The following is a 70,966-nucleotide window of genomic DNA, read 5'->3' as shown; positions in this document are numbered from 1 at the left end:
AACTACGAAAAGGGTCAGAGGTCAAATGTCAATGGAAGCAGTATATTAAGCAAGGGGGTAAAAGAGGGTGAAGGGTTAAGGCTCTTACCAGCTGCTTGTTAAAGTTGACTACTTCCTCCTCAAAGGCTGTGTCTTTCGTTTCATCCGCCTTACCCAGCTTTTGCATCACCTACCAGAGAACACCACAAAACAGCCGACATCATTCACATGCTAACATACTAACCCAAATCGGTACACCACTTCTGCATTACATGCGTGCAGGCCAGCCCATGGGTTTGTGGGGCCCATGGCAAGAATATAAAAATATCATATCTTAATAACCTAAAACAATAAACAACCTACCGTCAGTGTGAAATTTCCTTCAATATATATTCACCCTCATATGGTTCCAAACAAGTATGATTTTCTTTCTTATGTGGAACACAAAAGAAGATATTTTTGGGAAAATGTGAAAATATCCTAACCTAAAACATCCATAAAACAACTGCAAACATGACAAGAAGTTTCTTTCTAAGTGAAAGCACTAAAAAAAAAAGTCCTAAACAGGCAACATTACATGACAAATCAAAAAGAAATGAAAGATATCTGTTCCAAATTTCTGTCAGGCTAATGAACTTGTTTATTTTTCACCATTTTTTTTAAATGCATGTTTAATTTTACAAGCAGTCTTTGGAGTGTAGATGCATATGTGCATTTAAAAAAAGTAAAAAATAGGGTCTCAGATCCCTGCCACCACACATTCTACACAAATGGTGCTTTCAGAATCGGTTCCATGTTCCTCTTCCCCATCAAGAATGCTGACATACAGTAACTGTTCATAAAAAATGAAACTCAAAACCAAGGAGGCGTGCAACAATGTATGCCCATGAGTGTGTCATGTACTAAACTTTCCTGCCATCCATACACCCACCAGAAGTTCAAAGCAAAATCTTCTTTTGTTCCATTCAATGTTTCCATTATTTAAGACATAACTATTTCCTAGCAGATGTAATTACGCACATTTCCTTTAGTTCAGGTTGGCCTACTTCCTGTCCAGCATGTATGAGGTAGTGCTTGTATCCGGTTCTATTAATTCAGAGGTCATTTCCTTTTCCTTCTGCTCCCCCATATCATCTCCTAGCAGCATATTAAACATGCCATGCCATTTGTGACCCATAAAAATTGGTCTCCGTCAGCCTGACACGGGCAACAGAATAACACATCCTGTGAAGTCTACGTCATAATGCCAAAGGGATTCAAGATGGAAGGATGAAATTTACAGAATGATGCATCTGTGAATGGTCTCACATTTTCTCCAATAATGGTAAAGAGGTCCTACATCTTTAGTGTGTAATGTTGTTGTTTGATCATGAAAAAGTTCTGCAAAGTTACAAAACACAAAGTCACCCCAAAGAGAGTTATTCCCTTTATCAGTGCACACTGTTTCTGAAATGCCTTGAGTTTTCTTCCGGGAACGTACACGTCATCATAATATTCCTCATTTAAATAATTCCCGCTTAAGAAAATAACAAAAAGTTCCTAGAGCAACATATTTTATAGAACTGAGCTTGGCTAAACACAACAGGAAACTTCAGCTACAACTAAAATAGGAAAATACAAAATCTTGCTCTAGAAGTGCAAAGGAATTCAATAAAGCTCGAGTGGAAATCACTGTAACCTCTAATCTATATTAATAAAGGCCGTGTCAGCTGTGCTCTTCTTGAAGAATGTATGAATGTGTATTACTGTGCAGGGAGGGAGTGTTTGAAAGCTGATCCTGAATGCATTGCTGCAGGACCCCTCCCTCGAGCCCCCGACATCTTAAAATACAGTGTCCTGGATCTGTGTCAGGATGACATGTGCTCCCTGTGCAGAAGAGGAGATCTGGGATGAAGGCATTCGCTCTGACTCAGAGGTCTTCCAGGAACACTGCATATGACTGTACACCCAGGCTGAGCTAGTGGTTGAACGATATGGATTTTTCAATGGCCGATGAGAGCAGGTGGCTGATGACAGATATGATAAATAATACAGAATTTCTAAGATAAAAGAAAATTTATTTGTACTGACTCACAATTTACTTCAGATTATATGAAAATAGAGTGATAACCATTGATCAGCCAAGCAGGCACAGTTAGCAGTCAATTTCATTATTTGCTCTGTCTCTATTTGTTTTTAAGCCTAAAGTGAATACACTACCGTTCAAACGTTTAGAGTCTTTAAGATTTTTAAATGTTTTTGAAAGTCTCGTGTTCACCAAGATTGCATTTACTTGATCAAAAATGTAGTAAAACAGTAATATTGTGAAATATTATTTAAATGTGATAGCAAAGCTGAATTTTCTACACTATGTTTCCATCCACCTATTTTAATGAGCATTTTGGGGTATCGGGAAAAAAACGCTGGAAGGAAATGTCAAGATGTGCTCAATTGAGTCAGATAAATTTTTTATCTGATAAGAAAAATAAATAAACTACACATTTACAGAATAAATTCCTCGATGCGCATCAGAAAAGTCATGTGACTGTGTGCTGATAGGACGGCAATCACGGCATAACTAGACTAACCAGCGGACCGATCTTGTTGCACAGGGGCTCCTGCAGGATTTTATCTCAGGGTACGCAGCACTATTAACTATCTGTAATATCATTTTTCGTGTGTGGACTAAACTAGCCAATCAGATTTATTTTCATTCATCCCCCACCCATGCACGCACATGCACACATTTGACTTTACAACACACAAACGCACACCTTTATTTATTCTCAAACTCTTTTTTTTCTCAATATGTCATGAGTGCTGTACACAGATAGATTAATAATTAATAAAAAAATTCTGTAAAAAATAAAAACAGCATAAATTAACGCCCTCTCATGGTACACACAGTGCATAGGTAGAGGCGTAGGTGTGAATAAAGTCTCATCTCCCATTCCCTTTAAAAGCCAGTTGTGCTCGCGCCATGGCGGATTCGCTATTTACATGGCGGAAAAACTGAATGCTTCTCTAGCGAGGAAACGGCTCTACCCGTGCACAAGGTAAACGCGCGCAGGTAGACCATCTACAGGACAAAGTGTACGCACGTTGTGGACCCGCCTATAGGCGTACATTACTAACGTGCTCTTTAAATAACAAAACAAATATTTCAGTCTATTTCAGTTGCCTCGAAATAGCAACGTGCCAACAATGCGCATGAACACACCTCGTTTTCAGACCAGCACTTCCATGGGCGCAAAAGCATTTGCTATTTAAACAACGTGGCGCAGGACGTGAAAATGATAACGTTCTGAAGGGAGGGTGGGATCTTATGAAGCTCTGAAGGGAGGGTGGGATCTTGTGCTTTCAAAGCTAGCTTGCTATCGCTAGCCTCTTCGAAATTGCCTACCCTACCTTTAAATTCTCAGCTTTGGATGGAAACATAGCTAGTGTCACATGATCCTCCAGATTTTGTTCTAATATGCTGATTTGGTGCTCATGAAGCATTTTCATATTATTATACTTAAATCATTTCTTATTATCAGTGTTGAAAACAGTAGTGCCGCTTAATGTTTTTGTTGATGTTATAATGGATGCTACACAGCTGATTATATATAAAATAAGCTCTCTTTATACAAGTTGTCTTTCAATACTTCATCAGAACGCAGTAATGATGGGAAGATCAGATCATATTGCTGACTTGAAGTTAAAATGTTATATTTTCAATAGTCAAATTCCTCAAAAACATCCACATTCTTTGATCATAGTCTGAATTAGGAAATAATTATAATGCAGCCAAAGATAAATTATGTGAAACAAATGATTAGTTCACTGTTTCATTGTATAAGAGCAGAAGGAACATTTTTCACATTGTCTCCTTTTGTATTTCACAGACAAAGGAAAGCCATATGAGCTTTTTCGACATGAGTAAACGACAGAGTTTTCATTTGAGAACTTTTCCTTTAAAGAAATAGCAGTGAGTTCGGGCTGAGCTGCTTTCTGAATCAGCATGTTTAAATTATACCATTCTGATCAGACTAGCGCTGACCATTTGTCCAGCAGCTGAGAGATTCCTCAGTGTGTGCGAGGGAAACATTCGAGCAAGTGAGAGACAAGTTTATACTAATTGATGAAGTCAGCTACCCATTTAATACACCCACTTGATCTGACCTAAAGCAGGCGCATATTCATTCTCTCTTTCCTTTATAACACCATAGACTCTATTGTTTTTTACTACTCTAGTTTGACAATTTTCCTATCGTAAAATTAGTATAGACTAACCATAACCCGACGCCTAATAGAAGACCTTTTAGATATTATTTAGGATCAAAAAAGCATGTCCCCAAAGTTTTTGTCAGATTGAACTACATTTTGGGACAAAACTGTCCAAGGTAAACACACTTCTGCTGTCTCATAGGAGTGGCAAGTGGCTTAATTAGTATGTCTGTGGAGCTTTAACTAACAGGTTAAAAGAGGCTTAGAATGAGAGAGATTTACCAGTAACCTGTGCGTGTGTGTGAATTTATGACTGCATTCTCCCAAGTAAAAGGCAAATGTCACTTCATTCGCGTTTTATAAAGGACACTGGTCTTTACTTCTGTTCAATGTGTGCTGGTGTTCAGTTACAACACCAAAAATACCCCAGACCACAGCCGTTGGCATTCACACACACCACGGTTTGTCGCACAAGGGGTTTCTGGGGATTAGCTCACAGCTACAGCCTGTCTGCTATTCATAGCCCAATCCACACACTGCTCACTAGCTCTATGAGGACGGACAGGTGTGTGGGTGGAGTGCGGAAGAGGGGTGTGGCTCATGTTTGAACATCAGTGGAGCTTTTGATTGGCATGTCGCCTGTCCAATCAGAGCAGAGGTCAGGGGAAGCCTGAGGACACTTCCTTTGGGATTCGAATCTGAGAAAAGGAGGTTGTTGTAACTTTGCACCCATCTCTTGATCTCCACGGTCATTATGACATATTGAGATGGGGAGTCTCCATACTTAACGGACACTTTTGGAATGTTTCTGCAAGAATGGGTGACTCAAGAACAACTTGCCCTGGTGTTCCAAAATAGTGACAGACTTCAACTAATGACAGACAGGTGGATGAGGGAAAAGTGAAGAGTGAGAAAACACAGGAGAGACTGCTGAGATGTGGGCCATTTGCCACTAGAGGTTCATAGTTAACTCTCCTCTACCTGGCTGAGTTTCAGAGGGGAAGAGGAGACTGAGACCTTAATCACGCTGATGGACAGCGGATCACTTAGAAGGAGTGACTACACACACAAAAACACACATACAGATACTTTTAGAGTGAGTCCAGCTTTTCACACTCTAAAGAGGTAGCCAAGACTGCCGAGGACTTCAGGCAGGCTAAACAACTACACGTACTATTGCTCACAAATAATATCTAGAGCCATTGCAAAGTCTACACACAAAAGCAATCAATCCAAAAACATACTAAAGGGATCATTCATGCAAAACATGAGCTGTACTGACTTTTTTTATGGTGCTTTTTTGTCTAGTTTGGAGCTCAGATTTACACTACCATTTAAAAGTTTGAGGTCAGTAAGAATTTTTTTTTTTAATAAATAAATAAATATTTTTTATTAGGCAACAAAATTGCTCAAAAGAGACATTTATAATGTTACAAAATATTTCTATTTTAAATAAATGGATTTCTTTTGAAATTTCTAGTACAAAAATATTTTTGAAAGAAAACTATTATGATTTACAAAAAAATATTAAGCAGCAGCACAACTTTTTTTGTGATTGGAGAAATGATGCTGAAAATTCAGCTTTACATCACAGGAATAAATTACATTTTAAAATGTATTGAAATAGAAAACAGTTATTTGAACTTGTAATAATATTTCACAATATTAATGTTTTTATTTTTGATCAAATAGATGGAGATTTGGTCAGCATAAAAGACTTCTTCCAAAAAAAAAAAATCTTTACAGAAAATCTATACACAAAGCAGCTGAAGATGAGCACCAGGGCCCAGTTGTTCAAAAAGTTTAATCTGGATCAGAATTATCTAGATTTGGAAATCCCATGTTTTGCTAGGATCAGGTAATCAAACAAAATTGAATTGGATCATACTGATACACACTTTTTCAGAATACCAAATCTGGATATACTAGTACTCAACGGAGCCTCTACATGGTGATGGAAAAAATATGAGATGGGGGAAAAAAATATATTTCGATGCTTTTACGTTCACCCGAGAAACTTTGCATTCGCCCGCAAAGAACTTTTGACTGGGTCACCGTACTTATGATTGTGCTAATGTAATTTACAAACAGTGATTAAACAAAACAAGCAAAAAAAAAAAAAAAAAAATCACTTTAAATTAAATATAATTATATTATAAAATATTATATTTATAAATAATACCAAATATAAATATTTTAATATAAATAAAATATAAATATTTTTTTCTTGATATTTACAGCTGTTTGTGGATTATTATCAATAATCCACTTTTTTACTATACTGTAGGCTACCGAAAAGCTTAATAGGTAGCCTAATGTCTACTTCTAAATTATTACTGTAACAGTTAAACTAATCAAGAGCAAAATAAAAAAGTGTGTGTATATTACATAATACAAATGTTGTATTTTTCGACCAGTTTTAAAGTTTTGTTCCTAAACTCCACCCTTCTGCTGGGATTTGAACAACTGGGACTATGAGTTCAGTACGTGGGCCCAAAGAGAAATGACCCTACAGGAAGAGGGACACAAATGCAGTGTGCACAATGATCCTAAATAACCTCTTAACTTTTTACACATCTTTATGATTACAAAGTAATGAGTCTGCTTGGTTTATAGGGACAGGAAATGACAAAACTATCTTCCTACGAAATCTCCCATATCCAAGTCGTCCAAGCCACTTGTTTGTCTACCATTTATGATGAAAACAAAGATTTTTAAAGGCTAAAATTAACCGATTTCCGATGTTTCTTAAGTGGCCCCTGCAAAGGGAACCTACTGATCCTAGTGCCAATGCAGATTAGTAATTCGTTTAACCACTGTGCATGTCTCGGCCCCCGAAAGTACACCTAGGGACTGGCTAAATTTATCAGGTAGTTCCTATAACTCTTGTCTTACATCCTAGAGTCACTCAAATCAAAAGCGTGACTTTTGCACAGTGCAAGGCTCTGGAGTCCAGCTGTGCGTTCTGGGAGGCCAGTGGTCATTTGGAGTGTTTAGTGTGGAAATGACACTTCCTGTGTAGGACCTCCTACACTCAGCTGGGGGTCGCTTTGTGTTGATACACCACTGATACCCTGGGACTTAAACTCTGCTACAACATCACCATTTCCAGACTGCTTCATAAGTTCCTGAGAGCTAGAGATTCATTTTGTAGTAGACATATCTCTGAGCCCATACATGTGACTGTTTTAGGTCCTGTGTGTATCTAAAAGAGGACATTCTGGGCTTTTCTGTGATACAAAATGTAACAGCAGATAGCCAGACTAGTTGGGGCATGAGGAAGTTGTCGTAAGTGCTCAGTAATTATAAGGTCCAACTACACAAATGCTTGTTTTCTCTAGCAGTGGTTTTGGATGATTCCAAACCTTAAACAAATGAACTCCATAAATTACTACACTGACACACATTCAGACAAATGCCAAGTATATAATGATGGTAGATTATAACCAAATGTTTTCATAACAGTTCAGGGAGAAATAATGTGTCCTATGTTTCATAGGCTAATAATTGTACTGTTTACATAATGTGGAAATAGCATATAACACATTTTAAAAAACAAACACTGTACGATGAGAAAGCTTTTTAAAGGATTTTAAGATTATATATTTTTTAAAAGATGTTCTTCTCAAATCATGGTCAATAAACAGCAGTTTACCAATGTGACAACTTACCCCGCATGTTGCATACCCCACTAGAGGCAAATGATCATGAAGATTCATTGAACTTCATCTATTTCTTGTGCAGTAATGGTGAAAATATTAAAAGTTCAATATGTTATTTATTTATTATTTTTAATTGTTCATTTGTGATTATATACACACACACGTGTGATATTATTGATTGATTCAATGGCAAGAAAATTCAAAATGTCAAAAGAGTTGTGGTCACATCAGCTTTCAGTTTAATGCACTTCATCTTAAATTATCCCATCAGAATTCAGAGTTCAGAGTTTCAAACATAACTTTAACAGAAGATGCTCTGAAAATGAGAAATAAAACCACCATTTCCAACGCAAGTGAGCATGACAAACACAGGGGCGAGTATTGTATGAAGCGTTTCAATGAGTTTCAGCTGTTGTTTTTAAAGTCTCTTCCTACTATTATTAACACGGTTTCATATAATTTAACTTTTAGCTATCTTTAAACGCCTATTCAGGAGTCGCATTTGAATGTACAAACAGCATGGTAAAAAAATATAGTTTCATTTACAAAGAGTCAATGTAAGCATGCATACCTTCTCTTGTGCTCGGGTTAACCTCTTCTGTACATTACTGGCCAGTTTCCCGGCGTTGACTCCTTTCCCTACCTCTGCCATGTTTGAGCTTCTTCAAGTTTCCAAAGTGAATAAATAAATAAATAAACCGTTAAGAATAAAGGAAAGCGCAGATGGCAGGAGACACAGACGAACAGTAATGTATGGAGAAATACTGTCGGATCAACAGGAGGTCGGTAGGTAAACCCTCTTAAAGAGACAGTGTTTAGAGTTTTAAAGGTGGACACGGAGTTATTATTATTAGACTAAACCTTTTCCGAACTATGGTATCAAAAAAAATCAACTTAAAACTGTCGAGCAATTTACGGTCTAACTGGTTCCGTTATTTGCCTCTAGTCACAGCGACTGGAAAACGAGAGAGAAAGAGAGAGAGCGAGAGCTGGATTATGTTTCCATTTCTTATTATAGACGCTCTCTTAAAGGCACAGGTAAACACAACAGCGATATCATAGCATCTTTCTTTTTTTTTTCATCTGAAAAGTTGTACAAAGTCTTCGTGAGTTGTTTTTTCCAAATAATATTTTACGCATATTTATAATATACATTTTTCACTGTATAATTATGATTTTTACGCATGAATTTTTTTTAGGATGGGGGGCCCTTACACCAGAATGATCATATGTGGGGGTCTGTTGCATCTAAAAGATTAAAAAAACTTTGTGATGTACAACATTAAAGCCATGGTTAGATTGGTCACATTTGTGGTTGTTCATGTGTGAAATCCAGTTATTTCAATAGGAATCAAACCAAGCAGAAAGTGAAATATTACCACATGCAATGGGTTCAAGTTGGTCACGCGTTGACACGTTGATTTGCATTTATTTAGCAGAAGCTTTTAACCAAAGTGACTTAAGTGAGGAATAATAATAGCCTACAGTACACAAGGTTCATCATGAAAAGTCATTAACATTTAAAGTCCTGCAATACACTTCTATAAGCTGACCAGAACAAAATTGCATCCTTTTTTCGAATGAATGATTTAGTGTCTTGAGCATCTGAAAGATGAGACTTGCCTAAATGTTTGCATGGTTTCATTAGTAAGAGGAGTGTTTCTCTTTTCAATAGAGTCATATCACATGTTAGGTGGGATTCTCATTACATTAAACCTATCTGACTTCCCTTGCACACCGTAATACCAGCAGGGAACAATTATATATAGAAACCATGGTTCTCAACCAGGGGGCCGTGGAATTATTTAAATGAACAATCTTAATTAAAATGCTAAAAACACTTAAAATACAGATGTACACCATTAAACTAACATCATAACATATCATGATTATATCATCATTATTTTTTATTTATGTTTTTTTCCTCACAGAATTAACCTGAAGTGAAAATCAGCTTAGATAGGATGGTCTTGGCTTGGAATCAAAAACGCTGAGAAACACTGACAAAGAAAAAACATCCAGCAGATGACAAATTAATATTAGAGAAATTAGCCAGCAAAGACCAAAAATGAGACAAAATAAATAATTTGTATGAAGTTTAATTTCAAAAATAGATTTTAAATACTTTACCTGAATACCTTATATTACCATAATGATATTACAAAGCACATTTTTAAATTAGTTTAACAGATTGTCTTAAGATTGATGACAATCTAATGAGGAAGGAGACTGGAATACGGGAATAGCAAACAAACATACACAAGGCACAGACAATGTTTGGTCTCTCACAATTCCTGTAAGAAGCAAGACCAGAGGTCAGTTTGCAATCAGTTCTTTTTACAGTTACAGGTGATGCGCGTAATTATTTTCGATGTGAAATATTTTTTCTTTATTCTATCTAGAGATTAGTAAGGATGATTCTCTTGAAAAGTGTAAACACTTTGCCATTTCTCCATTTGTTTGAGCATCTTGATGAGCCCAACACAGCAACATTGACTCAACCAATGGACCCTTTTCACAGACGGTGATGACACATTCAAATGTATTGTACATTTAGACTAAACTTTGTGTTATATTACCTTTGCATTAAGGGGACTTAAAATGCACCTTTTCAAAGACTTGATTTTGTTTTTGGGGTCTACCAGAATAGGTTTTTATGCCTGAATGTTCGAAAAACATCTTATTTTTCACATATTTTACATTGTTGCAGCACCTATCTTCCTAGTCTGTCAGTAACGCTCTGGGATGCGTTGGCTAGCAATGTTTTTGGGAAATGCACCCCTGTTTAGTTCCCGCTCTATGAATCCACTCCTTCTGAAAATTACAATGTGCTCTGATTGGTCGGAGGGACCAGTGTGTTGTGATTGGTCATCCGTTTCGGAAATGCCACGCCCCTTACCATAACGGCAAGTTTTGAACACTATTAATGCAACTCTACCAGGCCTCGATCTCTTTTTTTGCGTATGCCTTGGGTAGGAATTCTCTAAATGAGGGATATTGTAACATGTTCGTTCCCGGAAGAAAACTCAAGACTACAATCGAGGCGTTTAAAGGAGTTTAAGAAACAATGCTGATTGTTGAAGGAGAATAACTTCCTTTGTAACTTTGCAGACCTTTTTCATACTCAAACAGCAACATCGCACACTAAAGAAAGTTGACAATGTAAAAAACACAATAGGACAGCTTTAAAAAAACCTAGTTAACGTTGCTGTGTGAGTTTTTCTAATGCAACGGCAGAGGGAGTGATGGCAAATTTATGGCATCTTTCTCTCTTCTGACTTCTGCAATCAATCGCTCAAATATTTTTCCTTTTTTCGAATTCTGTGGAAACACTATTGTGGGGTTTTCTTTTGGTATTTGAGCTAATGGGAATGCAAAAATTATATTTGCTATCATCTCCCATTCACCACAATAGAAGTTTACCCAACAATGACCCTGAACCCTGCAAATGTGAAAAGGGTCCATGGCGTGAGTTACACACTTCACCTTTATTAAGTAACTAAAAAGTCTGCTTATGGTATGCATTTCGTCTAACTCAGCACTATCCCCTTAAGTCAGGGTTCACCAGTCTCGGTCCTGGAGGGCCGATGTCCTGCAGAGTTTAGCTCCAACCCCAATTAAACACACCTGAACCAGCTAATCAAGGTCTCACTAGGCATACTAGAAACTTTCAAATAGGTGTGTTGGAGCTGGTTGGAGCTAAACTCTGCAGGACAGCGGCCCTCCAGGACTGAGATTGGTGAACCCTGCCTTAAGTCACAAACCCTGAGCATTCAGTCAACTCTTTTCGCCCATCTCGGCATTTCTTTTCAATCCATCATCTTTCATTTTCTTCTAAGGCCCACGGGTGGAAAAGTTCTGAGTCTAGCAGTAGTGTTCCCACACTGAGTAGGACCTGAGAGTACCAGTGTAAGCCGTTCTTAAGGATCCGATCCGGTCCGGTCCAGCTGTACAACAGGCGTAAAGGCGTAAATGCCCAGTGAGCTAGCCGTTGTTTGTTCACCGCGGCGTAACATGAGGTGACCACGCCATTCACCACCAAAGTCCCATGGGCAGTGAGTGGGGCGAAAACCCCTTGGTCCTCCCGCACCTCCACTCGAGTGATTCGCGAAACACGCTTCCTGAGTTCCCCTTCGTCGACGATCAGCAAACACTGCCCTGGCTGGGCATCACTGGCAAATATCGCCCGGAGGGCACCCGGCATTGGCTGGCCCCCTCTGGAGCAGTTTCCAACCCAGACAAACAGTAAATGAGCTGCTGTTAAGGAGACGTTGGCCCCATCCTCAGTGCTGATCACATAAAAGTGCTTCTGGGCAATGGGGCTACGGTCCAGGAAGGTGAGGACTTCGCTGTAGACGAGGTCGCCAGTCCCATCACTTCCCATTGAGGCCAGAACAAGGTCTCCTGCTCGCAGGTCTCGGATTGGTCTATGTGTGCCGTCCTCCATTGTCACCAGAGCCTCTCCAGGGAAACAGCCCCCCGTGTTTATGGCTACTGAGTGATCTGAAGAGAAGATTGAGGAAGGAATGGAAGAGAGGATTGAAAAGAGAAAGAAAGGAATAGAAAATGATTCATTAAGGAAATGGATTCAATGCCTTGTTTCTAATCTTCACTTCTCACTCACTGATATACCTCTGGCCTTTCGACCCTTCATTCATTGGTTGGTCCTACGGTGTTTGCCTCAGTGATTGGTTGAGTTGTTAAATAGGATCAGTGTGGCATCCTCAAAGTGATTGGCCAGGGTGGCGAATCACTAGGCCTTTAACTTCCTCTTCATTGGGATGTTGGTGTATGAGTGCCTCCTAGTGGACTGATTCTGACTTGACTGGCACTGCCAGACTCCATGTTTTTGTACAAATTACAAGATATACATAATATATATATACACATAAGCTAGGTATAAAACCCCTGTATTTCTTCTGATCATGTCAGCTGACTTGCATAACGATCTGGGCAGAAAGGACAGGAGAAGAGGAACAAAAGGAAAGAAAATGGTGGGAAAAGAAAAAGGAAAAACAGAGAAACAGATGATGAATATTAAAGATTTTATTATGAAACTCAATGTACGTAAAAAGACAAAATAGTAAATCACACCTGTATAAAAGGTGGGCCAAAAAAACAACAAATAGTCAGGCTTATACTTAATCTGCAGACTATTCGAAAGGAAAGTCTGCAGAATGGATTTAAACATGGTAAAATGCTTTAAACGTAGGTGCTTATTCATAATTTAGTTGCTGGCTGAAATCTTCAATAAACGAGCATGCAGAAGTAGAGGTTTCTGATTGACGAGTGTTCTGCCAAATCTGTGGCGTTTTCAGGGAATTCTGTGTGTGCAGATTACATTTATATTTATGCGTTGAGCAGATGATTCTGTGTGAGCCTGCAAATGGCTAATGCATTTCACAATATTATGTTGCAATAAAGGCTGAAAGGGTGATGAATGAGATTGATATATAATTGTATAATTGGAGATATATAATAGAAGATATAAGAATATTTAATTGTCAATCTGCTTCCCCCAAAGTCCCCCCCCCCCCACCCCCCGTTTGATTAATAGAAATTACTAGAAAAGATTAAATAGCATGTATGCTAAAAGCTAAATGGGCGATGCTAAAGCTACATGAAGTCTGTGCAGACTTGCATGGAAATAAGAATCAAGGTGAAGCACAGCTGGAAAAGTAAGAAAGGTGAAAGTAAATGTTAGAAATGGTGAACAGAGGAGTGAGTGCATTCATCAGACGGCCCAGTGCTGCAAGATTGTGCTGTTTTAATCTAGTCATCATGTGAAGCAAAGAAATGATCCCAAGATGAATCAAGCACGGCTCTCTTCATTAGAAAGCCCATAACCCACAGTCAGTGCGCGCTGAAACATGAGTCTAATGCGATTCCTTCTGTATGCTCTCACAGTCCATCTCTTGCCCTCATCCTCTCACATTGCACGGCTGTGAGAAGCTTTGTTAGTTTTGGTTAGATTAAAAAAGTAACATGAAATCAAACTTTATCCTATTTACCATCTTAAAAACTACTTAAAATCCTCATCATCCTAAAATTTCTTTCCGCTTCGCTCTTCAAGGGTGCATTTATTTGATCAAAAATACAGTAAAAACAGTAATATTGTAAAATATTATCACAGTTTAACATCTCTGTCATCTATGGAATCTCTTTACCTATTTTATATTTAAATATTTTTATATATTGTAATTTATTCCAGTGATCAAAGCTGAATTTGCAGCATCATTACTCATGATGATCACATGATCCTTCAGAAATCATTCTAATATGCTGATTGGCTGCTCAAGCAAACATGTTTTATTATCATCAATGTTGAAAACAGTTGTACTGCTTAATATTATGTTATATTATATGATACATTTTTTCAGGATTCTTTGATGAATAGAAAGTTCAAACGAACAGCACTGATTTTAAATAGAAATATTTTGTAACATTAGAAATGCCTTTACTGTCACTTTTGATCAATTGTATGCATCCTTGCTCAATCCAACTAATTCCCCATAAATAAAATGAAGTCCCACCTGCACTTTTTTCTCATTGAATATCCTGTTTCGCTCAGAAATGGTGTTTCACGGTGACTTGCTAATGAATAAGTCACATGCTATTATCCTACCATGATTGCTTTCCTTCCTTTTCCCACCTTTCATTTGTAAGGAGTCGGACTAGTCTGTTTTTCACTTGCCCTATTCCCCCATGCACAACCCCAACACAAACACAGCTCATCACTCACCTGATTTGACACTGCAGTGTATGTGGCCTTTGGATTCGTAATAGACCCAGTCGAAGCCGGCCTCCACTGCCAGACGGGCCAGCATGGCGTACTTTTTCCGGTCGCGGTCCGAGGTAGTGATGTCAACAGCCCTGCCCTCATAATGCAGAGACTCTTCAGAGTGATGTCCGTCTTCATCCCAGCCCTCCGTCACACGCAGACGCACGCCAGGCCACAGGTTCATCACAGAGATGGCCAGGGAGTTCAGTTTATCCTTACAGCGCTGCAAAAGACAAAAAAAACATTTGAGAAACAAGGGATCAAATGATTACCAGATAACAGAGTTATTACTGTTAACTATAACTAAAACCATGACTTTTTTTTTTTTTTTAAATACAATAAAATCTTTTTTCAAAACTTGCCGATGCAACATTTATTATTTTCGTTAAGTTCAATTTGAAGTATACAACTAAAAATGTAATCAAATGGAAACACAAAAATATAAAAATAAAACATTCAAAATATTAATAAATAGTATATCGAATAACTCTGCCAGGCAGCTAAAGCAGCAAGTGCCTGATTATTCTAGTTTAATTATTCTTTATGATCTGTTGTCCTTCCAGGCTAATCATTTACATGCATTTAATGTGAGCTATTCAGAAATAAGTCATGTAAAACATTACAGTAACCATGATTACGGTGACACATTTTTATATTGTCTGTGACAGCAACTCAAAATCATTCACAATGTCTCACAAGGAAATATATAAGAATGTACTTCTGGTGGTTTATGTAGCGTAAATGACCGGTGCGACAGTATTTAAAAAACCCAACTGAATGCTGAACTCTGATACATAAGTTACCAATTAAACAAACAGAAGGAGGCTTTGCGTGCCTGAGTAAGAAAGAACACAAGGCCATTGTCTTGAATTTGTGAGTTTCCTGCAAGAAATATGGATTTTAGTACGCTCATGTCAAAAAGCCTGTGGCAAGCAGTTGCTAGGTGAGAAATGCGGTGAGCAATGGCAAATATAATCCTGACAGCCATTTGTAGAACTGACGCATTTGTGGTTAGCACAAACACACTCAGCCCGTGGGCTGATAAATCCCTGTCTCAACCAGAGGCCACGAGACATGCAAGGTCACTGGATAACCACCAACTAAGTGGTCACAAATTGCTTACTGACTGACGGCAGAGATTCTTTGATGTCGCCGTTCTAAGTCCTCACTACATAGTTGTGCCATCAAACCATCTATTTCTGTTCTCTGAATTGGAGACCCACCTTTCCACTCAATAGCTACCCTACAAAGCTCTGTGGACTATCTGTTTTAGTCTAAGCTCAGTGATTTGATGTCTCTGTGCTTATTAGGATCTATCTCTAAGAGCTGTGCTTGGCCTCAGTGGATACTGGACTATCAGAGTCCAGGCTGGGAGAGGAATGGATTGGGAAAAAATAGTGCCAGTGTGTTTGGTTATTCTGTTGAGTCTCTGAGGGCCATTGAAACCAAAACACGTACACAGAGCAAATGCTTAGACTACAGTCAAAGCATCAACAATGATAATGCAGTCTCTCACACTCATACTTGTATGCAAACCTGTATATATGTGCAAACCCGTATGGCTTGCTTTGAAACCTAAAAGGAGATGTTTTGAAGAATGTTCACACTGCTCTTTCTCAAATGATAAACGCATATGGTAAACACACCAGGTGTTATCGACTTAAAATAAAAACCATATTCACCGTATTCACTAAAAGTCTGTACTATTAAGTGCTGCAGGAATGAGTCCTAAAACCAAGAGATGAGTTCCATTATCTTGCAGTCAATGGGTTTTTTGAATGAGTTTTTGGCTAAATGCCTGAAATAAGGTCTTTGGTGAACACATGCTCAAGATATTTTCACATTTTATTCTGCAACATAAAATACATCAGTAATACCTCACTTGTGAAGGGCGTTTTTTTTTTGTGTGTGTCTTGAAAAAAACGAATCGACTCACTAGTCCACTTTTACAGCTTCTACTTACGCTCTTGTAAACTATTGTAACTCAAACTTTCCAAGTTGTAGATTTTAAATAAAGATTGAAAGAGTTATTAGAGACAACCATGAAGTCATACAACCGTGGTGTACTTTGTTTATAGCTTAACTTTAGCTTTTTACTTCTGAAGATTGCGTTTAGGCTTTAAAGGTTGTGTTCATTTGTAAAGATTTTCTTGAAGAAAACATGTAAGAATAATAAACTTTTATTGGTTACAGAGCTTATTTCCTGCAACATTCTACATGCCAATGGAAAAAATCCTATTGGTTTTTGTTAAAGGAACCAGGGTGATAATCTCGTGACGTCTGAGGCTAAGACTAGGGTGATGAGAACTTCTGGGATGATCTACAAAAATGACCCCTGGATAGATCTCATATTTCATTCTTGTTTCATTTTCACAGAAATATATGGAAATTCACTAATTCATTCATAAACTTGCAGGTGAAGACAAAGCACTCCAGGTTTGACATCAGATGCCAAACACCATTGGTTCTCGTACATCACACAACCAATCAGGAAGTTTGAATATATGCAGACACACAAATGAGAACAGAATTCTACAGCAAAGACTAACATTTTTAGTGAATGTTTTCATTATATGGAATAGAGCAGCGTGAACATTCTTCAAAACATCTCATTTGAAATGTCATACAGATTTGGAACAACAGAATGAATGGGATCATTTTTCCTTAAAGAACAAAACCCTCATCCTCACTTTAAATGCTTTTTTTTTTTTGGTCCACACAAAAGAAGATATTTTGAAGAATGTTGGTAACCAGACAGTCAACGGTAGCCATTGACCTCCATATTTCTTTCCTGCTATGGAAGTCAATGACTACCGTCAAAAGTCTGGTTACAAACATTCTTTAAAATAACTTCTTTTGTGTTCATCAGAAGAAAGAAACTCATAAAGGTTTGGAACAACGTGAGGGTGAGTAGGCCTAAGTGATTTTTATTTTTAGGTGAACTATCCCTTTCAGTTTTCCCCAATCCAAAAGTTGAAATAATGAGCTCCTGGACCTTGAAGAGTTCCAGTGTATCTTAAAAAAAGACCAAGATTGATCAACTCTGTAGAACCGGTTTACGGTGACCTGCAGAAGGAAACAGTAGTTTATGGTTAACTAGAAATATGTAGCCTACATTTGGCATCATTTCAGAAATGCCAATCTGAATGGAAAAATGTTTTTTTAGTTTTAAGAATACAAATATAGATATTTATGAAGAATATTTTTTCCGAGCATGTCTCCGGATTGGACGATAAGAATAGCGTCTCGGCGAGCTGTAATAGATGGCTATTCACATAGCGGTGTGGATTTCAGCTTTTTTCGTTGTGGTCGCAAAAGTGAACTGGACTTCATAAATCAGCCCGTGAACTCTGTTAGTTTTGCTTTCAAAGCGTAGATCGACGGCTTTTCAGGAGGAGAGCCTTCACACTAACCGCGGGCTACACAAACATTCACCCCGCGCGCACCGACGGCACGGGGCCCTGAACACTCGCGCCTGTATGAGAGCGCCGGGGCCACTCGCCGCCTGAATCAAAAATAAGGTGGAGAAAAATATGTGTGTAATTAAGGCTTAAATGCATGAGAAGCCGGCTATTTTTACACACGTACGCTACGAAAACAAACAAAAAAATAACACAGAATAAAAAGGAAAAACAGACCAGAGGTTGTCCTCCGCCGTCGCCGCAGTTTGGCCCTCATAAATCGCGTGAAGGTCAGGTAAACGAACGCGGCGCTCGCCTGAGAGGTGACAGGTAAAGACGGGGTGAGATCTATGAGCCCCTCCTCAGTTCCCACATGGCTCTCCTGGACATTAACATGTGGGCATTCAGAGGAAAAGAGCTGATATAAATACTTTTAGGTGAGGGGGAGATTGGAGTCAAATAAATTCCACTCGGGACCACATCAACGTCGTAAAAAATATCTGACGCTTCAAAAAGGGGGGTGTATGTCGTTAATCACGAGCGGTCGTGTTTAAGCATACGTGTAAACATTAAAACAGTCACAGGTCATGCTCAATCTACAAGGGCAGTTTAATGTTTTCTTTTCCAATCGTGCTTAAAACAGCGACGGCACTGTTTTAATTAAACGTTTCAGGTTTCCCTTCCCTTCCATTTTATTGACAGTCACCCCTTTTTGCGTTCATTCATTCACATAAATTGAGCGAGAGCCCCGTGGGAGAAAGTTCAAATATGTGGTTATAAAATAACCTGACGACTACTGTGTCTTTAATTTGACGAAACCTGCCCCCATATTCTCTGTTGTGAAGACTGAAAGACCTGAAACCTTGAATGAACCCAAGGAAAAAAACTGTGGTCTCTATCCCCACATACATTCCACAACCATTTTTCACCTATGAGACAGTAGTAAAAGAAAAGTGACTTGAGCAAAGGGTCCTCAAAAAGGCCATTGATTAGTGACTACACAAGTAATGTAGAGCAGTCTGCAAATATCTGGGCTGGTAACTTAAGGGCTGAAGGTACGAACCCCACAGTCATAAACTCAACATACTACTGACAATAAACCACATGCTGTTCCAGAGGGTCTGTCCCTATAATAAGTGAAGTCACTTTGGATGAAAGTCTTTCTTGAATTCTCTCGAGGATTTATCTCAACTTTTCAAAATAAAATCCACACCTTTATTGAAGTCCACGGCAATTTTGACAGTTTGACGATAGGACAGTGCCCTGATTTATTGCGCACAGAGGACAGGACACTGTATGGTAAACTCAATAATGGCATTAGAAATATTGCAGTAATAATTGTCTGTTAAAGATCTGGGCCAGAAACTTAGGGCTGTAGGTTCAAACCTCACTGATAATAAAGACCCTTCATCACTTGTTGACCCAGGCATTATAAGTGAAGTCACTAATAATTTGCAGACCTTATTTACCATATTCTCTGAATTATCTCTTATCCTACCTTTTCTGATGCCCACTGCAAATTTTAACCTATGTTGCAGTACCCTGAACTAATGCTATGGATCTTTACTGTATATTAAATAGTAGCAGTACTAGTAATAGTAAGCAACTGCACGAAGGCAGATGGTGGTGTAGGAAGGCTATAGGCTCAAACCTGATTGTACCATTAACTACCACCATTGTCTCATTGATAAAAATGCTTAAAGGGATAGTTCACCCCAAAATCAACATTGGTCCTCATTTATTCACAGGTGCTGCTCCAAAACTGTAATTCTTTCTTCTGCAGAACACAGAAATGTTTTTAAAAATGTTTGTAGCCAGTTGTAACAGTTTTGATACTTTTGACTCCTATTGTAAAGACAAAAAAAAAAAAAAAATTGACACTTCTCTATTTTCTCTTCCACAGAAGATAGTAAGTCATGCAAGTTTGGAACAACATGAAGGAGAGTAAAGAGTTTTACATCAAATGGACAGTTCACCCAAAAATGAAAATTCGGTCATTAATTACTCACCCTCATGTCGTTCCAAACCCGCAAAACTTTCGTTCATCTTCGGAACACAAATGTAGAATCTTTTTGATGAAATCAGAGAGCTTTCTGTACTTGACAGCTACGCAACTACCACTTTGACGCTTCAAAAAGTTCATAAAGAAGTTCATTTAAACATTGATCAGGCTTGATGTATGAGAACAAACCTCATTGGTTCTTGCGGAAGCTCAAACGTGCTGCGTAAAACGAGAATAAACCTCATTGGTTCTCGCAAGTCAAGCGAGCATACTTGAGCTTCTATTTACCACAACTGATGTATTGATGAATGTTTATATATGGATAAAAGCCTAAATCAAATATGTTCTTCTTATAAAGCAATCGCATTACTTCAGAAAATTTGGACTAAACCACTCAATTCATATGGATTAGTTTTTTGATCTCTTTATAAACTTTTTCAAGTGTCAAAGTAGCAGTTGCATATAAAAAAGCTCTCGGATTTGATCAAAAAGATCTCAACTTGTGTTTCAAAGATGAACGAAAGTCTTTGGAACAACATGAGGGTGAGTAATAATGACAGAATTACAATTTTTGGGTGAACAATCCCTTTCAATCCTTTTTGGATAAAAATCTCAACTGAGTGATAAATGAACAATTAGCCGAGCGAACGGCTCCCATGGACTATTTCATGGACCCCGTGCGTCTGCCTCACCTGCGTCATCATGCGGTCCGCACCTGTGTTCTCCTCATCCTTGAAAATGATGTCTGGGTTGTAGTTGGGCGTCAGCTCCTTAAAGCGCTCGGAGCTGCGAGTTATCTTCCCCTCATATCTCCCACTGGCTCCTAGCATTTTTTCGGCTACGTTTGGACTGAACTGCTTAAGAGCGAGAGGCGTGAGTTTCCTTGTAGTTCGTCTCTTGCCGTAACCTCTGCCCGGTCCACAGCTGTCGTACGCAGGCGAGAAAGCCAAGATGAAGCCGGTGAGGAGCGCCGCTGCTGTGGAGAGTCTCATGCCAGCCGGTGCCAGCGGGCACTCCAAAATATGGAGTGTCAAAGATGGTGAAGATGATGGTAAAGCGACCCTCCTCCCCCAAATCTCAGCTTCAGTCCCCGCGCAAGATCACCGGAGGGGGAGGAGGACCAGTCTATTAGGACACCTGGCGCTCACCATCCTTTTACGCACGGAAAGACACCCCGGCAGACGTTGGGTTCCTCAGGCAGTTGGTTGACGGAAAGGATGGTGCCAGCTCGTCAGTCCTCCTCTCAGGTCTGTAAAACTCGCTTTCTCTCGGTCCAAGCGGAGACAGGGGGAATAAATAGAGAAGTTCCGTTTATCTTGGCACGCGCGTTGAGAGTCGTCTGCAGGCGGGCCCTGGTTGCGCTGAGTCGCGGTCAGAGTGCGCGTCCCCGCAGCGGTTTCTGGCTCCCGGCTCGACTGTTTGACTACTGCGCAGTGGCGCGCGGCTCTCAGTTGAGATGGAAATGGAAGTGACCCGAGCTCAGATGCTACTGAAGCAGCCGCACCCTGCCAGTCCTGCCCTCTGTCTGTCTCTGCCCTCCTCTTTATCAGCCGTGCTGCTGTTGCTGCTCTCCCCCTGCACCGCAACCGGCGGCTGCCAAGACGCGAGACAAACAGCAGGCGCATTACAAGTCTGGACTCTCGGACTCTGATGTGTCCAGTCTTTTGAACCTGAGCAGCAATGCTCTACTGCCTGTCAACGGTACGTCAGCACACGTGGAGTACTTAAACACACATACACTCACACAACTATTCTTACACTGAATCTTTTATATGGCTAATTACAATTGATGTTTATATTATACCCAAGCTAAGATTTTTTTTTTTTTTTACATTTTGTATATATATATTTTTTTATTTATTCTCATTATTAAACCATTGAAATTATATTAACATTAATACCTAACATAATAAATGCAATTATTATATTATTCTGTTTATTTCCAACTTTTATTTGTCCACTTTTACTTTTGAAAGTCAATTGATTATATAATTTTTTTCTGCATTTACTTTTTTATTTGTAAACTGATTTGGTTAAGGTAGACCATGCACACAAAACTTTTAAAAAAGTTATAATGGGACAGATCATCAGCAAAAGTGGGACAGTATTATAATTCTATAAACAAATTGAAATTGCAATTTTCTATTTAAGATAGAAATTTGTCCTATTAAAAATGTATTACTTTTATATATATGATACTTGTTATTAAACCACTTTAAATTATAACTTATTTAATTAATAATGTAATTATATTCAATTTATTCAATTTATGTCAAACTTCTAGTTTTCCACTTTTACTTTTAAAAGTCAGCTGACCATTTAAATTTTGTATTAATTTTTTTTATAAACTGATTTGGTCAAGGTGGACTATGAAAAAGTGGGATTTGGGAAAGTGGGAAGTTTTTGGTAGATTTGTGACAGAACACTTATTCAAGTTCAAGTGGGATACATCATCAGCAAAAGAGGGACAATGGTTTATAGAATTGAGAAAATATACTTGAAATTCTAAAAAAAATCTAGCAATTTTATTCTTAAAAATAGAATTTTGGAAAATGATGTCCCTGCTGAAAAAAAAAAAAAAAAAGCTTGAGGTGGTCAGTGCCTTGGTATGGTACTGGTGCAAAGTGGTCTATCTTGAGGTCATTTGTGGCCACACAAGCTTGTAGTCTATCACTCATCTAAATCAGCTTAGACCACCATGATTAGTTAGAAGTCATGTAAAACCAATCACCATCACAAGGACAACACATAAGCTACCGTATGTAATCCTATATTTGTGCTATAGCACTCCAATGAGGCTGTCATGTTAGCTCATAATCGCAGTGTTTAATGATCGTAATCAATCAGAACAAGTGTCCTACCTCTCAGCATGAGAAAGATCACTGTGGCAATTATTAATTATGAATCGACTTGCTTTCAATTAGTTCCTGATGTTTAAAAGACATTTACCTGATGTCCCACTAATGCTAAATCCATATTTATAGACACATTTAATAAAGAAAAAACTGATCAACCAATAGTGACCAACAATGTGTTGTAGAATGCCACATGTTTTAATAATAATAATAATAATAAACTTCTCACACAGGCAGAACATCATCAGAAAATAGACAAGTCTCCATGAGAAGTGCAGTGATTGGTGGTCAATTTTAGTTTTACTGACAGACACTGGAGACAAGACATGGTGAGCCGTCCTTCCCAGGAACTCTAATGTCTTTAAAATAACACTAATGGCTTCTCCACTGAAGACGAATCACCAGTTAAATGCCAGAACTATTACCAAATGATACTGGTAGGAAAATTATGACAGTGCTGTGTCTCCTTCAGTGGCGTAGACATCTTTTTCTGGTCCGCTGCGACCACACTGTTGACAGCTTGAAGATGTTACTGGTATTGCTGAATACATTTTAATTAGAGAGTGTTTTGGCCAGGCATCAGAAAATAATCTGTGGGCAGCAAAAAATACAGCAAAAAGTATCTTGTGTCAGTCTACAACTAGATTTAAAGCATTTTGTACTTCATATTTAATTAAGCAGGTCCTAAAGTAGTCTTGCAGAGTCAGACTGTACTATTGGCATGATGTCTGGTCCACTTCACAGATTATTCTGACACGGACGAGGCATCTGGCTAACAAGTAACCACAATAGGCTTTACATGGCATGTTTAGGGATGGATAAATGAACAACACTAAGATAATAGAATGGCGTGAAACAAAGTGGTAGCTTATTCAAACAAAGGCACAGACAAAACCAAAGAAAATAGAGGAAAATGTGTGTTGGGTTTGTGGTCAGAATTTCTAGATGATTTTATGGAACATGACCCGGAAAATGAAGCAGAACATTTGTGCTCAAGGATATCCCATTTACTTCCTAGTAAGTACCTCGAACTAAACATCTAAAGCCACAAACCTTACAAACTTGGTCAAATCCATTGACTTTCTTGTCTTGTCTTCTTTCTTAGAAGCACTAGTTGTAGCAGTCGGTACACTGTAAAACACAATGGCTACGTTCACATGCAACCAAATAATCCATTAGTAATCGTATTGACGGCTCAATCGGTCTGAAATGCCTTCATGTAAATGCCTTAATCGATCGGATTGAGCTCGATCCGAATGAAATTTCGATCGGATTGAAAGGGGTGGTTTATTCCTCTTCTAATCCGATCGAGAGGACATGTAAAAACTTGATCGGATTGAAAAACGAAACATCAACCCGATCAACGTTTAGCGTTCATATAAACACTACATTCAGATTCATCAATCTGAATGATTTCAGTCCGACTGAAACAAAAGTTGTGCATGTAAACGTAGCCAATGTTGTTTCCACTCATTAAAGTAGCCACTCATATTTGAACTCGCAATTCGCAAAACACATCTTACGCATTACAGTACATATTTAATCTGCTGCTGACATCAACCCTAGTCTCACGTAGCCAGACCTTAAGACTTAGGACAGAAGGTCTGGACTCCATATCAGCTTTCATTGGCCAAGGCCCGCCCAAAAGGCTGCCTGACCAATCACAGTTCGTTTTGTTCAGCATCACATTTAGGGGCGTGAAAATGTAAAGTCGAGGTCCCTACAATAACTGAACGGTGTGACAATAACAAACTGGCAAAACTCTTGGACGTCTTTTAAAGACTCTATGCTGTGAACTTCAATACTTTTGAAAATCCAGCATTTAGTTAAACCTGAAAAGCGCTCATTGTCACGATAGTAAACACAATGACTTTCTTCTTCCATTTTGTGGAAGTGACATCTGAGGCTGAGAGTATATGCCATATACCAAAATGACCTAAGGAGCTTGTATTAAGGAAAGCAATATTTTATTCAGTAGTTTTAATACACAAAAACTTTAAGATGGGCATACAGAATAAAAACCAACATTAAAATGTCCAAAATCAATTACAAATCCAACCTAAGAAGAATAAAAATGTTCATAAAAGAATTCAGAAAATAAAAGTGTCCATATGTGGTGCCATTTGATTCAGAGGCATGAATTGTCACCGAAAAAGCCCAACTGCTTTCTTCTTCTTCATCCGTGAGGTGGAACGTTCCTCAGAACCCGCAGCAGCAGTTGAAGGAACAGTCTGAAGGAATCATCAGAATTGGTTTTAGTTCCCTTGAAGGAATATTCAGGGAAACCGCTTATAAATTCAACTTTAATCTCTAGCATTCCTGTTAATTACCGCAGGAAATGATTTTGACTTGCAGCTCAATTCGTGAATCCAAAAAAATCATTGACAGTTGGCAGTTAAATGCAAGTCTAGGGGGAAAGCATGCAATGGCTGCCCCATAGACATCCATTGTAGGTGCATTTTTGTACATTTAACCCAGAATTTTACTTTAATCATATCAAGGGGAGTAACATTTTGAAGCCTGTTCAGTTTAGCCTTAAAGTTGTCCTGAAGAACACAGGCCTTTTTTGTTGAACTTCCAGAGCCTCTAAATAACAAACATAGTGGTCAAACTTTACCAGCCTAAGGTTCAGCAATGTTGGGTTCACTGTACAATAAGGAGTTGAACAAGTTAGGAGCCACTAACATGTTCTCTAAAGCACAGGATTCATGGCACTACGGTTCTCCGAAAGAATGAATTGAATATTTATTTTGTTAAATTTTGACAAGAATAAGTATAACGATAGAAGCAACTAGCACATGGCAGAAGGAAAAGACCAAACCTGTTTACTATCTGCCACCAGAGGTCTTCCTGATGATCCTTTGACATTATTCTGTTCTTGAGAAGCCAGTGAAGACGCCACACCTGCACAGCACAGCAAACAAGACAAACACCACTGTCATCATTTATTCACCCTCGTGTTGATCCAAACCAATATAACCTTTCATCTGTGGAACACAAAAGGAGACAAAAAGGCTCCAAAATTACAAAAAAAGTACCATAAAAGTGTTCCATACAAAGTCTGAAGCCATACAACAGATTTGTGTGAGCAACCGTGATTTAACAATGCTCTATGTAGAATTAAGAAACCCTTGTTATTAGCGACACCGGTGGCCGTTAAGTGAACTGCAGTGCAGACAGCAACATATTGCTTCTGCTCGCACACGTAACGCACAAGAGACTGAACGCGATTCAATACCCCGTTATACTCACGACGGAGTACTTTTTCGTTTTTGCTTAGAAGTAAAAAAAAAAAAGTTGGAAATACCTTTGCATCGATATACTGTAACGAACATCCCGACGCCGTCCACGATGATGAGAGCGACGGTTAGATGAATGTGTAAATATGTGCTGCGCACTTTCCTCAATAACCGAATGAACACATGACCAAAGTAACAGCGGTGAGAAAACAGGAGTTAAGAAAGCATCTGCTCATAGCGATGTGGATGTTTACACCAGCTCTGATATTCACCGGCATCATGTCGACAGATGAGGCAATTCAAATTACAGTTATAATTTGATTATAAAGTATATTTGAGACTATAGACTACATAGATCTGGTTATGTGAGACTATAGTTTGACTGAATCCCTTTACTTTGCATGACACATACATTACAATTATCCTGAATATTGTATAAGCATTTTGTGTGTCATAGAACGGAAGAAAGGCTCTTAGGAGCGTGCATAACCATCACATCCTTTGCCTTTTCCCAGTGAATCTGGCCCGAGTCCTTCACATAAAAATCAGTCTACAGGCTCTCATAGACAACCCAGGGTTGTATTCATAAGTATATTATATTGTGGACTACTATTCTGCCACAGCAACCGTCAAATCTCATTAAAGGGATAGATCACCCACAAATCCAAATTCATCACACATAAACACACAGAGTGCGCGCATCATTGGCATGTTTGAGCTTCTGTGCTTGCCATACGTGATGTGCTCCATGTATGCAAGTCGATCATTGTTTAGATGTAAATAAAAATTAAATGAATGAAATCTGTTCATCATAAACCAATCATATCTCCAGTGAAGAGATATGACAAGCAGTAACCTGTGGGGAAATATGGCTTGGTTTTACGATTCCTTAATGACCTTTTTGTATCTTCAAAGTTTTGGTTACCTGGACTTTCAATGGAGAGACAGAAACATCTCAGGTGTCATTAAAAACATATTAATTTGGTTTCGAAGATTAACCAGTCACTGTGATTTTGCCAGGTAAGACATGTTCCTGGGTCAACATATTTTGTTGATCCTGGAACAACATTCCTGTCTGAAAATGTAGTCCTAACCCTATCCCTACCCCTAACCCTAGCACTAACCATAACTCAGCCCTAACTTACATATGTCTATTCAAATGTGGAACCTTTAGACAAATCACACCAAATTTGCCTCCATAATGTTTGGTCACTAGACACAGCAACAGCCAATGATATTTGATACCACTAATGTTAAACTTCACCTTACATGTCAACAGGTGCCAATTCTCTGTGGGTAATGTTGAAGCATAACAACTCCCATTCCACACTCCTTTTAAGGAAAAGTGCAGCCAGGATATTCTGCAATTCATTTCCATTTGTGTTCCACAGAAGAGACAGACATTTAGGTTTGGAATAATTCCTTTTGTGTCTGAATGCTCAGTGTCTGCGAACCTGTGATTTGTAGATGATCAGGTGCGTGATCTTCAGAGACGTGCTTGTCTTCTGCTGCAGGGCTGCTGTGAGGAGAGCGTTTACGTTTCCGACCCGTTTCCCCCGAGCTCACGGCCATGTACAGGGCCTGCATCTCGGAGTCAAAGCCCAAACTGTCCAGCGTCACACCAATCTGTGGAACAATCTAAGAGACAAAAAAAAAAAAGAGAAAGAATGACCAAACCATAAAGAGAAGACATTCAATTTCAATTACTTATTAGTCTCCATAAAGGTTTTCTTTTTCTTTCATGTTTTCATTTATTACTTGATTTTGAGCGAAAATAAAGCAACACACGCGCAGCACACTCTCTATAGGGAAACAAATAAAGACAGGTGAAGTCTTAAATGGGCATCATGCATTAAACCCAGAGAAGAGCTTCATTTTATAGTCGTCTATAAATCTGTCCTCACTCTCATTCAGTCAAACCCTTCCTCCTAAAAATAAAACTTTTTTTAAAATGGAAAATTACTTTTGAAAAGGGGATATGTGGATATTTGTGTATATATGGATATGAAATTGTAGTGTGTGTAACAGACTTCTTCTAAAAACAACAAAACTGTTTCTTATTTTAATGTGTTTGAAAATGTCATTTACAAAATGCACAAAATATTTAATTAAAAAAATATACCAAAAGAAATGAATAGTAATCATTAAAAAATATATATATAATCTGAAACATAAGATGAAGCCAGTCATATAATTTGCCTGAAAGAAGCTGTTTTACTCTATGTAAATGTGGCCACCATGTTGAGATCACATGAATAGTCAAACACTAATACTTTATCTCAGTAAAGAATTTAAATTATATTTTGCCTGAGGAATTTTTTTTTTAAATACCTTAAAGTATGCATTATGATCATGAGAATTTGGGAGTGAACTGTTCTTAATTGTCATGATATGTCAAATATGCAAATGAAAAAAAAAGTTTAACAGGGTAATGGTAAAGATGACTGCATTCACACATTCCCCAAACACAGAGGACAAATTCTCAAAATTAGCTCGCCAAATATTGACCTGGTGAGATTGGTGACCACTAGATGAATGAAGGGCCCCTAAATATACGTGTAGACGTTTGGGGTTTACATTGATTTATTTTTATTATTTGTTTGTTGAAATATCATAAAAATAAATGAATGCTTTGAGTTCCTCTTTGGGGACAGAGAGGGCAATGTGAGGAGAGAAGCCACAGTTCATGAGTGTGCACTTCCTGCCTCCCCTTAAATCGTTTCTCCTCTCCTGATCTTTTCATTTTTTCTTCTTCTTGTCAAATCAATTGATCAATTAAGTTTTTTGTTTCAGAAAAGCAATATGAAAGCTACACAATCACACCGATACCAGGCCAGATAATTTACACAAACTCCATCATCTGTGTGCGTCAAAGCAGGGAAGTGTCAGGAAAAAGCGGTTCATGTGTTAGTGCATCATGTTGATACACCTATTCATAGCTGGTAAACAACATTGGCTAGTTTGTGGAAGAACTCTAAACCAATAGATTCTAATGGAAGATTTCAGAGAGTGTCCCAATTCTTGTTTTGCGTTCAGCACTTTACTGGTGAAGGGCAAGTATATACTTGATAGTCATTCAGTCAAACCCCTCCTCCTAAAAATATATATTACCTCTTTCTCTCAGTTCACCCTCTGTCTAACACTCCTACATTTTCTTCATAAGTGGTGTATACTAAGAAAAACATCACATTATTATCACAGTTAGATTTGAACAAACTATAGAACAAATTGAATTAGCAGCATTGGCTGGTTTTTAGTGGTTTGTGGAAGAACTCTAAACCAACAGATTCTATTGGAAGATTTGAGAGTGTCCCAATTCTTGTTTTGTGTTCATCACTTTGCTAGTGAAGGGCAAGTAGTATGTAGTAAGATATTGAGACATACTACTACTTTATAAAATTGCGACTTAACCTTAAATTTCACAATTACTTAACCTTTAGGTTCATACATTTAATACATTCTGTAGGGGTTTCAGCCTTGCATACTTCCATACTTATTTCATGTCTGAACATATTATCTCACACTATCTATTCTGTTACTATTTTTACAATCTCATATATGTGCGTTTGGTTGGTACACTCTATTCAAAGACAAATCAGTGCCATTTTATTTTGAATTTGACATCAGCAGCAGAATTCTTATTAGCTGTTATGAGAGAGCCTTACAAAAACACCACAAAGGATTTGTAAGATTATTGTTCTCAACTAACATTATTGTTAATAACAAGCACATACACCACTGTTCAAAAGTTTGAGGTGGGTAAAATGTTCTTATGTTCACTATATTTGATCAAAAATACAATAAAAACAGTAATATTTTGAAATATTATTACAATTTAAAATAAATGCTTTCTATTTGAAAATACTTGAAAATGTAATGTATTCCTGTGATTGCAAAGCAGAATTTTCAGCATTTTATTTTACAAAGTAGTAGGGGTGGGCAATATACCGGTAGGCACGATTAACCAGTAGAAATTTGTCAACCGGTAGAGACTATCGTCTCTTTCGCAGTAATGCTCACATGACGTTGCTGTGCTGCGTGGTCATGAAAGCTTATCGTTAGCCTGTGTTTTTAAGCATTGTGGTTTAAAAGTAAGTGATTTTAAACTGTTGAAACGCAATAAGCAGCGAAATAGAACTCATTTCGCTATATGCGAGATGGTTTCTGAGCGCTGTCGGAGAGATGCGCACACATGAAGCCGCTGCTCATACTTTTTGCTGCCTAATTGGGCTTTAACGTTTAAATGCACATACTTGCGTGTCAAAATGCCCGTCTTTGCAAGTATCCTCATAAACACAGTCATGTCTTAAAGCTCCCCTGTGGTGAAAGTCAAGCTTTTATGTTTGGATTATCTCTGAGCTGCCGTGAGTGAGTGGAGGCAGGGCTAATTTGCATATTCATAGAACCGCGTATACTAAATTAGGCAGGGGTGTAGAGTAACATTCAAGCTATTTTAAGGAAAAAACTTTAAAATATGTCATTTTGGTGATTAAAGATTAGTTTAAGGGATACAATTATTGACTACAGGGGGACTTTAAGTGAATGTAAACAGTTGAGAAAGAAAACACGTGTAACAGTATATTGGATCTGTGCAGTGATCTCAGTCTTAAAGTGACAGTGCGCCTAGTAAACCTGCTGGCATCTGTGTCATTCATTTTAATCAAACAACAAAAAAGAGAAAATCTCTCGATGCTTTTGACTGAATCCCTTTTGTCTCGTTTATTACTTTAGACCATTTATGGAGGCTAGTATTTTTTTTATTTCTAAGGCTAGTATTTTTTATTTCTAGTGCTTGAAGTTTATTTCTTTGTTCTGTTGAAGTTTGTTGTCCTATTGCTTGTAATTAGTTTATTTATTTTTATCACTGACTGTTTACTTGTCTTCAGTAAGCATGAGTTTTTTTATGCAGGCAAGAATTTGTTTTTTGTGTGATTTTGAAATTTCAATGGTATCAAAAATGTATATATATATTTATATATAATATTTAAAAAAAACACCTAGACCTATCCTTGACAGGGTTTCATTTAGATATACAGTGCAATGCATAAGTGAATACACCCATGCTAAAGTTGACTAAAAAGAGGAATAAAAAATCATATTTTGGAAATTGAACTTAATGCCTTAATTAAAAAAATTAGGAAAAATCCAACCTTTAAGGACACCAATTTTCTTTGTGAATGAATAATGTATCGTAAATAAATAAATGTTCTTCCTTAAAATACATGGTGCATAAGTGAGTACACCCCTATGTTAAATTCCCATAGAGGCAGGCAGATTTTTATTTTTAAGTATTTAAAAAAAATTTTTTTTTAGGATACTATGCATCCTGATAAAGTTCCCTTGGCCTTTGGAATTAAAATAGCCCCACATCATCACATAGCCTTCACCATACCTAGAGATTGGCATGGGGTACTTTCCATAAGATCATCTCTCAATGCAAATCAAACTAGCTTTTAGGCTAACTGAAATAAAACCATGCCAATCTCTAGGTATGGTGAAGGCTATGTGATGATGTGGGGCTATTTTAATTCCAAAGGCCAAGGGAACTTTATCAGGATGCATAGTATCCTAAAAAAATAAAATAAAAAATACTTAAAAATAAAAATCTGCCTGCCTCTATGGGAATCTAACATAGGGGTGTACTCGCTTATGCACCATGTATTTTAAGGAAGAACATTTATTTATTTACGATACATTATTCATTCACAAAGAAAATTGGTGTCCTTAAAGGTTGGATTTTTCCTAATTTTTTAAATTAAGGCATTAAGTTCAATTTCCAAAATATGATTTTTTTATTCCTCTTTTTAGTCAACTTTAGCATGGGTGTATTCACTTATGCATTGCATATAACTGAACAGAAAATAATTGCCAGCCCAAAACCTGTAACAGTAAATTGAGGAAGAAACTGAGCACATTTTCCATTATTACCTGATTTTGAGCCAAAATAAAGCAACATACACACGCACGCACTCTCTATAGGGAAACAAATAAAGGCAGGTGAAGTCTTAAACGGGCATCATGTATTAAACCCAGAGAAGAGCTTCATTTTATAGTCGTCTATAAATCTGTCCTCACTCTCATTCAGTCAAACCCTTCCTCCTAAAAATATCTATTACCTCTTTCTCTCAGTTCACCCTCTGTCTCACACTCCCTAGTTTTCTTTATTAGTGGTGTGTACTAAGACACACATCACATTATTATCATACTTAGATTAGGGTTTTGAACAAACTATTTACAAATAGTGTGGCTTGCTGAGGAGAGGTGTGTTTACTTTTCTACATGACTGGACAATTTTCACAGCATGGGCAGACAATAAAACAGGTAAAAACTCCCACAGATGAAAAATATATAAGGGTCTGAGCCATATTTTTTTTTAATTTTGGGCCAGTAAGCAACCACCCAGAACACCCTAGCAACTGCTTAGCAACACACCAACCAAATACCACATAGCAACAGCTTGATAACCATTAGTTAGGGTTAGGCTATCATGATAACAACTCTTCCATGGGAAAGCACCTCTACACTTCCTCCAGAAGTTGTTATCTCTTTTTGCTATGCATTTTTACATTTTCTATGACGTTTCCATCGATTACATTTACGACAGGGCCTCGTGTTTGACGGGATGTTACTCTAGTTCTGGCTGGCAGGGCAGCTCTTCTCAGGGGTTCAAAGTAAGCAGAGTAAACCACAGCCCAGCTACAGCTAACTAATTACAGATCAGAGCTCACCCTGTGGAAAACTGGAGCAGAGCTACGGAGGGAGAAGGAATAACAGAACCGGAGACATCTGACCTCTTCAAGCGGTCCCAAAAGGGTTTCATGGTTATCAGATTGGGGCGATTATAAAGGCCAGGAGCCAAAAAGCTTCAGTTACAGGGAGACGTCTTGAGCTTCAGCTGGAATTAAGGCATGGACACCTGACAGATCCTAGTGTCTAACAATAAAACACACACTCACACCAGAGTGTGGGAGTAATGGGGTACATGTTTCCCCCAACTTTACCAAAATAAAAAAAAATCCTGCTAAATTTATACTACAGTCTTAAAAATAAAGGTTCTTTATTGGCATTCATGGTTCAGTAAAGAACCTTTAAAGGGATAGTTCACCCAAAAATGAAAATGTTGTCATCATTTGCTCACCCTCATGTTGTTCCAAACCTGTATGAGTTTCTTTCTTCTGTTGAACACAAAAGAAGATATTTTAAAGAATGTTGGTAACCAGACAGTTGACGGTAGTCAATGACTATTGAAGTCAGTCATTACCTTTTTAATTTATAATTTTCTGTTTTATTCATGTATTCATATACATTTTACTCCAGTCTTCAATGTCACATGATCCTTGATAAATCATTTTAATATGCTAAATTTGGTGCTCTTACTACTATTATCAATGTTGAAAACAGTTGTGCTGCTTAATAATTTTGTGGAAAACATGGCACATTCTTTTCAAGATTCTTTGAGCTCAAAAGAACAGCACTTATTATAAATGTCTGTACTGTCACTCACGTTTGAGCAATTTAATGTATACTTGCAGAATAGAAGTATTGATTTATTTAAACCCAAACTTTTGAATGGTGGTGTACATAGATCGATACTACACACCTCTCACGTTTACATTCTGATAAGAATTAACATAATTTATGATTTGCTTAAAGTAATCTAAAGAAACCTACATACTATGACACATGAAGTATCTTCTTTTTGAACATTTCGAAATCACAGAAGGCTTAAATTCCTCGTTCTTGTGTTATTTATCCTGCAGTCCCAGTGCTGATGATATCAAGTTGTTAATTATCGCCTTAGCGATCAGACTTTATAAAGTTTTAGTTTACTTGACAGATGATAGAAGCAATGGTCAAAAAAATCATAAAAAATGCATCACGGTTTCCAGAAAAATATTAAGCAGCAAAAACTGCTTCAGCATGATATAAGAATAAGAATAGAAAATGTTTCTTGAGCAAATCATCATATCAGAATGATTTCTGAAGAATCATGTGACACTGAAGACTGGAGAAATGATGCTGAAAGTATTGAAAGAGAAAACAGTTATTTTAAACTAGAAATCATATTTCACAATGTTACTGTTTTTACTGTATTTTTGGTCAAATAAATGCAGCCTTGGTGAGCAGAAGAGACTCCAATCTCTTGAACGGTAGGACATCTATATTATATGTCTCAGACACAGGATGGTTTGAGGTGTTTTGCTGGTCTTTAGGTTCAGTAAGCTGGATGAGTCGGTGTGGCATTGGGAAGGGTCACTCCATCAGTGCCAAACCAAAACTGGTTTCTCAACTCACCCGGTCAAATTTTCTTTTTTTATGCTTCAACCCTAAAAAACCAACAGTTGGCGTCACTGAAACACATTAAAACAGAAATGTATTCAACCCGAAAAGACCTGCAAAGAGGACAGCACATTCACTAATACGGACCCTAAAACAAGTCTTTGTGTTAATCAAGCAAAGTACACACGCCTACTGAAAACACAAAGTAAACGTTCACACTCTTCTCTCCCCTCAAGAACCTGAGCATGCGTCACCGGTCTGGGGTAGACATCCGCAGTCTTTCAAACTCAACTTCACAAACTCATGGGATCATGTCCTCGCTTAAGTTTCGACCGCCAAAAGACAGCATTTCAAATAGGCCTATCCATCCATCCATCCATCCATCAAACACACACTCTCAACCAGGCTTCTGCCGATCAGGAATCTCAAGAACGGACTCCATTTTTCCAGAGACTCGCTATGTTTGTTTGGCATTTCAGTGAGACATTTTTCCAAACACGCCTTCATTTTAATTCTGACTTGGGTCTTAAATGATTCTTCAGTGTGGAGTGGAATTTCCCATTGTATTGCGAGACAGCAGCAGTCAAATGACTTTGATATGTCCAAAAAAATCAAATAACGTGCAAGCTCACATTTCAATAGACACAACAAGTATTTCTGCTATAGAAAATAATGGCTTCCATGTGCAGAATTTGTATGTAGTGTAAATTATGACATAAAAACACTAGTATGATGACCTTTCAAAAGTCTGGGATCGGCAAGACTTTTAAAAGTCTTTTACTCACCAAGACTGCAATTATTTCATCAAAATACAGTAAAAACAGTAAGATTGTGAAATATTATTACAGTTTTCTATCTTAAAATATATTATAAAATGTAATTTATTCATGTGATGTCAAAAATACATTTTCCAGCATCCCTTACTCCAGTGTCACATGATCCTTCAGAAATCAAGAAATATTATCATTATCAATGTTAAAAAAAAGGTTTTGCTGATTAATATTTGTGTGGAAACCATGATACTAGAGCTGCACGATTGATCTTTAAAGGTCGCAATCTCGATTCAAACACCCACTTGATATTATGCCTAAATGACAACGATTCGGCTGTTTGACAAGTACGATCACAGGGAACATTGAAATCTGTGTTTGTGCCGCCGCTGACCCAGAGAGAGCATGACACGTATAGGTATGAAACAGCTTTTTAAGTGTTGAAAGTAAGTTGATGCTTCAAAAAAAGTATCAATTGTATCAATTACACTGTTACACCAGTAGGTGGCAACAAGTGACTGGTAAAACATTTATGTGTCAATCATTCATTCAAGAGATTCGTTCAAAACGTAGATTCATCCAGTAATGAAACAAGTCAAACCACTTAAAAAAACAAACAATTTATTCAAATGAATTTAACACTTTTAAATAAAGTGAAGCAATTAACATTTTGTCAGAACCTCTAGTAAATTTAATTTCGTCTATTCAATAGAATCGAGATCGTGATTCTCAAATCATCAAAAATCGTGCAGCTCTACATTATATATTTTTTATATTAATAGACAGTTCAAAAGAACAATATTTACTAGAATTATTAATGTCTTTTCTGGTACTTTGAGCAATTTAATGTGTCCTTGCTGAATAAAATGATGAATTTCCTTTGTGGATGGCACCAGTTTAAGGGGCGACTATATCTCAGTGTTTGCTACAGTACAGTGAGTGGGTGAGTAGACTCATATCCTTTTCTCACACCACCAAGTCAAGCCACACATATCTGACTGCACATTCACCAGGCCAGTGAGAAATACCGGTAGATTCGCACATACACACGGACTGAGATCAAACACACGCCTATCAAAGGACTCGCCTCAGGCAGAAAACACGGCTGCCAGCACTGAAATCAAAGCTCATGGCTGAATCCAATAAAAAAACTCAGTGATTCAGCCACATGAACATTACTCATCAAGAGACCAAAAAGTAGCCCATAAACACAAATATATGGCTGCAGGGTTTGGCTCCTCCCACTGTGGTCAGTGTGTTTGTAATGACCGTAAGGAAGAGTGGTCAGAAGCGTGATATACTGGCAAATTTTGCTCAGGGATGGTGGTGTGACCAAAACCCTGCTATGAGTAGTTCTATATGAAAGAAAAGGTTCTATTATAGAGCCTTAAAGGGTTCCGTCAGGCGCTTCATATATAGAACTCTTTAGGGGTTCCATTTTATGGATTTAGTTTTAATTACCTTTAGTTTAATTCATTTGAATTATTTTATGAATTAAGCAGCATGTCAACATACTTTATCACTAGAATAAAATGAAATAACCCATTAAATATGAAAGTATGCAGTCATTTAAGACATTTATGCTTATGTAGAACCTTTTTGACAAAGTCAAGAACCCTAGGGTTCTATATAGAACCCCATTGAACCTTTTTTTGAAGAGTGTATGTCTACTGTATTGCTGAATATTCAATGAAAAAAATGAATATGTTCTATTTATTTTTAAATATGTCTATATAGTTGATTCATTTTTGGTTTTAGTTATTTAAATACATAAAGTTAAACAAAAAGAAAATGTGAAATGTTGCTTTGGCAACTCGCTGAAATAAAATAAGTTAATTATTTATTTTATTTTATTGCAGTTAATGTTTATTTTATTTCAAGTAACAGAAATGTTTTTTTTTTTAACGGTTTTAGCTTTTTTGTTAATTATAATAACCCTGCTTTGTACAAATGGTCAGAATTTATTGCTTCCATTAAAGCACAGATCCGCTTTTGGATCATTCTCAAGTCATATGAAACACTAAACTTTTAAATTCAATTTTTCATTCAAACTGTAAACTGATAATATATTTTGCAATTAAAAAAATAATCTAATTTGAATAATAGCAACATTTTCAAAAGTGCATGGTCTCAGACTTTTGGATCCCACTGTACATCTACCATGGCATAACGATCCATCTCCATCATATGGCCCAGTCCTAATCACACACATCACCAAAAAAGCAGGAAATTCTCAAACACACACACACACACGCACATCTATGGGGAAAAGAAATAAAACACCATCCAGTCAATAGACTGTTCAGTGTGAGGCAATGCTACATCAGAGCTGTCACTGCAAACACTCTTCGAGTTCAACAAACCACACCACAGCCTAATTATACACGGTTTGTATGAATGTGTGTGTGTGTGTGTGTGGTGACCCTCAGCTCTGAGTCCAACAGAGATCCACTCTCTCTTCCTGTCTAGCTCTCGCTTTTCCCTCTCCCGTAACAAACCCTAGAAGCAGCACAGTGCCCTGGTTCACTACATATACGTGTAACTGAGCAATCATGGTGTCACATGCGTGCTAGTTCTGACTGACTAAATTTAGCAGGAGACTGAATGTAAAAATGCTTCGCACCTGTGTGAAGAAGTTCTCCCTGTACTGGTGCACGTCAAACGGCTCTGTTTGTAGTCTGGCTGTGAGGGCAGAGTTTCAGATGAGCGTCAGCGAGCTAAAAACAGACACAAGAGAATATGCATCACAACCGCAAATGCGATGGTTACCTCTACTCAGGACAGCTCCATTCTCCTGATAGTCCTGGATCTCAGCATCCTTCCGAGCCAGAAGAACAGCCAGATCCTCCACTTGCCGCTGCAGGACTCTACTCACTGCCAGCAGGGGGCGCACCAGCTGCCTGCACACCTGATACACAAGCAAGATAACACAGACAAACTATTTGGACGCCCACTGTGTCTATTTTTTCTATGGCCTCTAAATGATTCAAACCTTTGCCTTTTGTACACAATTTACTACATTCCTTCTGCCATCTGATTGATAAATTATACTTTTTAGCAAGTAAAAGGCCTTTTAGTGTAATTCTAAAAATGTCCACCTACAGGTTGTGGTTCATGCGTCTTTTGCTGTGAAATCTTCACTGGTTTTTATAAAGTAAATGTAAGAATAATGTAAGGAACATTTATTTGTTCATCTCTCAGTCATCATTGTATTGCATTACTTTATATGTTTTGAACCCAACAATAAAAAACTACATTACTCATGCTTTACTCATAAAACAAAGCATTTAAATATAATCTTAATAAGACATATTATTGGGAGTGACAACTGATATTTAAATGTATTTTATGCAAGTAGTCTGCTATACTGTAATAAAGATCTCATTTATTTACAGTACAAGCAGAATCAGAAATTCATCTTACTTTTTGGTCATATAAATACCAGCAACTGCACCAATTTGCATATTTTGCTCAGTTTGGGGCTCTGAATAAAAATTGTGGGGTTTTTTCTTGCGTATGAGCTCCATATTCTTATTATATTGTACTATATGAGCCATAAAAGCCTGATCAAATTGATACAAACTTTTTTTTTTTTTCAATAAAACAAAAATAAAGGTTCAATAAAATGTACCATTTAGAAAAATGTATTTTAAATGTTAAATTGAATTGCACACATTAGAACATTCAGCAACCAATCAGAATCAAGCATTCAACAACACTGTGGTATAGGGATAATCCATGACTATAGCTGTGGAGGTAAAAACCCACCAGACATGAAGAGGAGTGCATTTAAATCATTTAATGCACAGCTGGCTGTGGATTATACAGCTTATACCATGGTAATTACCAGCATTGACAAGTTCAAGCTTTTATTGATGTTTGCAGCACAATATTTACTGGAAGGGTAAAAATGACGGTTACAGACATACGATGGACGGACACAGATATACTGTACTACGGTAAGATTACATTTATTTGAGTAAATTAATTATAGCATTTGTTTGAATTAATTATTGAGAGAGAGAGAGAGAGAGAGAGAGTGAGTGAGTATGTGCTTCAATGAAAGCAGCGTATGAATATAGAACAGTGATTGAACTGACTGGAACTACCTGTGCATTAAATGGTTTTAAAGGGTTAGTTCACCCAAAAATAAAAATTCTGTCAGTAATTACTCACCCTCATGTTGTTCCAACCCCGTAAGACTTTCGTTCATCTTTGGAACACAAATTAAGATATTTTTGATGAAATCTGAGAGCTATCTCACTCCTCCACAGGCTTCAAAGGGATCGAAACTTGTCGGCTCAGAAAAGTTATTAAAGACATCGTTAAAATAGTCCAAGTGACTACCACAAATTTATCAAGCGACGAGAATACTTTTGTGCGCAAAAAACAACAAAAATAACGACTTTATTCAACTATTCATTTTCTTGTGTGGGCCTGAATGAATTCACGTAGTGTAACTTCTGTGTTGTACGTCACACGCATCACACACATGACCAGCGTGTATTCGCTGTATTCGACCACAAAAGTATTCTCGTCGCTTGATAAACTTGTGGTTGAGCCACTGTAGTCACTTGGACTATTTTAACAATGTCTTTAATAACTTTTCTGGGCCGGCCAGTTTCGATCCCATAGAAGCCTATCATGGAGGAGTGAGACAGCTCTCAGATTTCATCAAAAATATCTTAATTTGTGTTCTGAAGATTAACGAAAGCCTTTCGGGGTTGGAACAACATGAGGGTGAGTAATTACTGACAGAATTTTCATTTTTGGGTGAACTAACCCTTTAATGCACACCTTCCAGCCAATCAGAATCAAGTATTCAGACAGCCCATGGTATAATAATAGATAAGGAAGGTTCATACCACGGCTACAGGTGTTGTGGTGCAGCGGAACTCCCAGTAGAACGGCAGCCCAGCCAGCTCACTTTTGAGTTTGACTGTTAGATTTTCACCATGCCTTTCAAGAGCAACGTGTGCAGCAGAGATCGGATCATCATCTTGGCTGGAGAACGAAGGCCGTGCCACAGAACACAGATGAGAGAAAAAAGCCTGTGTTGGAGCCCTTAGACGCTTATTCAGATCCTATCATACAGAGAAAAAGAAAAAAAAGAGAATAAATTAGTATGAAATATTGGCAGGCTAAGAATGCAATGATATATATTATATATATATATATATATATATTCCATCATTATACACTACCAGCCAAAAGTTTGGAATAATAATGTTTTTGTAAGAAGTCTCTTCTGCTCACAAAGGCTTCATTTATTTGATCAAAAGTACAAAACATTGAATATTACAAAAAGATTATGAAATATTATAACAATTTAAAATAACTGTTTTCTATTTTATTATCTTTTAAAAATGTAATTTATTTCTGTGTTGGCAAAGCTGAAACTTCAGCATCATTCTTTAGTGTTCTTCCTATTTTTTATGTGGAAACTGTAATACACTACCATAAGTAAGATTTCGAAAAAAAAAAAAATATATACTTTTATTCAGCGAAATAAATGCTATTTCTTTTGAACTTTCCATTCATCAAAGAATCCTGAAGAAATTCTATCACAGTTTCCACAAAAATATTAAGCAGCAAAAACTGTTTTCAACACTGATAATAATAAGACATATTATTAATAATTGAGCACTAATAATAAGTGGCACTAATTAAGCAGCATATCAGAATGATTTCTGAAGGATCATGTGACACTGAAGACTGGAGTAATGATGCTGAAAAATCAGCTTTGATCACAGGAATAAACTACATAATTTAAATAAATATATATTCAATATATATTTAAATAGCAATAATATTTTACAATATTACTTTTTTTATCATATAAATGCAGCCTTGGTGAGAATAAGAGATTTCTTTTTCTTTTTTTAAACATTAAAAATATCATACTTATTCCAAACTTATGACCGGTAGTGTAACTGATGAACTTTAGACAGTTATTGAACAGAACTGATTTCAACTGAACAATGACACTATTGTCTTTCTAGAGCTGCTTTACAATAGAATTGAAGTCTGTTTTGCATCATCGATCCATATTTACCTTTTTAACACTGTAAAGCTGTTTTGAAATCAACTGTATTGTATGAAGCGCAATACAAATAAAGATGACTTGAAAAACATTTCAGTGAGTCTTATGGGTTTTGCATCATCATAACAATTCTAAATTTTGATTTTAGTTGAACAGAGATAACCACTGACATAATGCTACAGTGTGATTGTCTTAAGTTTTTAAGTATTGAATTAAAGGCACTTCAACTAGATACCAGCAGTGTTGTACATTCTTGCCTGTGCTCGACTCTGGATGTCGTCTGCGTTCATTTCTTCTTCCCACACAGTGTTCAGGTCACTCAGCAGAACCCGGTACTGTGTGTCACCGAACCAGGCTTTAGCCAGGAGATCAGAGCCAGCGATATTCACTGGCACCCATGGGAGGGCAAACAGGGCTGCTTCCATTTTCCCCACAGCACACGTTATACAGTCTATTTCAGGCAAATTGTACATGTAAATTTAAAATACCATATAAACAATATAATAGTTTTAAAGTCACCATGAAATCAAAATGGACAATTCTTGTTTATTTATGGAATATTGCAGCGTTTATTATAAATGATTTATTCATGTACATCATTTTTTTTTAATTCATGTGCTCTCGTAATCTTTAATTAAAATATCTTCCCCTCCCTCTTGCAGTAACATCTTTCCTCTTCTGTGATGAAGTGTTTACTGGCACGAGGGCGGGGCTACTTGTCACTCACGTGAGATTGACCAATAGCAAACCAGAACGATCCAATCAATTCCTGATGGATAAAATCAAGTCCTGCCCTACATGTTTTTTCTTGTTCAAGAATCCGTTTTACACGAATATACATCACAATAGTGAAGAAAAGGCAATTGCAACTTCCGTTTCATGTCGACTTTAACATGTTTATGCACAGTAGCTAACCATATATTATCGATCTAAAATAAGCCCCCTAAAATACACTAACGTTACAGTTACCATAAAAAAAAATTCATATTGATTCAGCTTTTCTTAGTAAGTTGAGGCACTTGTGTCAGAATTTATGATGAGCCTTAAGCAAATCGAGACTTTAAACGTTTAATCCAAGTATGATGGTTGAATCGGCATCATTTCGATTAATGTAACAGGTGTCACTCTTCCTTTGATATGTATAAACAACTGACAGCGGGTAAATACATTTTTCACTTAGAAAATCAGTAATATAATACATTTTAGAAAGCGTTTTACATTCTAAATGGGTGAAGAATTGACCAGTATCAACTCACCAACAACAAGGGGGCCGTTTCGACTGACGCACGTTCCCCATGAAAATACACAAGGATTAAAACGTTCCGGGAGGAATAGTTCCGTGTCATTTCAAACGAAAAAGTAAATCAAATATTTGTGTTGCATGGTCTTGTCCGGCATCTTTCTTGAGACATTGAGACATGTATTTAAAAAAAAAAAAAAAAAAAAAAAAAAAAAAAATATATATATATATAAATATATAATATGTGTGTGTATATATATGTCTTAGTTCTGGTCTAAACACCACATATTTGTATAATCTTCTCTCTTCTGATTTTTCTGTCAAAGAAAGTGGAAGTTGGTTTCTCTTTCGGGTGAAGGTGTATAAGTCAAATGTTTTCGGGGTTGGTGAGCAAGATTATAAACAAATGCTTTCTTTTATGTGCATTACCTACTTGATTGAACTTTGCCATTATATTTAGATCTACATCATCCCTAAAATCAGAGGGAAATGACAGGTAAACACTGATGTAGAAGTTGAACCACCTAACTCTGGTTGTAATCCTAATAAACGGTAAACTTGTCCCTCAAATACAAGCAGAAGCAGTTCAGAAAATGGATCTTTGAAAATCAAACTAGCAAATCTTAATAATAATTTGACACCAGGCATGTATACGTTAGACAGAAGACAAGTTAAAAGGTTTAAGAAAACAGGCATAATGTTTAATCCCGAGTACAGAAGACCATAAGTAAAAAAGAAATTTAGGGAATGCTGCCCCCCGGCGCCATTTTTACAACTAGCAATTTAATGTTGTTACAGCAATAGGAATTATTCTAGCCCCAGAGTAGTCAATACAATAAGTATTCCTGCTTAAAAAGTGGGTTTTATTAACAAATTCACATATCATAGAATATGTCTACAGGGCCAACCAAATAAGAGCATGTTGGTTGTCAGTTGCGTAAGATGTAAAATGCATACAATTACCTTAAAGACCACAGACTTCCTTAGTAACTGTTTCTGTGTTTATCTGTGGACCATCATGACAGAAACCCCCCATTAAGCCTTTTCAAATTCAATTTCTTTCCCACGTCACTTCATCTTGAATTCCAAGTCAACAATACATAAAATCCACATATACAATAACTGTTTTGTCAATTCTACAGATGCAGACTGTTGGATTGTGAATATGTTTTACCACAACAATGCTCTGGATCCAAGACAGTGATTCCAGCATTCAAAGAACAATGCGTTCAGACAAGCTGACATGTAAGTAGACACGTCCAACACCAGACAAAGCTCAGCCAACACTCACAAAATTATTCTGATCATACAAATAACACCAACATATTTTGACAGCCATTTATTATTTGCCATTAAAACATGTGAATGGCTTGTTAAATGTCACACAGTTTTTTTAGGAAATGTAAATATAAAATAAAACAAAACATGTTTAGTTTTAGGACAGCATTAAGAGCAAGTGGCTAATACAGAGATTAAGCTGAAGAACAGTAGGGAAAACTGGATTTAAATGTGTGTTGCTAACCATCAGACTCAGCAGATCCCCTCCCAGGCATTTCATAAAACATTCCCAGCATCTTTCCAGGACAGTGTCTCTGAGTTTCATACTGCGCTGCTTCCTCAACGCAGTAACAATACATGTTGTCATAGTTGTGGGCATAATGGTGAACGATAAGTTACATGGTGAAATGCCTCGTGTAATCATATTCTATTGTAGGAATGACAGCTTGCACAAATTTCAGGAAAATCAGAAGATACCTGAAGTTATGAAAAGTTAAGGGAAAATGTGTTTTTTTTTTTTAAGTGATTCATAAACCAACATAAACATTTGTTAATTCCAATATCTGCAAGCACACTACTAGACATACTTGGCTAAAAACATGTTTCATGATTTTTGATGTGCAAAAAAAGTGTCTAGCATACATGGTAACTTAAACGGATAGTTCACTTTGAAATTAAATTTTGGTATGTTTTAGCTTACCAGAAGGGCATCCAAGATGTAGGTGTCTTTTTTTCCGCAGTAGTTTCAATTTTGATATTTTTAGGTCAAACCGTTCTTGTCTGACAGTCATATCATGCAGGTCTATGGTCACCACCTCAAAGAGCATGCACAGAGTCCAAATTAAAACAATTCCCCATCGTCCAAATTAAACAATTCCCCATCGTAAGTACACATTGATGGCCTAAGACACGAAACGAGCGGTTTGTGTGAGAAAACGAACAGTATTTATATCGTTTTTACCTCTTACAACACAACCACGTCCAAGTGATCTGAGGGCGCGCGCGCATCCTGCTGTGTGTCGTGTACGCAGACTGGTGCATAGATATATATATATACACTAGATGTCTCATTAAAGACATTCGTTTCAATGAACTGCCGTAGCCAAGGCGACATCTAGTGTATATATCTATGCACCAGTCTGCGCACACGACACACAGCAGGATGCGCCCGCGCCCTCAGATCACTTGGACGTGGTTGTGTTGTAAGAGGTAAAAACGATATATATACTGCTCGTTTCGTGTCTTAGGCCATCAATGTGTACTTACGATGGGGAATTGTTTAATTTGGACGATGGGGAATTGTTTTAATTTGGACTCTGTGCATGCTCTTTGAGACCGTGACCATAGACCTGCATGATATGACTGTCAGACAAGAACGGTTTGACCTAAAAATATCAAAATTTAAACTACTGCGGAAAAAAAGACACCTACATCTTGGATGCCCTTCAGGTAAGCTAAATCATACCAAAATTTAATTTCAAAGTGAACTATCCCTTTAATACGGTAAAGCATGTCATGATGCAGCTCATGAAGATGGCTGACGGTACGCCAGTAGCGAGTCATCAATAATATTTCTTTAACTTTTTTGACCTCTGCATTCTTACAGTTGTTACTGCATATTTCTCATAACTATTATTCTAAAATGTGGGAAATCATAAAATTAGTGGGATTTATTTTATTTTTCTCGACTGGACGTGTACACTAGCCTGGCTAACGTCAGACCTCTTTCTCATTGAGACGTGGTCTGGGAACCACATGTTCATTTTCTCGTATTTGAGGCGTGGTTTACGAATGCCCAGAGCCGTTTATTGGGCGCTACGAATGTCTATCAAATGCGCCTGTACGTAGCTCATAGCCAATCGTTTCAATTATACCAGATGACGTATGTAGAGCGACAGAAATTCGACGAGGAAGAAGATGAAATAAACTTGCGTTCTAAACTACTTAGAACACTATCTAAGGCTGCATCGAAAGGTAACTTCGCATCTGCTGCCATGTTGGATCCATAGATATAAACAAACTGCTTCGGTGTGTCGCATAGACGTCGTCATCGTCTTGCTGCTCCCTCCCCGTTCTGTGATTGGTTCCCTTTTTGAGGGGAAAATCTGGTCCATGGTGTCCAGGCTGCCTAGCAGCGTGAATAAAATCGCGCTGCGCGCAAGGCAGAATGGGGAAACCCAGGCTACATGTACACTACCATTCAAAGGTTTGGGGTCAAGATTTTTTCAAAAAGAGATAATAGTTTTATTCAGCAAATGTGTTTAATTGATCAAAAGAAAGAAAAGAAAAAAGACTTCTAATGTTACAAAAGATTTCTATTATAAAAGGTACACTATGTAACTTTTTTTTGTTCAAAATTACAAATCACGCAGAGCCAAAGCACAACCAAAACACTAATCTTCAGCAAAATGCATGCAGTTTTGTTTTCTAAGCGCTAGAGAGACAAAAGTTACAGTGTACCTTTAAATAAATGTTGCTCTTTTGAATAATTTCTGAAAAAGAAAATCATGGTTTCCACAAAAATATTCAGCAACATTAGTAATAAGAAATGTTTTTTCTTCAACAAATCAGCATATTATAATGATTTCTGAAGTGTGACACGGAAGTCTGGCATAATTATTTTAAATTGTAATAATTTCATAATATTACCCGTTTTTACTGTATATTTGTGCAAATAAATGCAGCCTTAGTGAGCATAAGAGACAAATACATTACACATCTTTTGAACTGTAGTGCATGTTCTTACACACATAAGCTATAAGAAAGGATACATATGGACCCCGAGTTCTCCTCCTCCTTCCGCCACAGTCTCGATAATCTTTTTCATCACCTCTGCATGTCTGATCATTAAAAGCAAGAGAGCAGATAATAAGGTTGCATGACACTGAATGTAAATGAGAGAGCATGAATTAATAAATTATTGAGAATGTTTTTTTTTTTTTCAGTTTCCTAATACTGGTCTATTAGAGGACGGCACAGGATGATAGATAAATATTTGTGCGACAATTTGCATTATTCATGTAATGTTTGTATTGACCTGCACGGATGCACGGAGCACATGGCAGGTGGGGGAAGGTGAGGGTGATTCTCAATGGTGACTGTTTTTTTAACGTGATCCTGGCTGATGTCTTCATACATCTGATCCACCGATAGAGGCTGTCTGTCCTAAGAAGGAGCAAAACATGCAGGGAGTAAACAAACTGAGTTTTACTAATGGGAGAAAAAAGGAAAAGATGGAAGAATTAAGGAAAGATGGAGCCACAGGCTTACATCACGTCACATGTTGCCATCATGTCAAAGCATCATAGAGCAAAGTTACCTCATCATATCCAAAAAGCCATAGTCTTGGTGTCTGGTAATATTTGTCATATGTGATGTAAAGATCGTAAGTTCTTGTCTGTAGAATGGCATCTTCCCCACCAGCCTCTGCTTTGGATTTACTTAAATCAGCCATTTTACTTGTGTCAAGAGTGGCCTGAACAAAGAAAATTAATGAATAATTCTGCAGAAGAAAATTCTGATGTTGAAAAGCTTGCGTTGAGCACAATTTCTTACATCATCTGTCTCCAAAAGTCCACTTTCTTCATATTCTGAAATACAAATACCAGTTATAAAGTCAAACATACTGGTTAACAATGCATGTGATGAAAAATAAATCAAAATTCAGAGCTACCTTCCATGTCTGCTGGCTCTCCTTCCTCCTCATCATCATCATCTTCACCATTTCCACATGCACCTGGCTGCACGTTCATATTCATATTGTCCTTTAAATGCATACAAAACAATAAATGTTAACTTATATTAAAAAATAAAATTCACAGCTTAAAACAAAAAATCATTACTTCTATGTAATCTCTTCCATTCTTAGAGGGATAGTTCAGCCAAAAATTTAAATTGTCATTAATTACTCACCCTCATGTCGTTCCAAACCTGCAAGACTTTCGTTCATCTTCGTAACACAAATGAAGATCTTTTTGATGAAATCTGAGAGATTTCTGTACTCTCCGTTGACAGCTATACAACAACCAACTTTGATGCTTCGAAAAGTTCATAAAGAGATCGTAAAATTAATCCACATGAATTAAGCAGTTTAGTCCAAATTTTCTGAAAAGGAAAAATCGCTTTATATGATGAACAGATTGAATTTACGCACATGTCAGTTGCGTAGCTGTCAATGGAGGGACAGAAAGAAAGCTCTCAGATTTCTGATGAACGAAAGTCTTACGGGTTTGGAACAACATGAGGGTGAGTAAATGATGACGGAATTTTCATTTTTGGGTGAGCTAACCCTTTAAAGTAGTCAACATAGTGCTGATTTACCTTATTATCCAATGAAATGTCCCGAACTGCATCCATCACCCCTGTAACACCTAATAACACAAAAAAAAAGTCCAAAAGAATGTCTGTCAGAGACGAAAGCATGAAAAAGACATGTTACTGTTTGTCTAGTTTCTGTTCCATACCAGAGTTATGATAGGTATCCACCCATCCCCCGTCTCCATCATCCTCTTCTATAATGGCCTCCAGCTCATCAGAGTACTCCATCTGTTTACAGCGCTTGTAACATGGAACTGAGCCCCAAAACAGCCATATTGTGACATTTGCGAAACATTCATCAGCTTTACACAACACAATACAGATCATATGCTTACTGTGGGAATGTACATTTCAGAAAGTGAATAAATAATGTTTTCTTCTTTTACCATTTCGGGTTAATAGAAACTGCTTGTCTTTGGGCAGATAGGGCTTCACCTTTACTTCTTCTCCAGATGCCCTAAAAATAAAGAATATAGATTCTCAAACATGTAAAAAGCCACAAATATACAGAATATATCTCATCTGAAGGTCAAAGAATTGCTTAAAGTTGTGGTTTTCAACTATTTCTATCTGATATTTGGGAAATATTTTAGATATTCACATATAATATAATATAATATAATATAATATAATATAATATAATATAATATACACACACATTCATTATTATGTATACTTTTCCAGTTCTAAATTCAAACTTTTCAAATTCCCTCGTGTTTCCACACCATGGGAAATTTGGTGCTCAAATAAAAGTGACAGTTGTTGAGGGAACAAATATAAAAGAAATATGTCAGTTTACATCTTGATTTTGAATGTGTTTTAGCTCATTTTAAAGCTATTTTTTGTCTTATTTTAAATCATTTGTGCCTGGCCCAGTTTGAGAACCACTGGCCTAAAGCAAATCACTAAAATATACTACCATTCCAAAGTTTAAACAGTCTTGACTGAATTTATGTTTCTCATGTTCCCCAAAGACCTTTTCAGCTAAAGGCTTGAGCTTAAATGCCAGAAATAAATTGTGCCAAAAGCTAAAATGCAAAACACTTTTGGTCACTGAATAACTTACTTAGCCATACTTTGTGGACAATTTTGTAACCAAAAGTAAGCTAAATCTGACAAAAACTCCCTTTTTTTTAAATGCAAAGATGCAGCAAGTTTTCTGTAAGGGTTAGGTTCTGGGCTCTTTAGCCACAGCAATTGGCCGAGGAGCGCCCACTTAATGTTAAAGGACTTCTGATTGACAGGTAAAGTGACCAATCACAGTTTTGTTTTGTCCAACGTCATGTTTAGAGACGCAAACATGTCGCTACAATAACTGACTGGTGTGCTATAAAAGACTATCGACATTTTCATGTCTACCTGAATAAAATGCAGACAATCCCTTCGAACTTCGAAGTAAATTACTTTGCCTGATTTTCAATTATAGATGCGAGTGGAAACACAACCAATACAATAGGATCACTTGAGAACCGGAAAAGTTGGCCAAGCTCGGAAAATAATACTTTTTTCACGTATTCCGTCAGTAAACGCGTGAACACATCTCTATGAATTCATCGTGTTCAAACAAAACGCTTGACATCTTGAAGTTTCTATGCAGTGAAATTCACACACTTTTTTCAAGTGTAGTGTTCAGTTGCTCCTCTGAAGCATTCATTGCTACTTTGTAACTTTTAAAGTAAACTGCTTCTTTTCCTGGCGGACCATTAAAGATCGCCAAACACTAGGCTCCTGGAAAACCTGTTGAAAGCAACCAATCAGATTAATTTTGCTTTCACAAAAGTGTTTCTAGTTTTGTGTGCCACATGCATCAGATGTTGATCAAACAAAGAGTTAGTGGTCCCGTGGGCATGACGTCTGAACATTTATAGATATATTTAAAAACAGAAGTCGTCTATGGAGTGTCCCTATTTAGAAAGTCAAGTAAATGTGTGTTTGTGTTTTTGTTTGTTTGTGTTTGTGTTTGTGTTTGTGTTTGTGTGTGTGTGTGTGTGTGTGTGTGTGTGTGTGTGTGTGTGTGTTCTTGCCATTTCCATGTGGGGCAGTGATGAACCAGATGATCTCCTGCTGCAACAAACTGCACAGAACACAAAACACTGTTGTGCTTGAATCAGTGTGTACATCCTAATAAATTGCATATATTACACCATAACAAAATCAAAATGCACACTCACCTCCTCAGGAGTTATAACCCCAGTTTCTTTAAATTTAGATTCCTGGAAAAGCGAAACACATGATATAAATAACATTTAAACTTTTTCTTTTTTTTTTTTTTCACTTAGTCTTTATATCAGGGTTGAAAAATAAGGATGGCCTGGGTGTGAAAGTCTCGCCATATCAAATATCACTGTCCAATATCCAAAGTAAAGATATATAGTTGGCTATCTTGTGGTTCACAAATTGTTTTGCACTGTAGAGTTTGTCACGGTTTCCAGCAAATATGTATGTGGTCATGCACACATCTTGAAGACGCTTTTATCCTAAACGACTTACATTCCATTCAAGCTATACATTTGATCAGTTCATGCACGCTATATATGAAGATTTCAGATGCAAAAGCCTCTAAGTGCCATCTGAAATTTTCTTCTAGAATAATTTTTATCAAGCTCGTATATTTAAGTTCAATAATTTCACTTAAATGGCAATGAAAATGACCTATTAATTGTCATTTAAGTGAAATTACTGAACTTAAATATACAAGCTTGATAAAAATGATCATTCTAGAAGAAAATTTCAGATGGCACTTAGAGGCTTTTGCATCTGAACTCTTCATATATATATATTAATATATATTATATCTAAGCAATGTAATGTGATATAATTCAATGTAATGTCTATATAATACTGTATAATATAATACTGATGTGGCATCATATGCATCACTCCACGAAGAAAACATGAGATGCGTATTGCCTAAACTACATCACATTTTGCATTCCAGACAATTCAAACCTTTACCTGGTTATTTTTCCTAAAATGCAGTGTGTTTTGAGCCAGCAGTGGCGTCTACTGAACTTTGGGCCATCTGACAGGTTGCATGTTTTCTTATGTTTTGATGCCTGTTGGTACCAGTAGTATTGATCTAGCTACTCACATCAGCATAGCATTGGATCAGTAATTTCTGCTTACAGGTCCATGCTCGATTTCTTCACACTTATAAAGCCTCGTATTTAATGCTCTAGCTGCTGAATACGGACTGAAAATCATGCTAACACTTCTCGTCTTACCTTCAAAACTGGCGTTAAAAACTCTGCCACCCCCAAAGCAGTTCCTTTCACCGAGTTTATGACGTTCTGCATGCTTGAGGAAAATTCTCCAAAACAGATGAATTCGCTTAGAGATTCGACTGAATTATAATTGACTTCACGACACACACAGTCTGTTTAAAGAGCGTTTAATCGTGCTACACCACATGACCTAAATCATCTGACAATCACTTCCGCATCTCAAATATCGCGATATTACACGACACGCCCATTCTTGACAAGCAAAGCATCTTTAAAGCCTCTTTTATGTATTTGTTTTCCATCAATGTTTTGTGGATTTTTATATCATGCAAATAGAAATAGACCTTTGAGAACTAAAACTGATCAAAATGCAAGTCATTAAGTTTTTTTTTTATTTACTAATAAATCAAGTTTATTCGTCGGCCATTGCATATTGTGAATAAACAATCTACTATTAATAATGAGGACATTCATTACAAAAAAAAAAAAAAAATGTTTTACACATGCTCATGAGGGACGAGATTACATTTTGAATGATGAATTCCTTTCTAACATGAGCCCATACATACATTATGAACCCAGTGACCTTTGTACAAATATGTTGTTTGTTATTGCCTTTATTATTTGCACTTTGATAACTTGTCATTGCGATAGGCAACGTGGAAACTCTTTCGATTTCGATATTATTGCCATAAGTGCTCGTGGTTACAGATACCAGAACCGAATCGTTTATTGGCCACTGGTAGTCACGTGACCAGGGTAACGTCACCTGCGGGAATCTTTAATCGTCTTTGGTGGTCCAAAAGTGAATTCCAGAAGAACTGAAATAATAAAGTATTGCAAATAAAAAATGAATCGCTCACTACTGTTTTTATGTCTGCATTATCTAAACCCACCCCACTGTCATGTTACGGAGACGTGTGTTATATGAACACATTTAGTCAAACTAGTACAACTTTATGTATATCACATAACCAATGATATTTAACCGTAAGTGTCAGAGATACATTAGATTTTAAAGTGTCTGAGTTGTAGCTTAGCTTTTTTACTTGTATAGACAGTGAGACCAGCGTAAGACAGACCACACACAGACCCACACACAGCCTGAGAGAGACGGGGAGACACTCGCCGCCATTGCGGTGCTATAGTTTCTGGGAATCCCATCAGCGGCGAACTGTAAATAAAGTCACGCATCTACTTTAAAGCGAGATTTAATACCATCTAAAGCAGCGAGGTGAGTTGGCCAGTACTTGTCAATAAACTAACATCTCTCCGAAGTAAACTTTTTCGTACTAAAGTTGGAAGTTGCGTTTAAATAGTGGTCTTTGTTCAATTAGAATTGTTAGATGTTTGTTTCTCTATGCTGTATTGATTAAATCTGACAAATTATTTGTTCATTCTCAATACTAAACAAAACTATACTAAAGTTTTTGTTGTTGGTTTACAGTTTGGAGTTTAATATATCAGTTATAACGTTATAGGTCACATTAAACTTAACTTCTAAACAGTTAGGCTATATGCATGCACATGATTTAAAAGTCAAATTCACTTTGATTTAATGGTACGATTTATTGCATGGAACAACGTTGTATAGTGTAATAACAAGAGGTTTTATGCTGGTAAACGTTATATTAACTTTTGCCATCTGGTCCATGTTCAGCTGTAATAATAGCGTGCCGTAGGTTGTTATTTTGTACCTTAGCACTTACATTTTTTACTTGATTGAACAATTATGTATGTAAAATTAAAGAATAGTTCACCCAACAATGAATATATTCACCCTCATGTTGTTTCAAACCTGGATTATTATTTTTTCCTGCAATATTTAGCAGAATGTCCAAGCTGCTCTTGTCCATACAACAAAAAGAAATGGGGACTGACAAATTGAAGGCTATGAAAACAAATAAAGTAAAGACTATGCTATATATTATGAGCAAAAAAAGTGTTTAACATTACATTCTAAAACTTGCCTACAGCAATAAAGAAAGACAAAAGCACAGACAATATTCACTCATTTGAATTATGAATTATTTTACATTTAAACCCAATTACAATAGCTCTCTCATAAAAATACACATACATTTTAAACAAACATTTAGCTTCTAACATATATTTTACGGCCTATATTTTACTGATAATTATTGTGTTCCCTTTCTATTGCTCCTTCAATGAAGTATGTGAAGTTTAACAAAGGCTCTCTTGCTGTCAGGACTCATGACAATCCTTTATGCAAAATGGAAATATGTTTTGCCCATAGAAATGCATTGTTCACTACTGTAAAGTGACGTGACTGGCAGATGTTTTCCATGCACAGCACACAGGCACAATTAGAAATCAAATTCACTGTCAATTAAATTCATTGTTGTTTATTATCGATTTTATCCATTATTTGTTGCAGCATTACTTGGGATATAGTGCATTAGATCACAATTTATGGTGGTTTTGTATTTTTTAAAAATTCGATTGAGAGCTTCAGTCCCCTTTTACTTTCATTGTGTAGACGGGAGCAACTTGGACATTCTGCAAAATAACTCTTTGTGTGTTCCTCCACACAAAATGATTTTTAATGGCATGAGAAAGTTCACTTTCATTTTTGGATGAACACTACCTTTTAACAATCATAATCAACTGTTAATTTTTTTTAACTTTCTAAGACATCTTGGTGAGATGATCAAGCGATGGATCTATGGATCTCTGCAAACATATCCTTGGTCTGCATTTGGATGACGTAGCGTGCTTATCATGAACACCAGCAGCAATGAAACCTTCCTGGGGAACGGCACAGACGTGGGAGACAGCTGGGCCTGGATCGTGGAGTCTGTTGTCATATTAGCCATTGCCTTGTTTGTCTGTCTGGGCAATTTGCTTGTTGTGTTGACCCTTTATCGGAAGCCCTACCTCTTAACGCCAAGCAACAAGTTTGTCTTCAGCCTGACGCTTTCTAACCTCCTGTTGTCGGTACTGGTGCTGCCATTTGTCGTTGCCAGCTCTCTTAAGGGAGAATGGCTGTTCGGAGTTGTGTGGTGCAACTTCACGGCACTGTTATATCTGCTCATCAGCTCTGCCAGCATGCTCACTTTGGGAGCCATTGCCATTGACAGGTAAGGAATATTAAGAAAAAATGTTATCGTGCATTGCAAACTCATCTTTGGCACTCAAAATGAGCCAAACACTATCCAACAACTCTCATTGTTTTACATGAAATCTTTTTAGAGTCAGGAGTCTAGATGTTAAAATCTGTATCCTGTAGATGAAGTACAAATGAATGGTTGCATTGTTGTCTGGTTTGTTAACCCCTGCTGTCTTGATTTTTACTCTTGCTTGCTATGTGTGGATACAGACAAAACATTAGAAAACATGCTAAAAACATGATTTTTAATCAAAATGAAAAGCATCTAATGCTTTTTTTATATTGTAACAGTGTCACATTCTGGTTGTTGCAACAATTGCATGGGGTTGAGCTTTGTATTACATCAGGTTTGACAACAATTAAACTCGACAACACATGCAAAAGCCAAAACTGTGTGATGTTATTGACATAATGAACTGTTCCTTTCAGAATTAGAACATATCGACACCTAAAAAAAGACTAACCACCTTTTGTGTTCTGATCGACATCTAAAACTTGACTAACCACTTTTTGTGTTGTGTCAGGTACTATGCTGTGCTGTTTCCGATGGTCTACCCTATCAAGATCACAGGGAATCGTGCCGCAGTGGCCATTGTCTACCTGTGGCTTCATTCTCTGGTGGGCTGCCTGCCTCCTCTGTTCGGCTGGTCCACATTTGAGTTTGATCATTTCAAGAAGACATGCACTGTGGCCTGGTATCGTGAAGTCAGCTACACTGCATTCTGGGTTGCGTGGTGCTGCCTGATTCCACTGTTTGCCATGCTGGTGTGCTACGGCTTCATCTTTCGTGTGGCACGGCACAAAGCTCGCAAGGTGCACTGCGGGACGGTTGTGGTTGTTCAAGTACCCACGTCCTCCAACAGGAACGGACGAAAAAACTCCACCGCCTCGGTTTCTTCCATCGGGAGTCGTAGAGGTTTGATCTACGCTGGGAGCCAGTGTAAAGCACTGGTCACCATTTTGGTGGTGGTCGGCACCTTCTTGATGACATGGGGGCCGTATGTGGTGGTGATCTGCACCGAGGCGGTATGGGGGCGAGGAAGTGTGTCTCCTGGACTGGAGACGATGGTGACTTGGCTGTCGTTTGTCAGTGCTGCCTGTCATCCTCTCATTTACGGGCTGTGGAATAAAACTGTAAGGAAAGAGCTGCTTGGCATGTGCTGTGGTGACCGCCACTACCGGGAATCATTCATTAGTCGCCACAGGAAGTCCCGCCTCTTTAGCATCTCCAACCGAATCACAGGTGAATGTTATATAAAGTCATGATGTGTGGTTATGTGGGGCTATGACGTTGCTATTTTTAATATGCAATAGGTTGATTAGTGGTACTTTCTCAGACTAGTATTAATAATGGTCATATCTGACCAGATAGATTGTCTCTCTCTCTCTCTCTCTATCTATCTCTCTATCTCTCTATCTATCTATCTATCTATCTATCTATCTATCTATCTATCTCCACTGCTTTAAAAAAAAAAATCTAAATTTCTGGAAAATTATTTCAGTTATGTGTTTTCTTGTATTTTAATTTAGATAATTTATTTTTTTTATATTAATAATTTATTAATTTAAATACGTTTAAGTCATCCTGAGGCCCCCTACTTTGCCCCGGCCTCCTGGTTGAGACCCATTGCCCTAAAGGAATTGTTCACTCCGAAAATAAATAAAAATCTGTCGCCATTTACTATACCGTTACTCATTATACTTTACATTATACTGTGTCCTGCCTTTAATCTTCATCTTTCTGTTGCAGATCTCGGTATGTCTCCACACCTGACGGCCATGTTGGCTGGTGGAGGCCAGCTTTTAGTTGCTGGTAGTAGCACAGGAGACACTGGCTTCAGTTTTTCCCAGGACTCAGGTGTGTGTAGATCAAATTTTATATTTGCACACCTGTTCAAAACAAGTCTCTTATGGTCACCAAGACTGCATTTATTTAAATAAATATACAGTATAAAAAATGTGAAATACCATGATGGTACATATAATTAGTTTAATATTATAAATGTCTTTTCAGTCACTTTTGATCAATTTAATGCATCCTTGCTGAATGAAAGTATTAATCTAAATAAAAGGTTTGGTTTGGTTTTGTAACCGTTACTCTGCAGGTACAGATATCATGTTGCTGGATAACTGTTCTGAGGAAGCAGAAAGCTCACACTACAGTGCTTTATTCAACAAGCACAGGAGTTCAGTAATGTTTGAGGACCAAGTGGAACAGCAGGCTAAAGGTATAGTTAACTACCTCTCATTAGTAAGTGATTAAAAGGACAGAATTTCACAAAGCTTCGCATCACCTGAAAGCCAACTTAACTTTACTAATGTAAAATGGGTTGCAAATGTTTTTTTTCCCCAGGGTTGATACAAGCTAAGCTCAATCGATTTTTAATCGCTAGCATTTGCAGCATAATGTTGATCAGTGTTGGAGAAAGTTACTTTTAAAAGTAAAGCGTTACAATATTGCCTTACTTCCTAAAAAGTAACTAATTGCATATAGTCACTTTTTGTGGAAACTAATGCATTGTTAACTCTTGCTTATTGTTTTGCTTATTGGTGTGCTTGAATTGGATCATCGATTTTCAGCATCCAAGACATTGCAAAATGATTTTAAATACATAGAGTATATTTGTATTAACATAGTGTGAATACTGGTAAAGTGGGATACTTTCTGATAATTTACCTTCTGCATGATTTTTTTATTATGATCCAAATGTCTTAGCCCCTCATATGACTCTATTTTAAATAGCTTAAGAGCTCTGCTATACTCCGATACTTTTGTTGTAAATTTAAAAGTAAGGCATTACTTTAATTGTTACTTGAAAAAAGTAATCCAATTACATATCTGGATTACAGTAAAACAGAGGCCAAAAACGTTAAAATATTTACTGTTTCAATAGTACAGCCACAAGACGTAGACAATATGTGTGCTAACATGATATTTGTGAGAACAAAATCGCTTATTAACCTTTTCTGTGTAAAGTTGTATCCAATTTTACATCAACACCATCAACCCTAAACCTTTTCCTGTCATATTTTTCATTGCTGCTACCAAATAAAAGGGCCAAACATCTGGGGCCGGTTTCACAAAGCTATTTTAGACCGGTCTATATTGTTAGACGAGTCTATAATTTGCTCATAGACTAGTCTAATGCAAGTTAATTAAGACTTAATTTAGACCAAAAAAATTAGACCCCTTACCCCCAGGCTAACTTAGGTCTAAGACTCTATGTTACCTTGGCAACCAGCAGTAACAATCAGTTACATTACAAACAGCCAAAAGAAAAGGGAAAATGGCTCATAATTTAAACATTTCTTCTTGTTACTACATTCTCTGCTAAATTTCCCAAGTAAAATGTCCTTGTAACTGTTATACTCCTCCAACAAACACATATTTTCCGCTGGGGTAAACTGCACTGAGCGAATGAATGCGCTTACTCGATCCGCCATGTTTTTTGTTTTGAAAAGTGTCTTATTTTACCCAGAATGCATTGCAGTGTAGTCCTACTTAAGATAGTCAGAGTCTTAAGTGCTTTGTGCAACGGTCTGATTTTGATGTCTATCTGAAGTCAAAAGTCAAGTCACCTTTATTATAGCGCTTTATACAGTACAGATTGTTTCAAAGCAGCTTTACAGTAAAAACAGGAAAATGCATTACTTGTTTCTAATTCTGTATTTCCTTTGCTTTCCAGAAGGTAAGGATGAGTCTCAGCACCTGGTGAAGGCGGAGATACACCAGGTGATTGACATCTTTGCATCCAGTATGGCAAAAGCCATAGAGTGCGATGCCAAATTTCTGCTGTTCGGTACGGAGTCTCTGACTGACAACATTTCATCGGTTCAGCCCGCGGAGAGGGGCTCGCTCGACCCAGATGGCCAGAGGGTCCGTCTGGAGAGCATCGATGAGGGAATCGTTAAAGATGAAAAGGGTGAAGACGACGAGGATGAAATCGAGGAAATATGTGCATAAATAAATCTGCATATGGGTGATATCTGATTTTGGTCTGTAATGTTCTCAATGAAGCACATATTCTGACTGTGTGTATTGTGGAGGCACAATAATCTCCAAGGTTCAAGGTACCATGATATTCATCCGAAACTCCTAGCAAAAGCTCAAAAAAAGTCAGTTTTAAGCTCTTTAAGGAAAAGAGCTCTCTTGGAAAGGAATTCATTTATATTCTATATAGGGCCGATTGGGGTTAGTTGTCACTTTTTGCACCAGTGAATATTCCTCAGAATAGGTTTATTTCTGTTTCTCTGTAATTTCAAATACTCTGTTTTCTGTCTTGCTTCAAAAAACATTATTGCATATATATCACACTACTTGGGGTAAGTTGTCACAATGAGAACCTGCCATTTAAATAGCGTATTATAGCATTTTTAAACAGTTTAACAATTGTGAAGTACAAAGAAATTAATGAAACAACACACATTTAAAACCACTATTTTGGCCAACAAAAAATTGTGTCCTAAAAACAGTTTAACAGTTCAACTTTTAATATTACCAAAATGTTTAGATTAGAGACAGAATTCACAAAAAAAACATTCTAATTTGATTGTTTAAAACCAGCAAAGGTGAACAAATGTTTATGCAACTAGATGTCTGACTCAAACCTGAGCCCGCCCCTGTGACAACTAGCCCCGGTCTCCTATAACTCTAGTGACCTTATTATTCAATATAAACCAGCTGTGTACAGGCATTCGATGTGTAATGTGTTTGTAGAGATGGCGGGGACCCAAAGGAAAAGTAATCTTTGTTTTTTTGTGTGTTTAGAACGGTTTACATATTTATCTTTGTCTGCTTTTAAAATATTGTGTATCGATTGATGTCATATTTTCATGTCTGCATGTTTGAATACATGCATGAATAATGTTTAGACCTGCCGAAATATATATACCACTATCCATTATGAGTGTAAAGTGGTGCTGTTTTCAAGCACTGAGTGCATAACATTGTAAAACTACACACAACATTTAATCTTCTATTCAAGTACATGATGCTCACATTAAATATTTCTACAGTGAAAAAAATGCTTTGTAAAATATTTATAATACCAAGTCTTATTCTTTAAATACCCCAGATATACAGGTGGAAATTATTTTATGATCTTTTGAAATATAGCTGTCTTTGTATTTCATTTTAAGGTGTAAACATTTTGTAATTTAGTATTCATTTTTTACATTTAAATTGCCCATTGTCTTTTATATCATAACCGTCTTTTTGATAATAAAAAGCACTTTATTTCTAAGTCTGTTTCTCACAGTGGTCACTGGTCAGTGATATAAAGGTGTCTGATGATTAGTGTCTGCTGAACATCTTTGAGGATCTCAGCCAAAGTTGGGGCAGCATGAGAGACGAATGTGCAACAAAAGAGCACTGTCTTGGAGAAAAAGGACAGAAATCCCTCTGGGTCTTCAGCATTTAACCCAAAAATGATACAATTAATTATTTTTTAAACCTCAGACTCATTGGCCTTGGCTCATTTTCTGTGAAGAACATATATCAGAACACATTTTCAATGACCACACAATATTTATATTACACACAGGATGTTCGGGGCTAATAAAAGTGTGGAAATTTTAGGTCCTGTGTCCCTTTACTCTGTCCTCCTCCTGTCAGGGCTTGCTGTTAGTGTGTGTATGTGTGTGTGTTCTTGTATATGGTTTATGAGGACACAAATGTGTATAATGACATGGGTATTACAACGTAAACATGGTTTATGAGGACATCTGTGTCCTCATAAACCAAACGGCTTAAAAAAACATACTAAATGGTGTTTTTTGAAATTCAAAATAGGCCAAAAGTTTTCTGTGATTGGTAGGTTTAGGGGTAGGGTTAGTGTAGGGGGATAGATTATACAGTTTGTACATTTGTAAAACCATTACACCTATGGAGAGTCCCCATAAACCACATATCCAAGTGAGTGTGTTTGTGTTTGTGTTTGTGTGTGTGTGTGCATGCACATGAGAGAGAGATTGTGTGTAAGTGTGAGAGAGTGCAAAAGTGAGTTTTGTTTCTACCCCTGCCGTTCCCGCACAAGGTTGCAATTCTTAAATGTGATCTAACAAAGGTAAAGGAAAAATATTAACCATATATGCTGTTTATATTGCTTGTAATTGGGATGAAGTAAACATCTGTTGAGTATTTTAACATAAATTGTTTAATTATGTTGAATTTTAGGTTTTAGGATGTTATGGTTTTTTGATTCATTTTTTATTTAATGTTTTAATATTGTGCACCTGCCCGGGGACTGCAGATGGAAAATAGCTTTTGCTAACTCTGGTACAAAACATCTTTTCGAAAGATTAATGTATTTTGTACATTGTCCCTGACAAATAAACTAATAAAATAAAATAAATAATTAATTAAAAACCCAAAAATGCAGTGGGTCCACCAGACCCACGAACACTGGCTAAATAACAAAAATATGAACACCACACAAGGGTTAAAAAAGGGATAGTTCACTCAGAAATTAAAGTGCATCATTTACTCAACCTCATGCTATACCTGACATATAGGACTTTCATTGTTCAGATAAACACCAACGAAGATTTTTAGGAAAATAATCAACTTCTGTGAGTTCATATAATGCCATTGAATAGATGCAGCCCGAAAACCCACACAGTGATTGTGACGGTAATCCATACGACCCCAATGGGTACCAATCAACCTGGCACTAAACACGTGGGCTGCATCCGAAATTGCATACTCTCTTGAGTAGGTAGGCTACTTACTCTGAATTAGTAATTACTTAACTAAAAAACTATGTTCTATATAGTATGAATGTAATCTGGATGTACATTATTCGCCATGCTGTTATTATCATGTGAGATACCAGCGTCAGTTACATCGTTTCACTGCCATTCATAAATCCTCTCCCGTGGCCTCATGGGATAGTAAAGTGTCCATCATATCCACACTTAGTATCTCGCCTATCTAAAAAAGATCTAAAAGCTGACGCTAGCGTTTAATCGCCCTAGCTAGTATGTGTTGGGTTAAAAAGCATTAGGAACAAAAAATAGTAGTAGAGATGACCAATAAGGCCTAAGTTACTCACCGAGTTGTGGCATGTGTAACGTGGTCACGCTCATTGAATGCGACGAACAAATCGAATTATATCACATTTAACCACTTTATTAATTCGTACGAATTCGCCTTGACTGTGTTGTTACATGCAATGAACAAATCCTACGATTTCATACAACCCAGACCTGCCGACGTCATCGTAGCGCACGAATCGATTTTCAGTTGCTATAGCGAATTACGAATTATTAGAACGCTTTATGACGTAAATTCAAACAGCAAGAGTTTGTTGGGTTGACGGCGAGACAGACAGACTTTTTATGTGAGGAGAAAGTGGTTTTTAATGAGTTTGGAGCATTTTATGAGGATAGTTTGGAGGATATTTATTTGTGTGGACTTTTTGAAGGAGTTTAGAGTTTCTGAGGAGAGTTTTATTCTTAATTTATTTGTTTTTATTTTGGTTGGAAGCGTTTCTTTTAATTTTGCTTTATTCTTGAGAATTAGGTAGACTTTATTTTTATTTTTAGATGGCTCACATTGGTGAAAGACAAGGTAAGTGTTTTAATTTTTCATTGTTTATTATTGATATGTTATAGTATGATGTTGTTAGAATGTTAAACTAACAAACAAATGTGTGCAAGTTAACCAATTTAATCTCAAATTGCCCCTGCTAAATAAGCACATATTGTAGGCCTAAGTTACTCCTCTGATACGAAAAAACTGCATGCCTTTTCTTTTAAAAAAATCATTCAAAAGTGAAATATGGATTGAGTCTGTGCGACTCTCAACCGTGTTTGACAGCTGCTTCTCTGCTAATAGGGAAGCTGTATGTTTAACTGCTTCAAGAACAGTGGCTACTGAGAAATGTCATTGTCATGTAACTTAGCTTTACAGTTGCAAGTTTCAATGCATGTGTACCTTGCCATCTTTGTGCGAGAAAGAGCGGGAGAAAGAAAGCTTTCCATATATAATAAAATATAATCTCATTGGAAAAACATGCAAATTGTTTGTTATTTTTATCCTATTTTTTGTCATATTTGTTTTCTTGGTCACGTGTCTTTCTGGGTTTTGGTTCATTTGCTCTTGTTGGCTGCAACGACCTTTGAAATAACTGAAATCATTTGAGCCCCATGTTATAGTAATGATGTTAAAAATAACAAGAACAAATGTAAAATCTTAACTGCTGCTGCTCTTTCAGCCTCGGGCCGCTTCAGATCCAGTGCTGGTTTCACCCAGATGGCTGTTCAGGAGTTTGGGAGGTTAGACTTTTGTGATCGCATTCAGAAACCACTGTCAAAACCAACCCAGCCATGGAGTCAAAAGGTGTCTGGTAAGATCGCTCCTCTGCATTCTGAGTCGACTCAAAGGAAGAGGAAGCGGCCGAGCTCTGAGGATGAAGATCCCACCACTTCATTCGAGAGACCCACCAAACGCTCTTGTGAAGGTCAGGCTTATTCTTAAAACATTGCTGAATTACATGATTTGCCATTGAAAATGTTCATTCAGTGATTGATGTAAACAGGTAACAGTTTTTACTTAAAGATTGTATTTATTTTTTATTACTGTTGTTTATATTATTGACTTTATTTTATTACTGACCTAACCTATTAACTTCACCTCAGGAGGAACTTCAAATATTAGGTCAAAGAGGTTCAGCTGACAAAACAGCTGGGGAATCCCTGCATTGCATGTTAATATGAAATGACGTGAATTTATACATTTTAATGTGTTTGAAAGATAAAAGCCTTCCAAAGACAGTAATACATGGTTAAATGACACACTGAGTGAGTGATAATTCAAATAATAATGTGTTCATTGGAGGTGATTAGATATGCAATGTTGCACTGTTGAGAAAACACTTCTTTAAAAGTGAAATGATTTCTGTAAATCCAGTGATCAAATTCTGTGTGGGTCTCATTTTTCAGTGGCTGGTTTGTGTGTGTGATTATTTCTGAGTTGAGTTTTATTTCATTTATTTGTTTTATTTCAAAGGTTGGAAGGGTTTCTTTTATTATTATTATTTTTTTTTTTTTTGAATATAGCCTATGGCTTACATTGGTGAAAGTGTTTTATTTTTCAGATGTTTATTATTGGTATGTTATGTTATGGTGTTCTGAAATCAAATCAAATAAAAGTGTATAAAAAAGGGAAATATGTGCCATTTTGGGTCATAGAGAGAGAGAGACCCGTGTTATAGTAATGATTTTAAAAATAACAAGAACAATGTAAAACTGTGTGAAATAGATTCTTACCTGCTGCTGCTCTTTCAGCCTCAGGCCGCTCCAGATCCAGTGCTGCTTTTGCCCAGATGGCTGTTCAGGAGCCACAGTCAAAGCCAACCCAGCCATGGAGTCAAAAGGTGTCTGGCAATATCGCTCCTCTGCATTCTGAGTCGACTCAAAGGAAGAGGAAGCGGCCGAGCTCTGAGGATGAAGATCCCACCACTTCACTTGAGAGACCAGCCAAACGCTCGCGTGAAGGTCAGGCTTATTCTTAAAACATTGCTGAATTATTATTTCCACTGAAAATCTTCATCCACTGATTGATCTGAAGTAACATTCTTTAAGAATTTTAGTTACATGTTTTCAGTTGAAGATATTTCTTGTTATGTTGCAGAAGAGTATATAAAGGGCCCATTGCTGGGTAAAGGAGGATTTGGCTCTGTGTATGCCGGGACCCGCAGCTCTGATGGATTGCCAGTAAGACATTTATTCAACAGCCCTTATTCATGATGCTGTGGCATAACCCGTAATCTATACAGAGCATGAGGTTGTTGTCAGAATTACCAGGTGTCATTTACTGTGGTTTATCTGTGTGCAGGTTGCTATCAAGTATGTCTATAAAGACGCGGAGCACGAGGAGATAGAAATTGTAAGTTCAGTTTTGAATCTGTTGTGGCTATTTGAATTGGTTTGCATCTGCATTTAGCCCTCCAATGATAATTCAAGAATATCATGTCCTCTTTTGCCACTGCAGGACGGTCAGGGTCTGCTGCCGCTGGAGGTGGCATTGATGACCCGGGTCAATTCAGCTCCTGCCTGCCCCAATGTCCTGCAGCTCGTGGACTGGTTTGACCATCCCAGCCGCTACGTCATGATCCTGGAACGCCCAGATCCTTGCCAAGATCTGCACAGATTCTGTGAGGAGAATGATGGCTGTCTGAATGAGAGCCAGGCCAAGAAAGTGCTGGTGCAGCTCATCAACGCTCTCAAACACTGCAAGAGCCGCAAGGTTTTCCACCGGGACGTAAAGCCACAAAACCTGCTCATTTGCACCGATTCACACGAGATCAAGCTGCTGGACTTTGGCTGTGGAGACCTGCTGAAGGACTCAGAGTACAAATCGTTTGCAGGTGGATGTTCTTATGTGATCATCTAATAGATGAGACATATCTCTGTTTTGGACCGGAAACTTTTCAGCTGATCTCTTCCTCTTCTTGGGTCTCTCAGGCACTCCTTCATACACCCCTCCTGAGTGGTTTCATTCCCACAGATATCGTGCTGGACCTGCTACTGTTTGGTCACTGGGTGTGACGCTCTACAACCTCCTGTGCGGTTCTGTACCTTTCAGAAGCGCAAAGAGGGTCCGCAGACTGCGCTTCCCTAGTCATCTGTCTGCAGGTAAGAGATAGCAAACATTCAGTTGTTCACAAAGAGGAGACAGAAATCGTGGCCAGAGCGAGAAGTTCATGTTGTGTTATTGAAGTCAAGTACTGTGTTGCATGTAACAGATTGCCGTCATTTGATAAGATGGTGTCTTAGAGCAGCAGCGGACGACCGTCCCAGCTTACAGGACATTGAGCAGCATCCCTGGTTACACTGCACAGGTGGCCAATCACATCACACCTCTCTGAATGACTCTTTGTTCAATGCATTTTTCTATCAGGATAAATGTAGACAATCGGTTGTAATTATTCACATAGGCTGAGCTGAAGTGTAGTGCACAGGAACGGCAGAGACAGCTGGACACCTGCAGTGAAGACGAGTGTAACCTGGGTCCATCCTTAAAAATATTCTTGTTTGCCGTAACCCGACCGAGCCTGTCAATTTAGGACCGACCCAATTATTATTATTATTTTTTCCTTTTAGTCCGACCGACTTGCCGGTTGTAAACTTGCGTTAAGACCGACCGATTTTTTTTTTTTACTCTTCAAACAACTAATACAAATGCAATAAAACAATATTAATTATATTTTAGTAAGTATTGTGAATATAAATTGCTTAGGCCAACATACAAACGTAGGCTACGTTCTTTCTTTTAAAGGAGTCATAACCTGCAATTTTCACTTTTCCACGAGAATCAATGTATGTTATGATTGCCTAACGATTATACACTGGCCGGGAAGCCGATATTTAAAAGTGAAGCGTTTGTTTACCTCAGGGTAAATAAACCAGCGCGCGTGCACGCGCACTCAAATACGAGATTTTGATTTCAGCCCCGTCTTGACGTCATGACGGGGCAGGATATACCATATATGGACACCGCAAACCTATGCCGCGGGAAGCCCGCCCCTCTCCCCCTCATATTCAGTTCAGTCGAGAAAGATGGAGAAACGAGTACACACCTGAGTTGCTCTGTGGTTGACTGCCACAAACAACATGTAAATGTGTTTTCTCTACCAAAAACGGACCAAACTATCAGGGACCAGTGGATTGTCCCAACCAGTGGGCTGTCCCAACAACCCTTTCAACTGGCTTATCGTTAGGAGTCTGCGCTAAACATTTCACACAGGAATCATACACAAATTTGGGGCAATATCAGGCGAAGTTGGCCTCGAAGCTCTGTTTGGAAAAAGGTGCAATTCCCACCATCAGAGACTTGCCTGCAATTGAAACGGTAAGACTGAGTTTTTATTGCTCTACTGTGTGTAACAAAAACAGCAGCTAACTGCTAATGCAGCTATTGTATGCTAGCGGGAGTATTAGCTTCGAGGTAAACATGGGGAATGGCTGCTAACGTTACTTTGCAAACAACAAATGACTGAGATCATCATGAATTCGGCTATTGTATATTGATTGCCTAACGCTTATACACTGGCCGGGAAGCCGGTCGCGGCCAGGTCGGGTTCATTCATAACTTGCGCCATGATGTCATTTTGGAATGATATGCTAAAGCGTTACCTGCAGTGTCAACCCCCCTCCTTCCTGCCACCAATCAACGCGCCCCTCATTTGCATTATTAAAATGACCGTCCACGACAGCCAAAATGTCGCATCAGATCTCGTGAGACAATAATGTCTTCAGAAATAAGGGTCTGAGGAGCTCTGTGTTTATTTTTTTTCCACTTTTCTTTTTTAGAAGGGCCTGAAAGACTATAATACAGCAGTAGGTATCCAAGGTAATACTAGGTTATGACTCCTTTAAATAAAAACGCGTGGCGTCATCTATGATTATTAGGGCTGTAACGATATGCGATATGAAACCGAAATCGCGACACTCAGATCCACGAACCTGTGTCGCGGTGTGAGAAGACAGAATCGCGACACACCCCTTCCAACTCCCTTCCCGTCCAGATCCAATGCTACCACATCTTTAAATTACTATTGTGTAATTCCAGTGTTATGGACGTGACATTTGCAGTCAAAACTTGAAATATAAATTCTCAGAAAATGCATTTAATACCAATATATTGAAACGTCTGTTTATGTGAGTCCAGACATTAGAAAAATACCAGTCTACACATACGTTTTTTATTTAATATGAGGGAAATAGCCTACACATGCGTTACAGACATGACAAAAAATCTTTTAACTTTTAGGTGGCAAAATATTTTTTTGTAATTCTGTGAATTACACTGTGCAAACCAAAAGTAATACTACCCACCGGATAAAGAAGCGTTGGCTCTCCACAGAACATCAAATATTCATTTTATTTTATTTATTCGCATTTATGAGGAATAAACAATGTTACGGACGTGACAGTTCTCCGTTACGGACGTGAGTGCTCTGAAAGCGGCACTAAAAGACTGCTTTAAAACTTTCACAGAGACCTCAAACAGGCACTTAAAACACCAAATATTATGGATTGGCATATCAAGCAAAATAATATTCGATGATTGTTCGAACACATTGAATCTTGAAGAAAAATATAGACCTAAATATATAGGGCAACATATTTTTAAGGATGGCCTGGACATCAGGCATTTCGTGATGCTCTGCTTCACTCTGGACCGTGAAGGACTCCATGTGGATGCTGGAGGAGCTGAACACGCAGCGCCAGCTGAAACCGTGATGCTCATGGGGACACTTCCTATAACACCTGATGTAGGCCTACTCGTTACATCATAAGAAGAATGGCATCTACACTAATGTTAGTCTTTCTGTTTATTCCGAGATTTACTGAAGTCAGCCGGATCCGGGCCGTATCCAGATCAGATGGTGGACCTGCGCCTGGACCCATCCACAACGCATCTCTGAGGTGCCAGCCTCATCAGCCATGTGAAGGCCTCATCGACACGACAGCCATCGGCACTGATCCTCAACAAACTCGTCTCCATACCGGCGTGATGACTCCGACTTCCAACCAGATGGAACTGAATAAATATTCTGAATGTTCTGATCCAGTCTGACATCTGACCTATAATGCTGCCTGAATCATGATCTGTTGATGAATGATGACTGTTCATTCATTGGCCAGAGGAGAACTGGCCCCAACTGAGCCTGGTTTCTCCCAAGATTTTTTTCTCCATTCTGCCACCTGATGGAGTTTTGGTTCCTTGCCACTGTTGCCTTGGCTTTTGGCTTGCTTAGTTGGGGACATTTAATATTCAACAATATTATTGATCTGCCCTACTTAATGTGAACGATGATGCAATTTTCTTCTAGAAACAAACTTTGTTGTATTATTTTCATGTTATCACTGTGAAGCTGCTTTGATACAAACTGTATTGTAAAAAGCGCTTTATAAATAAAGGTGACTTGACTTGATAAAAGAACATATAGACACTTTATAATCTTATTAGATAATTGCATTTGAAAGACAAGTAATTGCATTACTTTCAATGAAAACATCTATCTATAAATTACAGGAACGTCTGTCTGTCTGTATGTCTGTGTGTCTGTCTGTATGTCTGTTAACCGCATATCTCTCGAACCGTTAGTCCGATGGATTTCAAATTCGACAGGTGTCTCGCTACGGTCACGAGTAAGTGCAGTGCCAAGTTTGACGTTGTTTGGATGAGAAATGCTAAATATATCATGTCCTTTACCAAGAAAGTGGCAAGATGAAAACCACTATTTTCTGTTTCAAACTTTCCCATAGCATCTTTAGGTTATAATATCATAAAAAATTCAAATCCAGATTTGGATTTTCAAAGATCTATTATAAAAACAGATTATTTTCCCCAAAAAATGCAATAAATTCCTGACACTTTTTTTTCAAAATGCTATCATATTGAAACTCTTGAAATCAGCCATCGCTAAGAAATATCTCCTGAACTTTTTTGACGGCGATCAGCTCACAAAAACTGATTTTGCACGGGCACTTTGCACTGCTCCCTGAATCGACGCGCTTATTCATTTGTGGATGTTAACTGAATCTGTAAGTCAGCTATGCTGTTTACTTCTGAATATTATATTTCATTCTGGTGCGCTTAAAGTTATCGCTACTGTGTAATAGTAGCCTATGCTATTCACCAACTAAACATATCCTATTCAATGCGTTCACAGTCTCTTTCACGGGCATCATTTGTAGTAGCCTATTCACAAACTGTTTCCTCAAGCATAGCGTTTTCTCGGAGTTCACTGTGTGCTTTCTACCATGCACAAATAAAAATGTCACTGAACTTTTGCTGTGTAATTGTAACAATGAGCACTCAAACACACCAAACCAACAATTACTAAAAACACACTCAAACTGATTTTGCACGGGCATTTTGCACTAGCACTTAGAAGGTTGTGGTATTCATAAACACTCAGTCAGCTACACGGTTTACTTCTGAATATTATAGTTTATTCACAGCAATCATTTGTAGTAACCTAGCCTGCTCCCTGAATTCAATGCGTTCACAGTCTCTTTCACGGGCACCAAACCAACAATTACTAAAAACACACACAAAAACTGATTTTGCACGGGAATTTTGCACTAGTTTGAAATATATTTGTAAAAGGTGTTTTAATGTATTTTTGTATTTTAATAAGGGAGGGTGACAAAATACTAGCCTGGCTAATAACGTCAGACCTCTTTCTCATTGAGACGTGGTCTGGGAACCACATGTTCATTTTCTCGTATTTGAGGCGTGGTTTACGAATGCCCAGAGCCGTTTATTGGGCGATACGAATGTCTATCAAATGCGCCTGCACGTAGCTCATAGCCAATCGTTTCAATTATACCAGATGACGTATGTAGAGCGACAGAAATTCGACGAGGAAGAAGACGAAATAAACTTGCGTTCTAAACTACTTAGAACACTATCTAAGGCTGCATCGAAAGGTAACTTCATGTCTGCTGCCATGTTGGATCCATAGTTATAAACAAACTGCTTCGGTGTGTCGCATAGACGTCGTCATCCTCTTGCTGCTCCCTCCCCGTTCTGTGATTGGTCCCCTCGCTGAGGCGAAAATCTGGTCCACGGAATCCAGGCTGCCTAGTAGTGTGAAGAAAATCGCGCTGCGCGCAAGGCAGCACCCAGGCTAACAAAATACAAGCATTAAAACATAAATGTAACAAATCCACTGGAAGTGAATGTAGACTAACCAAAGTGCAGTTTTATTTAAATTCAAACATGAACAAAATACCAACTAAACAAAGACATGACTTCCTAAACTTAAACATGAACAGAACTCACCAACAGCAGTTAAACTGACAATATTTGACAAGAGACAATGGAAACATGAGGGCTATTTATACACAAAGACTAATGGTTTAACAAGACAAACCTGAAAACAATGAACCAATGAGAACGTGACACATGGAACAAGGGAACCAATCAGAATATGACACATGAACAGGGGAAGCTCACGACAAGATCACGTGACGGGATAAGGGAATCACATGATAAACCAGGAAACCATGACTATGAAAATTTACAAAATGAGATATGAAACCAAGAACATGAACAAAACTCAAAACCAAATGCGACACAAGGCAGTATTTAAATTAGAACAGGGAGGCGAATAAGGAAACCCGATTAATTTCATTGAGAAATTTGTCATGGGCAACAAGTTTGCCATTACAAATAAGCACATAACATACTCAACATATATTCACACAGCCTCTTGCCATTAAACACACAATAACATGTCCACCCATATACATTCAACAGTCTTACAACACAAAACAGCCAATAATACCATATACTGTAGAATATCAACATGACACTAGAATTTAAACCTAAAAGCATTAAGGTAAAAAATGTATGCAAAACACAGAAGAGACTCAAAATTGGCAGTTATAAATTAGGGTTGGTTATATATTGTTTTCTGGGACCCGTGTACTAATTGCTAAAAGTGATTGAAAGCAGTGACTTGGAAATCCATTAACAGATAAAAACAGGATACATTAATTAAAGCAAATTAATTTGAATAAAAAAGTAATTAAATGGAATAAAAGTCGAATCGAAA

General features: G+C 37.6%; 6 protein-coding genes across 12 annotated transcripts in view; 2 read left to right on the top strand and 4 right to left on the bottom strand.

Moving 5' to 3' along the window:
- The window catches only part of bin1b (bridging integrator 1b), a 24,262-nt gene extending 15,399 nt beyond the window's left edge, over nucleotides 1–8,863 (bottom strand). For 3 of the 4 annotated variants that reach the window (XM_079884131.1, XM_079884132.1, XM_079884133.1), the window contains exons 1-2: nucleotides 8,401–8,815; nucleotides 89–169 (exon numbers count right to left, since the gene is read on the bottom strand). In XM_079884131.1, coding sequence (XP_079740257.1) covers nucleotides 89–169; nucleotides 8,401–8,481 — 162 coding nt within the window. In that variant the 5' untranslated portion in view covers nucleotides 8,482–8,815. Of the gene's footprint in view, nucleotides 1–88; nucleotides 170–8,400 lie in introns of all 4 variants that reach the window. The other variant, XM_079884134.1, reaches the window with a different exon arrangement.
- Nucleotides 8,864–11,580: 2,717 nt separating this feature from the next.
- On the bottom strand, nucleotides 11,581–21,753 carry ihhb (Indian hedgehog signaling molecule b). Its single transcript, XM_079884447.1, has 3 exons — nucleotides 20,706–21,753; nucleotides 14,572–14,833; nucleotides 11,581–12,332 (listed from the first exon to the last, which is right to left on the bottom strand). Exons 1-3 carry the CDS (start codon nucleotides 21,003–21,005, stop codon nucleotides 11,647–11,649), a joined length of 1,248 nt encoding a protein of 415 aa, XP_079740573.1. The 5' UTR covers nucleotides 21,006–21,753; the 3' UTR covers nucleotides 11,581–11,646.
- Nucleotides 21,754–24,820: 3,067 nt separating this feature from the next.
- nhej1 (nonhomologous end-joining factor 1) lies at nucleotides 24,821–42,563 on the bottom strand. 3 transcript variants are annotated; one of them, XM_079884182.1, is made up of 8 exons: nucleotides 42,457–42,556; nucleotides 41,458–41,651; nucleotides 40,023–40,241; nucleotides 37,927–38,065; nucleotides 37,781–37,839; nucleotides 27,562–27,745; nucleotides 25,690–25,772; nucleotides 24,821–25,099 (listed from the first exon to the last, which is right to left on the bottom strand). In XM_079884182.1, exons 2-8 carry the CDS (start codon nucleotides 41,623–41,625, stop codon nucleotides 25,013–25,015), a joined length of 939 nt encoding a protein of 312 aa, XP_079740308.1. In that variant the 5' UTR covers nucleotides 41,626–41,651; nucleotides 42,457–42,556; the 3' UTR covers nucleotides 24,821–25,012. The 3 variants fall into 3 exon arrangements, with proteins under 3 accessions (XP_079740308.1, XP_079740309.1, XP_079740310.1); XM_079884183.1 differs by having other exon boundaries at nucleotides 24,841–25,099; nucleotides 27,562–27,733; nucleotides 42,457–42,562; XM_079884184.1 differs by lacking the exons at nucleotides 24,821–25,099; nucleotides 25,690–25,772 and adding an exon at nucleotides 25,808–25,855 and having other exon boundaries at nucleotides 42,457–42,563.
- A 1,203-nt stretch (nucleotides 42,564–43,766) lies between these two features.
- On the bottom strand, nucleotides 43,767–51,487 carry atg3 (autophagy related 3). Its single transcript, XM_079883817.1, has 12 exons — nucleotides 51,260–51,487; nucleotides 50,207–50,248; nucleotides 50,060–50,109; nucleotides 48,422–48,492; nucleotides 48,182–48,289; nucleotides 48,039–48,088; nucleotides 47,392–47,482; nucleotides 47,274–47,308; nucleotides 47,038–47,193; nucleotides 46,756–46,883; nucleotides 46,490–46,558; nucleotides 43,767–44,195 (listed from the first exon to the last, which is right to left on the bottom strand). Exons 1-12 carry the CDS (start codon nucleotides 51,329–51,331, stop codon nucleotides 44,114–44,116), a joined length of 954 nt encoding a protein of 317 aa, XP_079739943.1. The 5' UTR covers nucleotides 51,332–51,487; the 3' UTR covers nucleotides 43,767–44,113.
- Nucleotides 51,488–52,354: 867 nt separating this feature from the next.
- gpr161a (G protein-coupled receptor 161a) lies at nucleotides 52,355–59,631 on the top strand. 2 transcript variants are annotated; one of them, XM_079884460.1, is made up of 6 exons: nucleotides 52,355–52,493; nucleotides 53,914–54,360; nucleotides 54,914–55,632; nucleotides 56,140–56,247; nucleotides 56,495–56,617; nucleotides 58,076–59,631. In XM_079884460.1, exons 2-6 carry the CDS (start codon nucleotides 54,002–54,004, stop codon nucleotides 58,351–58,353), a joined length of 1,587 nt encoding a protein of 528 aa, XP_079740586.1. In that variant the 5' UTR covers nucleotides 52,355–52,493; nucleotides 53,914–54,001; the 3' UTR covers nucleotides 58,354–59,631. The 2 variants fall into 2 exon arrangements, with proteins under 2 accessions (XP_079740586.1, XP_079740587.1); XM_079884461.1 differs by having other exon boundaries at nucleotides 58,079–59,625.
- A 3,109-nt stretch (nucleotides 59,632–62,740) lies between these two features.
- On the top strand, nucleotides 62,741–65,530 carry LOC307166155 (serine/threonine-protein kinase pim-1-like). The gene is made up of 8 exons (XM_079884330.1): nucleotides 62,741–62,851; nucleotides 63,678–63,887; nucleotides 64,024–64,106; nucleotides 64,228–64,278; nucleotides 64,384–64,759; nucleotides 64,857–65,027; nucleotides 65,138–65,233; nucleotides 65,330–65,530. The coding sequence occupies exons 2-8, from the start codon at nucleotides 63,716–63,718 to the stop codon at nucleotides 65,332–65,334; spliced, it is 954 nt and encodes a 317-aa protein (XP_079740456.1). The 5' UTR covers nucleotides 62,741–62,851; nucleotides 63,678–63,715; the 3' UTR covers nucleotides 65,335–65,530.
- The last annotated feature ends 5,436 nt before the right edge of the window (nucleotides 65,531–70,966 follow it).

This window comes from Squalius cephalus (genome assembly GCF_949319135.1).
Source record: "Squalius cephalus genome assembly, chromosome: 10".
Lineage (NCBI taxonomy): Eukaryota > Metazoa > Chordata > Actinopteri > Cypriniformes > Leuciscidae > Squalius > Squalius cephalus.
Note: the sequence above shows the minus strand (reverse complement) of the source record. Positions and strands in the feature narration are given on the sequence as shown.

Bases quoted from the DNA above. Each gene is read 5' to 3' on its own strand.
- nhej1 (XM_079884182.1), bottom strand. From the start codon at position 41,625: ATGGAAGCAGCCCTGTTTGCCCTCCCATGGGTGCCAGTGAATATCGCT. The intron at 38,066-40,022 runs GTATGAACCTTC...CTTGTGTATCAG, and splicing joins CCACAACACCTGTAGCCGTG to GTGTGCAGGCAGCTGGTGCG. The intron at 25,100-25,689 runs GTTTGGTCTTTT...TGATTCCTTCAG, and splicing joins TGGTGGCAGATAGTAAACAG to ACTGTTCCTTCAACTGCTGC.
- LOC307166155 (XM_079884330.1), top strand. From the start codon at position 63,716: ATGGCTGTTCAGGAGCCACAGTCAAAGCCAACCCAGCCATGGAGTCAA. The intron at 64,107-64,227 runs GTAAGACATTTA...ATCTGTGTGCAG, and splicing joins GCAGCTCTGATGGATTGCCA to GTTGCTATCAAGTATGTCTA. The intron at 64,760-64,856 runs GTGGATGTTCTT...TGGGTCTCTCAG, and splicing joins AGAGTACAAATCGTTTGCAG to GCACTCCTTCATACACCCCT.
- atg3 (XM_079883817.1), bottom strand. From the start codon at position 51,331: ATGCAGAACGTCATAAACTCGGTGAAAGGAACTGCTTTGGGGGTGGCA. The intron at 48,089-48,181 runs GTATGGAACAGA...TTGTGTTATTAG, and splicing joins GGATACCTATCATAACTCTG to GTGTTACAGGGGTGATGGAT. The intron at 46,559-46,755 runs GTCAATACAAAC...TTTAATGATCAG, and splicing joins TGCTCCGTGCATCCGTGCAG to ACATGCAGAGGTGATGAAAA.
- gpr161a (XM_079884460.1), top strand. From the start codon at position 54,002: ATGAACACCAGCAGCAATGAAACCTTCCTGGGGAACGGCACAGACGTG. The intron at 54,361-54,913 runs GTAAGGAATATT...GTGTTGTGTCAG, and splicing joins GGAGCCATTGCCATTGACAG to GTACTATGCTGTGCTGTTTC. The intron at 55,633-56,139 runs GTGAATGTTATA...TTTCTGTTGCAG, and splicing joins CATCTCCAACCGAATCACAG to ATCTCGGTATGTCTCCACAC.
- ihhb (XM_079884447.1), bottom strand. From the start codon at position 21,005: ATGAGACTCTCCACAGCAGCGGCGCTCCTCACCGGCTTCATCTTGGCT. The intron at 14,834-20,705 runs GTGAGGCAGACG...TGTCTTTTGCAG, and splicing joins CGGACCGCATGATGACGCAG to CGCTGTAAGGATAAACTGAA. The intron at 12,333-14,571 runs GTGAGTGATGAG...TCTTCTCTTCAG, and splicing joins ACACTGCAGTGTCAAATCAG to ATCACTCAGTAGCCATAAAC.